This window comes from Molossus molossus, unplaced genomic scaffold (genome assembly GCF_014108415.1).
Source record: "Molossus molossus isolate mMolMol1 unplaced genomic scaffold, mMolMol1.p scaffold_m16_p_6, whole genome shotgun sequence".
Classification (NCBI taxonomy): domain Eukaryota; kingdom Metazoa; phylum Chordata; class Mammalia; order Chiroptera; family Molossidae; genus Molossus; species Molossus molossus.
Window position 1 is genome coordinate 51407995 of NW_023425399.1, and position 72089 is coordinate 51480083.

General features: G+C 40.6%; 1 protein-coding gene across 1 annotated transcript; it reads right to left on the minus strand.

The window, feature by feature from the left end:
• Window positions 1–299: 299 nt before the first annotated feature.
• Window positions 300–14829, minus strand: VSX1 (visual system homeobox 1). The gene is given in 7 exon segments (XM_036245933.1): window positions 300–589; window positions 9517–9668; window positions 9670–9695; window positions 10822–10945; window positions 11834–11912; window positions 14328–14495; window positions 14730–14829. Coding segments are annotated over 7 exon segments (939 nt in total).
• Window positions 14830–72089: the final 57260 nt, after the last annotated feature.

Here is a 72089-nt window from a genome sequence, read left to right on the forward strand (position 1 = left end):
CTAGCAGTGAAAATGCTGTTTTAACAAAAATCTTCCCTGCTCGAGTTCTACAGAAGACAATAAAATTTTTACACCAAATTAACTGGTTCAAGTGCCATTAAGGAGTGGTTTCCATTCTAGAACAAAATGTAGTTTTTCTTAAGTTACCCACTCATCTTTTTAGAGTAAGTGGCACTGAAATTTATCCTGACACTAGAAAGAAAATCCAACTGAGATGATTTGTCCTGGATGACTTTTTTGAAAAAGCTGAAATGAAGAATTTGCATATTCCCAACCTTTGAGGGTGGGACCTGTGGGCCTCATAAGGCTCCCACCTTCCCTGACTGGAGCTCTTCCAGCCTCTCAGAATCTGAGCATCCTTGAGCATTGGCCCCCTTGTGCACCTTCTTGGTCTCCTGCAATGTGGAGCAGCAGAGATCAATGGCAACATCTTCCAAGTCATTCTCAGGGCTGGTTTCATTGGAGACTCTCTGGGATATTGATAGACTTGAACTAGAACTTTCCTTGAGGTGGTCAAGGCCCCAGAGTCCAGCCAGTTTTTCTCCATTCCCTGATTTCCTTATCATTCCTGTAGATTTTTTAGTCATCCCTTACAAAAAAGAAAAATATAAATATCTTTAAATTCAACAATTAAATAGATTTCTTCTGTTATTTTTCTCTAAGTCCCATTAGAAGTGCTCTTGTCAGTAACTCTCTCTGGGTCCTCAGGAGAGTCATGTAGGTAACTCCCACCATTAGAGGCTGAAAACTGGTGTGTGCCAACCAGGTACAGCTGGCAAAGTTGCAATGTTTAGACGACATAGTGATTTTTATTTATTTTATTTTTTTCCCAATATAATACATTATTTCTAATTTATTTTTCATCTGTTTCAGCAAGAGCTTCTTTTGACTATAATTCTTCTGCTTCTAACACATTATTTCCCTTTTTAAATATTTATTTAATTAATTAATTAATTAATTTTTGTTACAGATGTTTCTCTTTTTCCCCCCACTGATTCCCCCCACCCCATCCCTCCCCACCCTGTCCCCAGCTTTGTTGTCCATGTCCATTGTTCATGCATACATGCATATAAGTTCTGTGGTTTATCTCTTCCCCACCACCCCTCTTCTGGGAATTGTCAGTCTGTACCCCACTTCCACGTCTCTGGGACTATCCCATTCCTCAGACTGTTGTGTTCATTATATTCCACAAATAAGTGAGATCACATGATACTTGTCATTGTTTGCCTTGTTTCACTTAGGATAATATTTTCCAGGTCCCTCTATGTCGTCTCAAAGGATAAGAGATCTTTCTTGCTTACCGCTGCATAGTACTCCATTGTGTATATGTACCACTGCTTTTTTATCCATTCATCTACTGATGGACAATTGGGCTGTTTCCAGATCTTAGCTATTGTAAATAGTGCTGCTATGAACATGGGGGTACATATATTCTTTCTGATTGGTGTTTCAGGCTTCTTACAGTATAATCCTAGAAGTGGGATCACTGGGTCAAATGGCAAATCAATTTTTAATTTTTTGAGGTAACACCATATTGTTTTCCATAGTGGCTGCACCAATCTGCATTCCCACCAGCAGTGTACTAGAGTGCCCTTTTTTCCACAGCCTCACCAACACTTGTTGTTTGATGATTTGTTGATGGCGGCCATTCTGACAGGTGTGAGGTGATACCTCATTGTTGTTTTAATTTGCATCTCTCTGATGATTAGTGATGTTGAGCATTTCTTCATATGTCTCTTGGCCATTTGTATGTCCTGTTTGGAGAGGTGTCTATTCAGCTCCTCTGCCCATTTTTTAATTGGGTTCTTTGTCTTCCTTTTGTTGAGTTATATGAGCACTCTATATATATTGAAAATTAACCCCTAATCTGATATATCATTGGCAATGATGTTCTCTGGTACAGTGGGTTGCCTTTCTATTTTGATGATTGTTTCTTTTACTGTACAGAAGCTTTTTAGTTTGATGTAGTCCCATGTGTTCATTTTTTCCTTTGTTTCTGTTGCCTTAGGTGATGTATCAGTGAAAATTCTGCTGCGTATGATATCCGAAATTGTGTTGCCTACATTTTCTTCTACAATTTTTATGGATTCACGGGTCATATTTATGTCTTTTATTCATTTTGAGTTTATTTTTGTGTATGGTGTAAGTTGATGGTCTAGTTTCATTTTTTTTGCATGTAGCTGTCCAATTTTCCCAACACCATTTATTAAAGAGGCTGTCCTTACTCCACTGTATGCTCTTGCCACCTTTGTCAAATATTAATTGAGCATATTGCCTTGGATCCATTTCTGGGTTCTCTGTTCTGTTCCACTGGTCTATATGCCTGTTCTTGTGCCAGTACCAGGCTGTTTTGATTACAGTCACTTTGTACTATGCCCTGAAATCTGGTAATGTGATCCCTTCAACTTTGTTCTTATTTTTCAAGATTGCTGTGGCTATTCAAGGTATTTTTTGGTTCCATATGAACTTTTGAAGTATTTGTTCTAATTCTGTGAAGTATGTTGTTGGTATTTTGATGGGGATTGCATTCAATCTATAGATTGCTTTGGGTAGTATGGACATTTTAATGATGTTAATTTATCCAATCCATGAACAAGGTATGTGCTTCCACTTTCTTATATCTTCCTCTATTTCTTTTTTCAATGACCTGTAGTTTTCTGCGAATAGGTCCTTTATTTCTTTGGTTAAGTTTATTCCTAGGTATCTTAATTTTTTTTGCCATAATGGTAAATGGGATTGTTTTCTTAGTTTCTCTTTCAGTGAGTTCATCATTGGTGTATAAGAATGCCATTGATTTCTTGACGTTAATTTTGTATACTGCTACTTTGCCAAATTCATTTATTAAGTCTAATAAATTTTTGATGGAGTCTTTGGGGTTTTCTACGTATAGTATCATGTCATCTGCGAATAATGACAGTTTCACTTCCTCCTTCCAATATAGATCCCTTTTATTTTTTCTTCCTGTCTGATTGCTGTGGCTAAGACTTCCAGTACTATGTTAAATAGGAGTGGCAAAAGTGGGCATCCTTGTCTTGTTCCTGTTCTTAAGGGAAATGCTTTTAGTTTTTGCCCATTGAGTACTATGTTGGCTGTAGGTCTTTTATATATGGCCTTTATTATGTCGAGGTATGATCCCTCTTCTTCTCACATTTCTGAGCGTTTTTATCAGAAATGGATGCTGGATTTTCTTGAATGCTTTTTTGGCCTCTATTGATACGATCATGTGGTTTTTATTCTTCGTTTCATTTATGTGGTGTATCACGTTTATTGATTTGCGAATAATGTACCAGCCTTGCATCCCTGGGATGAATACCACTTGATCATGGTGAATAATTTTTTTGATATATTGCTGGATTCGATTTGTTAGTATTTTGTTCAGGATTTTGGCGTCTATGTTCATCAGGGATATTGGCCTGTAGTTTTCTTTCTTTGTTGTGTCTTTTTCTGGTTTTGGAATTAGAATTATGCTGGCTTCATGAAACGAGTTTGGAAGTCTTTTTTCGTCTTGAATTTTTTGAAATAGTTTGAGGAGAATGGGTGTTAGTTCTTCTTTGAATGTTTGGTAAAACTCCCCCTTGAATCTATCCGGGCCTGGGCTTTTTTTTGCTGGGAGAGTCTTGATTACATCTTCAATTTCTTCTGTTGTTATTGATCTGTTCAAGTTTTCCATCTCTTCCTGATCCAGTTTTGGGAGAATATTTGTTTCTAGAAATTTGTCCATTTCTCTTAGATTGTCGAATTTGTTGTCATATAATTGTTCACAGTAGTTGTTAACGATCTTTTGTACTTCTGTGGTGTCAGTTGTTACTTCTCCTATTTCATTTCTGATTTTGTGTATTTGGGTTCTCTCTCTTTGTTTCTTGGTGAGTCTAGCTAAGAGTCCATCAATCTTGTTTATCTTTTCCAAAAACTAGCTTTTTGTTTCATTGATCCTTTGAATTGATTTTTTGGACTCTATGTCATTTACTTTTGCTCTGATCTTTACTATTTACTTCCTTCTACTTGGTCTGGGGTTTTCCTTTTGTTTACTCTCTCTTTCTTTAAGTTGTGAGGTTAGATAGTCTATTAGAGATTTTTTTTTTTCTTGAGGTAGGCCTGTAGTGCTAAAAAATTCCCTCTCAGAACTGCTTTTGGTGCATCCCATAGATTTTGTGTTGTTGTGTGTTCTTTTTCATTGGTTTCCAGGAAGTTTTTAATTTCTTCCTTGATCTCCTCGGTAACCCATTCATTGTTAAATAATATGCTATTTAGCCTCTGGCATTGTGATTTGAGAGGATGCTTCACATGATTTCAATTTTCTTAAACTTTTAGAGGTTTAGTCTGTGCCCTAACAAGTCTTTTCATTTTGAGAATGTCCCATGTGCACTTGAGAAGAATGTGTATTCTGTAGTTTTGGGGTGTAATTCTCTGTAGATATCTATTAAATCCTTTTGGTCTAGCACTTCACTTAGAGTCTCTGTTTCCTTGCTAATTTTTTGTCTAGAAGATCTATCCGGTGATGTCAGTGGGGTGTTGAAGTCCCCTGCCATGATTGTACTACTGTCGTTTTCTTCTTTGAAGTCTTCCAGAAGATTTTTAATATATTTGGTGTGCATATATGTTTATCAAGGTTATATCTTCCTTTTGGGTAGATCCTTTCAATATTATGTAGTGGCCTTCTTTGTCTCTAGTTTTGAACTTCATTTTGAAATCTATTTTATTAGATATGAGTATTGCTACCCCAGCTTTTCTTTCCTTTGCTTTGCTTGGGAGATTTTTTCCATTCCTTCACTTTCAATCTATGTGAGTCTTTTGTTGTGAGGTGGGTCTCTTGTAAACAACATGTAGAGGAGTCATGCTTTCTTATCCAATCAGCTACTCTGTCTTTTTATGGGAGCATTCAATCCATTTACATTTAAGGTGATTATTGATATGTACTTATTTATTGCCATTTTTGTTTATTGTGGTTCTATTTTTCTTCCCATTTCTTCTGGTAATTACAGCAATCCTTTTAACATTTCTTGCAGTGCTGGTTTGGTGCTAATGTATTCCCTTAGCCTTTTTTTGTCTGGGAAGCTCTTTATTTGACCTTCTATTTTCAATGATAGCCTTGCTGGGTAGAGTAGTCTTGGATTCAGATCCTTGTTTTTCATGACCTTGATTACCTCATGCCATTCCCTTCTTGCCTGTAATGTTTCTGTTGAGAAGTCAGCTCAGAGTCTTATGGGTTTTTTTTGTAGGTAACCTGTTGCTTCTCTCTTGCTGCTTTTAGGATTCTCTCTTTGTCTTTAATTTTTGGTATTTTGATTACACTGTGTCTTGGTGTGGGCCTGTTTGGGTTCTTCTTCGTTAGGGCTCTCTGTGCTTCTTGAACTTGAATGTCTTCTTTCTTCACCAAATTAGGGAAGTTTTCTGTCACTATTTCTTCAAATATATTCTGTAATCCTTGCTCGTTTTCTTCTTCATCAGGGACTCCTGTAATGCAAATGTTATTACGTTTCCAGTTGTTTTATTACAGTTCTCTTAAGCTGTTTTCCTGTTTCTTAATTATTTTTTTCTTTTGGTTTTCTGATTGGTTTTTTCCTACCCTATCTTCTAATTCACTGATCTGGTCCTCAGCTTCCTCTACTCTGCTATTTAGACTTTCCAATGTGTTCTTTATTTCTGATATGTCATTCTTTATTTCTATTTGCTGGTTTTTAATTTTCAATTGGTTGATTTTCATCATTTCTGTCTTTATTCATGGTGCTCATGTCCTTACAAATGCTGTTGAGCTTCCTCAAGATCATGGCTCTGAATTCTAGTTCTGTTAACTTGCTTAACTGCACCTCATTTAGCTCATTTTCCGTAGAAATCTATTGTTCTTTCATTTGGCTTTTGTTTCTGTGTTTCACCATTTTGGCTATCACAGTGGGCTTTGGAGTCTGCTAAACTTTCCCTGTGGGTGTTGGGGTTCTGCTGTTTGTGGCTCCCTCTCCTGGGTTTGGATGAGCCAGGAGGACACATGTAAACACCGCTGTCAATTCTTACTTTTCTGGTTAGAGTTGCTAGCCCAGGAGTGGAACAGTTATCCTCTAACTTTTTTCCTGGAGGCTATCAGTAGCAATTACCTGAAGAGCCTTGGCTTCTGAGTTGAATAGAATCTCCCTCAGATGCTCAGAGTAAGGGGCTTTCCAGAAGGTGGGGCAGATGCTGGTTGTTAATGACCCTCAATTAGCATTTCAATGGCCACCAGGTGGGGTTGAATGTCTTAGGGAGGGGCCTCTGCCTCTCCCCAGAGCCCTGGGAATGAGTAAAATGACAACTGTCCTGGCTGCAACTCAGCAAAACCTCTGACGACCCTCCAGATCTCGCGTGTCCCCACACAATTTCAGTCCATTCTGCCCTCTTTCTGCTAGAGCCCAAGGTGAGTGGCTGTGGCTATTTCAGCCTCTGTCCCGGCTCTGCGCTGTCGAGCCATTTGGAACTTTAACCCGAGGGCGCAGCTCTCAGCTCAGGCCGCTGCTGTCTGTGGGCTCCCAGCTAAGGTTGCTGCTCCCAGCCAAGGCCACTGCTGTCAGTGGGCTCCTAGCTAAGGCCGCCACCAGGGCCGCTGCTCCCAGCTAAGGCCGTTGCTCACCGTTGGCTCCCAGCCCCCCACTCTCGTCTCTGCAAGCCTACCAGGATTGAGTCAGTGTCCTTGGTTATGTAGTATTCCAAGCTGCTTTTCTGTTGCTTTTTCCTGACAATTTGTCTTTATTGTTGTTGTAATTCCAGTTTGTCCTGGGATACAGTCTGTGTAGCTTCCATTCACTCTGCCGCCATTTTTTTCCCTTATATAGAGATCTTTTTTTCTTACAGCTGCATAGTACTCCATTGTGTATATGTACCACTGCTTTTTTATCCATTCGTCTACTGATGGACATTTGGGCTGTTTTCAGATCTTAGCTATTGTAAATAGTGCTGCTACAAACATGGGGTTACATATATTCTTTCTGATTGGTGTTTCAGGCTTCTTAGGGTATAATCCTAGAAGTAAGATTACTGGGTCAAATGGCAAATCAATTTTTAATTTTTTGAGATAACACCATATTGTTTTCCATAGTGGCTGCACCAGTCTGCATTCCCACCAACAGTGCACTAGAGTCCCCTTTTCTCCATACCCTCGCCAACACTTGTTGTTTGATGATTTGTTGATGGTGGCCATTCTAACAGTTGTGAGGTGATATGTCATTGTTGTTTTAATTTGCATCTCTCTGATGATTAGTGATTTTGAGCATTTCTTCATATGTCTCTTAGCCATTTATATGTCCTCTTTGGAGAGGTGTCTATTTAGTTCCTCTGCCCATTCTTTTCATCGGGTTGTTTGGTTTTCCTTTTGTTGAGTTGTATGAGCACTCTCTATATATTGGAAATTAGCCCCTTATCTGATATATCATTGGCAATTATGCTCTCCCATACAGTGGGTTGCCTTTCCATTTTGATGATTGTGTTTTTTGCTGTGCAGAAGCTTTTGAGTTTGATGTAGTCCCATGTATTTATTTTCTCCTTTGTTTCTGTTGCCTTAGGTGATGTATCAGTGAAAATTCTGCTGCGTATGTCTGAAATTTTGTTGCCTACAGTTTCTTCTAGGATTGTATGGATTCATGAGTCACATTTAAGTCTTTTATCCATTTTGAGTTTATTCTTGTGTATGGTGTAAGTTGATGTTCTAGTTTCATTTTTAAATTTGTTGTCAACATTTTAAAATCAGGAGATTGCATCAAAAGTCAGAGTTTCAACCTCTCTCAAAAAGTCAGAATGTCTGACAGCACTGGTCCCAGTTTCTTGTATGGCCATGAACCTGTAGATGCCAGAAAGCACCACCACTCCCTTTTCCACCTCTGATCCTGTAAGTTCAGAGGCATGGACTTGATTTCTCACTGAAATTTTCTTTTTCGGCTCTTCAATCCTTGAGGGCAAAGTCAAGACTGTATTTACAGTTAGTACCTCCAGTCCCAGAATAGTATCTGGTTGGTAGAGACTCAAAAAATATTTGCTGAACACTGTCTTCCTCTCCCACCTAAAATGCTAACCCCAGGTCCCAACTCTAATCTCCCACCCTTCCCAGAGTGCCATTGTGACTCATTTCTACAAGTTATGTTCCCTGCCCCTTGGTCTCTGGTAACAGCAAATAGACCAATAAAGGTGGCGTTTCCTCAGAACACACAGGCCCAATGCTTGCACCTCACCAGTGCAGACTGTTATAGCACCAAATATCTAAGGGAAATAAAAGCTATGTGGCAGGTTATTAATGGTAGAACCACTACCAGAACCAGACCTCCTGACTTGGGTACGTAGGGCATTCATCATCTCCAGGTTTCACTGCTTGCTATATACACTTCCTGTTTGCTATTACCATGAGCTCTAAATTTAATAGCGTCCCAAAATTCTAATAGCACACAACATTTTGGAAACATATTTCACATTATAGAAGCATATCATTCCACTCTTAAATCTGAGGCCTGATGTGAATTTGCCACACACTATCTACACGGTTCTAATAAAAAATAAGGCGACTGACCAAACCTTGTAATTAATTAAAATTCAATGTGATATTCTGGGCCTGAATCTGAGTAAACTCACATTGTTTTGCTTTGCAAATGGCTGTCCCACATAGGGATGCTGAAAGGAGTGGGAGAGAATAATAGAATAGAGAACTAATCATAGTGGTGTACTAGCCATAGGTAAAAGAAAAGTTAATCATCCTTTACAATGTTAATTGTGGTTGGTTTGTTCTGGTTTAAGAAAAGCCCACTCTGACCTAGCCAGGAGGTGTGTACCTCAGGAGTTTCCATCAGGAATGCTGTCCATTCTCCTAATCTGAGGACACGAGGGACTACCTGACATCATGGAAAGGTTAACAACCTCATTATCAGAACACTGGACTTGAGACTGAGACTCACTGGTGACTAGCCCTTGCAGCCCCACTGCTCATATTTCTTCCTCCTTGCCTGTAAACAATTTACACCCCCACCATTTTTTTCCTTTTTTTTTTTTTAAATCCCTACTCGAGGACATTTTTCCATTTTTTGTTCAGATAGAGTGGGAGGGAGAGAGAGAGGGAGAAACATCGACGTGAAAGGGACACATTGAGTGGTTGCCACCCACACAACCCAACCAGGGCCGGGGACAAACTGCAACTGAGGTACGCGCCCTTAGTGGGAACCAAACCCAGGTCTCTCTGGACCGCAGGCCGACGCTCTAACCGCTGAGCCAAACCGGTCCGGGCCCTTTTTTTCCTTTTTTGCTCAATTGCCCTTTCTCATGTAGTCATTGTTTCTTTACCCTTTACAAGAAGCTGGCAAGTGACAGGCAGCAGAGCAGATTTTACAGGATGACTCACTGTTCTCCCATACTGCTGGCAATATTGGAATAATCACTTATATGCTATTTAAACTTGTTTCTGCTTAATTGGCTCAAGTAGTGACAGTTGGCCCGGGCCCATTTGTTGTCTGATTTCAATGCCACCCCCAACATCTCTGGCCTTTGTGCTAACTGCAGGGCCCTCTTCCTTACCATGGACCATGGGCACACAGAAACTGGCCAGGCTGCTGCTCTCTGAGGAGTTGAGGACAGAGTCCGGCAAAGGGATACAGTGCCGCACCATGGCCCTGTAGAGCCCATACTGGGCCATCACGCTGCTGCTATCCGTGTTTCTCCTTTCATCATTTGGCCCTCTCATTTTGAAACCAGACCTGGTATAAGGCAGGAGACGCTGTGACCAAGGTGTTAGGAGGTGTCGCTGAGTGGGGAGTTTTAAAATGGGCCAACTTGGTGCCCTGGCCAGTTTTGCTCAGTGGTTAGAGCATCGGCCTTCAGACCAAAGAGTTGTGGGTTTGATTCCAGCCAAGGTCACATACTTCTGTTGCAGTTCAATTGCTGGCCCTGGTGGGGATCATGCAGGAGGCAACCAATTGATGTGTCTCTCTTACATTGTTATTTCTCTCTCTTCTCCCCACCCTCCCTGCACTCTATCTAAAAATCAATGGAAAAATATCGAGTGAGGATTAAAACATAAATAAATACATATATACATACATACATACATAAATAAATAAAATGGGCCAACCCAGGGAGCTCATAAGACCCAGACCTTTCAGGAACTGTGCTCACTGTTCACTCAGAACTCACAGGGACTCATCACTGTGTGACTAGTTCCCAATGAAGTTTTCCATAAACTTGACAAAAAATTAAAGTATTCTTTCTCACACTGTATAAAGGAGTCAACTATAATGTTTTCTGATTTTTCTTATGGTTTGGAAAGAGGCCACTCAATGGCCCATTCTAATCTCAGGTTGTTGAGTTGCTGGTGATATTTCTCATGAAAAACTGTTTGCTTAATAAAATGATAGTATAGAATATTGTTTAGTTCTTTAAAAAGTATAAATTTGTGGCATATCTTCTGACCTGGACAAATGTTGAAGAGGTATTGTTAAACAAAGAGGCAAAGTTGTATAAAATGTTACCTTTTTGTAAAAACAAAACAAAATTCTATATGTATATGAGTATACACACACACATCAGGCTACTTATATTGGTTTCTTTGAGAGTTTATAGGGATGGATGGTCATTTTCTTTCATTGATATATTTTTATTGTGATTTTAAAGAATGACTTAATAAAATGAAAAAGGCAAGAAGGTTACAGAGGATATCCTCTTACATAAACATCAAGGAAGGCTCTAGCACTGTGGTGCCTGCAGCTGAGCGACCCTGTTTGCCTGTGCAAGGGAATGTGTTTGGCGTTTTAGGGGAGGCTGTGGATCACAATGGGTATGAGATTAATATGTTATCTGTGTTGTCTTTGGGAAGGAGAAGGGAACCCCAGACAACTGTATTTGGTCTTCAGGGAGCTTAGCTTTCATGGTCTGCATTTCCTGGGCATACACATCAGTGTAGTGTGCCTTGCTGAACAAGTCTTGCAGCTGCTGGGTGGTGAAAACAGTCCTGAAGGAGGCCCAAAAGACATGTGTCCATGTGTCCAAAGGAGAATGCCAGGCTTCCCAGCTCAGGGACCCTGTGCCTACCTCCCCCACTGTCCACAACCCAAAAGGCCACCTCATAACTGAAAACTCTGCCTCTGAATGATTAACTTCTAGAAAATGCAGAAGTTTGGTTCAAATAAGACAGAATTCTTCAGCACTTTTTTTCTCCTCAATGTAATACTAAGAAGACCCATTTTATTTATTTATCTATTTTGAATTTATTTTATTTTATTTTTATTAATTAATTTATTTTTGTTACAGATGTTTCTCCTTTTTACCCCACTGATTCCCACCACCCCTCCCTCCCCACCCTCTCCCCAGCTTTGTTGTCCATGTCCGTTGTTCATGCATATAAGTTCTGTGGTTTATCTCTCCACCACTCTTCTGGGGATAGTCAGTCTGTACCCCACTTCCACATCTCTGGGGCTACCCCATTCTCAGACTGTTATGTTCATTATATTCCACAAATAAGTGAGATTATATGATATTTGTCTTTCTCTGTTTGGTTTGTTTCGCTTAGGATGACACTTTCCAGGTCCCTCCATGTCGTCTCAAAGGATGAGAGATCTTTCTTTCTTACTGCTGCATAGTATTCCATTGTGTATATGTACCACAACTTTTTTATCCATTCGAGAAGACCCATTTTAAAGCCCCACAAAACTGCCTTTTAAATGCTACAATACTGTCCTGCAGCCTCCTTGGACTTGCAGAATTATGTTCCTAAATGGTTACTATACCCTTCCCACTGCCAACCTGATGGTCACTGGGCCTCTCCTGAGGAAGGACCACACACTCTCCAGCTGCTCTGTGTCCTGAGAAGAGGGTCAGGAAGGATGGCCTGGCCCTGTACCTGTGCCGCTTCTTCTTCCTCTTGCCAGGGATGGGGGACACTTTCAGGTCACTTCTGTTTTCAGATAGGTTTTCTTTATCTGTTAGCACAAGGAGAAAGAGTATTTTAAAGGTGAGCATATATTTCACTTTATTTTCTGGATTTTTAAAAAGTAAGTTTTTATTGATTTTTTAAGAGAGAGAAATGGAAACATCTATGAGAGAAACATCAATTGGTGCCTCCTGCCCTCAGTGGGAGATTGAGCCTAAAACCCTGGCATGTGCCCTGACTGGGAATCGAACCAGGACCTCTCAGTACATGGGATGATGCTCGATCCATTGAGCCACACTGGCCGGGCTTATTTTCTGGATTTTAATACAAAGATTCAAGCTCTGAGCCTGTTGAAGAATATGAGTAATATTTAGCAATACAAGCTAGCATTTTTAGCACTCACTATAATCTAGGTGCTGTGCTCAGAGTCATTCATGCATTATTGCAATTATTCTTCATAAAATAGAGAACTCCAAGGTATTAGCATCCTATTCTTACTAATGAAGAAACTGAGGCACAGAGAGATTAAGTAATTTGTCCAAGATCATACAAGGGAGTAATGGTGAAGTTGGGATTCAAACCCCAGACTGTGTAAAGCCAAGACTACTTGGCTACTAATTGAATTTTCTATCCTCACTCAGCTCCCAAATTCACCCAGTTCCTTCTGTTTCCAACTTCTTTATCTTAATCAGCACACCAACATTTCTCAAAAGAGGGCTGAGGTTTGTGACATCAGAACTCTTGTCAAAATTGCACTCCTTGCCTTGCTGTACCAATTCTGAATCTCTGGAAGTGGCCTTCAGAAACTCATTCTTGAAAAATATGCCCAGATGATTGTTAGGTGCACTTGAAAATATTAAGAACCCTACTATGCGTTATCTTTTGATAAAATAGGAAGATTAGACTATCAAACTATTGTCAGATTCATTGTTTAAAAGCATTTTTGCCTCAAAGTATTTAAAAAATTAAATTAAAGGAAAAATAACAAAATAATATTAGTTTTACTCCATCATCAATTAGCTCACCAAAAACCTGTATGCTTGGATTATATAATATAATACCCATGCTGTCCTATCTGGGACCATTAGATACAACGTTATCGACCACATGAAATGTGTCTGGTCCAAATTGAGACCTGCTGTAAATTGTACTATATTCAGTTGATTTAGAAGACTTAGTACCCCAAAAGTAAAATACTGATAATTTCTATATTCATTACTTGTAAATGATATTTTGTATGTACTGGATAAAATATAATATACTATTTAAATTAATTTCACTTGTCTATTTTTCCTTTTTAATGTGTGTCTCAATTGGTTGGGCATGGTCCCATACACCAAAAAGTTTGCCAGTTTGATTCCCCCTCCCAGGTTTCCAGCTCCAGCTGGATCCCCCTTAGGGGGTGTGCAGGATGCAGCAGATTAATGTTTTGCTCTACATGTATGTTTCTCTCTCCCTCACTCTTTCTCTCTCTAAAACTTCAATTAAAAAATATTTTCCTTGCCCTGGCCAGTTTGGCTCAGCAGTTAGAGTGTCAGCCTGTGGTCTGGAGAGACACCGGTTCTGCTCCTGCTAAGGGCACATACCTCGGTTGCAGTTTGTCCCTGGCCGTGGTTGGGTTGTGTGGGTGGTGACCACTTGATGTGTCCTTTTCACGTCAATGTTTCTCTCTCTCTCTCCCTCCCACTCTATCTGAACAAAATATCAAAAAATGTCCTCGGGTGAGGATAAAAAAAAATCTTTTTCTAAAAAAAAGAAATTTTCTTTACCCTCAGAGTCACATATTTCTAATGGATAGTGTTCTCCTTGATCTTCCAGAAATTTTCTCACAAACTAAGATTTAGTTGCATTTTGCTTTTCATTTTATCCATGCTCACAGAGAAAGAGATCCCATCCTATGTAGGTGGTTTCTATATTTTTAGTGAAAAAAACAAAAACAAAAAACTAATAGAGGGTTCATTTTATTTTATAGACTTCATGAAATAAGGTCCTTTTGGAGCTGAGCAAAAACTCACTTGCCTACTTACTGCCTTCCTTTTATTATCGGTGGAGACCCAATGTACTTTTTTTGTTTGGCTGCTTGTATGCTCAGCTCTACAGTTTCTCTCAGTTGGTGTTTTCTTATGTAATTTTCCTTTTTTCCCCCCCTAACACCATCAACGTCTCAGTTTCTAGGTCCTTGTCCTTTAAAGAATTGTATTGCTTCCTTCTTTCCCTATAATCCACCTCGATGTCTTTGAGGAAATTGGCAGGCTCAAACCTAAACGCTAAACCTAAATACAATGAAATTGAGCGAGAGTCTGCTTCTTTTCTCAAGAATAGGGAGGGTGAAGGGCTGAGCCAGGAGAAAAGTGAGGCACCCAAACATCCTGTCAGCACAGGGGGTGGCAGAAAGGCCCAGGGCCCCAGGCCCTTCAATGGCCCGTCAACAAATTCTGCAAAAGTTTGAGCGCCCAAAGGTTACCAGGTTCTGTGTTGCTGGTAAACAAGACAGACTCAGGCCTTTCGACCTTGGCCTTCCCAGAGGCCGAGGTTTGCGCGGGGCGCTGAGGAAAGGCCCTTGGCATACCGATGCTGGGTCCTCGAGACCCCCAGGGTAGGTCCGACACCCGGTGGTAGTGGTATTCACCCTCTGCAGAGACCAGAATCAAAGGAGAAGCAGGCATTTAGAGAGATGCAGCAGGCAGGGGACGCGGGGGTGAGGATGCGCCTGCCAAGGGCCTGGGAAGGATCTAGAGTCCCGACTTCCCCTAGATCTGGGATGGTGAGGTGGGAGCCCAGTGGGACAATGCTTGTTACTCGTATGCTAACCAAACTGGAAGGGACAGGGTTAAAAGCGGGATGGTCTGCCGGATTACCGGATTACCGGATGTGGAGACGCCCTGGAAGCTCTTCTGGCGGCCAAGCCGGGATAGGGGGGCGGTGGAGAGCTGACAGGCTGAGGCCCCAGGAGGCAGAGAGGGCATGTCGACAAGTAGCAGGCAGGGCGCCCTAGCTGCTGCAAGGAGCTGTGCGCCTAAGCCGCAGAGAAGACTGAGACCCAGCTGAAGAACCCTTCGCGCTAGGGAGGGGCTGCGGAGCCCAGAATCAGAACAGGGCGCGGCTGCCAGACCCTTGCTGTCCGGCCCCACCTGGGTCCAGCAGGAAATGGCATCTCGGTCTCCAGGCCCAGTAGTTCGGTGATGGCGAAGCCCCTGGAGCGCTGGACGGTGGAGGAGCAACGGGACACCAGCACTTTGCTCCTAAGCGCCCCTGTGGGAAGGCTCTCTGGGCCGGTCATGGTTTCTCAGTGGGCGAGGCTTGACCCTTCATAGGTCACCATTGCAAATGGGGCTCAGCTAAGAAGACTCTATATATAGCTGGGTCGCAGGTGGGGCTCCGAAGGCCAGGAGGACTCCAATCAGCTCAGGGCAGATGCGTCATCTCCCCAGACCAGTGAGATGGCCTGCCACCAGTACCCCTCCCTTGGTAGCCTGCCTCACAGCTGCAGTCCCTTCAGTCATATCCTTTTCCCATCTCCTCCTCAGCTGTGCCCCTGTCCACCACTATCTCCGTTTTAGGTGGGAGGAAAGTAGGGAGGAAACAAGGACCCCGCTATCTGCCCACCCCTGTAAAAGCTGCAGATTTCTGTGCAGGGCATGGAATTTCCTTTCTGAAAGGGTTAGTAATGTTTTAAAGGGTAAAGGTAAAAGTTTGCAAAAGGCAGAAACTGGAAATTGTGTTGCTTGCATGACTTTGGCTCAACCTTTTGTTGAGTATGGATAAGGTTTATCTGCATTGTCCAACCTTATATCTGGATTGTCCGCAAGGCAATGGATAACCCAACAGATGCCTGACAAGATACCAGACCAGCCCTACTTTAAGGTGGACAATGGGCCAGATAAAGTACATCAGCAAGAAGTGCCAAAAGCTAAAAGTAGGTATATAACTGACACCCCAATCCTAATTTGGAGCTGAACCCTTCTGGCTCAGCCCGCCTGCACCCAGGCATATACAATAAAGCCATTTTGCTGTACACTGGCCTTGCGTTGTGGATGTGATCTCCCACTGGCTCAGGCTTTTTATTTGGTGCCCAAATTCAGAAGGTCTGTGAGGATCCATCATAGAGGGCAACCACAGGCCCCCAGAGTCCTCCAGGCCTCCAGTTGGACCAGGATCAATCACACCCTCAGCCGGATACCGGACCTCCAACCTTTTCTGCTGATCTGTTATCAACACCAGACACTAATTCACTGTGAGTATTTTCTTTATGCCTACTGGTCTGATTCTCCAGGCTGTCTTGTTATCCCCTGTCTGGGACATGAGAGCCAGGCTCTCAGTTACTCCTGTGTGATTGTCCCTCTGAAATCAAGCGCTGGTTGGGACACACTCCTCGATAACCAGTTCCCTCAGCTCACCATATATCTAGGGACGCCTGATATACATAAGTTACACGTCTCTCTACTCTAGGGGAGAAGCAGGGATGCTTTCTTCTTCCATTAGTGTATCCATCAGACCACTAGGCCATGACATCTCACACTGCAACATGGTATAATACCCCTAGAATGTCTCCTAAAAAATCTACAGACCCTTGGGCTCACTCAGGACTTAGGTCCCAAGTGACTCATTTTTTAGTACAACACTACGTGGCCTCAATACAAATTAGACAATGGGTCACAATAGCCTGAGAGTGGAACTTTCGAAATTCTACCAACCTAGACAATTTCTGTCAAAAGCAAGGAAAATGGTCTGAGTTTCCTTACATCTAGGCCCCTTTGCACTCAGATCACACCCCTCTTCATGTGATTCTTTCTCTCCCTGCCAAATCTTTTCACTCTACTTTAATCCTCCCAAACCTCCCTCTGAAGACAGTGGGCTAACTTCTCCAGTTTCCTCCTTTGACCCAGCTGATCTCGCTCCACCATCTACTCCTCCAGCCCCTTCTGTGGGCCTTCCACTCCTCCCTGAACCTCCTACTCTGGCTCACACTCTTCTACCCCCACAAATGACTCACCCACACACAGGATCAATCGGGAACCATCTCAGGTCCCTATCTGTCCCCTACCTTGGCCCCCATTTTAGAATGCCCCCTGAGGGAAGCAGCAGGAGTTGAAGGAATTGTCCTCTGCTTTCTCTCTCAGATTTGTCCCAAATAAATAAAAGACTAGAACCCTTTACTCTGAAATAATCCAGGAAAGAAATAAAAATCCTGCAACCTTTCTATCCTGCCTTACACAGGCTATGAGAATATATACTAACTTAGATCCCACTAGTCCAGAAAGAACTGTCATTTTAAGCCTGAGATTTGTCTCTCAGTCAGCTCCAGACAGTAGGAGAAAGTTACAAAAACTGGAAGATGGTCCTCAAACTCTTCAACGGGAACTTTTAAATCTAGCCCTTAAGGTGTTTAATCATCATGATGAATAGGCTAAACAGCAAAGAATAATAGGACTCCAAATGCTTGCCTTTGCCATCAGAGCCCCCACCAATCAAAGGGGTCAGAAAACCCCCTTCACGGGACAGAAGAAGGGCGCCCACCAGGATCAACATAGTGGACCCCCATTTTCCTGCTTTAAGTGCAATCAGACTGGCCATTGAGTGAGACAATGCCCCAATCCTCGACCACTGCCTAAGCCATGTCCTCAATGTGGAGGACCCCACTGGAAGTCGGACTGTGGACAGACTACACAGAATCAGTCCTCATCCCTTCCTTGGGTTAGCAGAATGGGCAATCCAGGCCTTGATCTGATTGGCCTGGCAGCTGAAGACTGAAGGTGCCCAAGAATGGATGCCCTGACCATCATCTCAAACTTTAAACCGTGGGTAACTCTGATGGCAACAGGTAGGCCAATTTCTTTTTTTTTTTTTTTTTTATCCTCACCTGAGGACATTTTTCCATATTTTGTTCAGATAGAGTGGAAGGGAGAGAGAGAGAGAGAGATAGAGAGAGAGAGAGAGAGAAAGAGAAACATCGATGTGAAAGGGACACACTGAGTGGTTGCCTCCTGCACGACCCAAACAGGGCCGGGACAAACTGCAACCAAGGTATGTGCCCTTAGCAGGAACCAAACCCAGGTGTCTCTGGACTGCAGGCTGATGCTCTAACCACTGAACCAAACAAGCCAGGGCCCAATTTCATTTTTAATTGATACCAGAGCAAACTACTCTGCCCTCCTTGAGGTCAGGGACCTCTTCAACACTGAGGTTTCAGTTGTGGGAATTGATGGCCAAATATTGCAACCCAGGGCAACAAGACACTCATTTGTTCTTTTTGAGGCCTTTATATCTTTCTCCACTCTTTTCTTGCATTACCAGCTTGCCCCACTCCCTTGTTAGGGTGGCACATGCTATCTAAACTCCATACTACTTTAACCTTTACTCCTTCTCTCCCCACCAACCATTCATTCTTTGTGTCCTCCAAGAATCTGCTTCCTCTTCTAACATAAACCCCCAGCTCCCCTCCGTCTTCTCGTCTTCTCGAGGGGGTAGGGTGGGGTCCACTGGCCTTGCTAGCCTCCGGTGAAATACCGCTACTCTCATCATTTTTTTACTGACCCAGTGAGGCAGGGGAGTGGGGGCAAGCCCCGAGGGGCTCTCGCTTCTGGCGCCAAGCCGCACCAGCCAGGTGCAATTTGCTCTGGGGACAGTGCCAGGTGGGGAGTTTAACTGGGGCGGTATACTTGTCAATCAATAATGCAGGTGTCCTAAGGCAAGCTCAGGGAGGATAGAAACCTCCCCTGGAGCGGAAGGGCAAAAGCTCTCTTGATCTTGATTCTCAGTAGAAACACAGACTGTGAAAGTGGGCATCATGTATGATATCTCTCACTATGACCTTATGAGAGATACCTGTAATCTAACTATTCATGATGTGTCTAACCCCTGCAATGGGAGTTTATATGTGCAAGCTCAGAGGGACTTAAATACCAGAAAAATTACACCAGGGAAATTAGTCACTATCCAGGGCATAGTTCTGTGGCGGCACTAACCCTCTCCTCTCTCTATCATGGTTTAATCATTTGAGTCTTACTATGAATCTATCAAACACCTCCCTAGACCCAAATATGACTGGACTGCTTTGCCTATCAGCAAGAATGCTGTTTTCAGGAGAGGAATTGCTATTCAATGCCTAAACCCAGAAAAACAGGGTGGCTTTTGGGCAGTAAAATATGTCACCCCAGCCAATACCTTAATCCATTTCTTCATCCCTAATTCAACCTCATCAAGCCCTAAGACCAGAAGCCATCATAGGGAAAAAAGGGAAGTCAGACCCCTCATAGCAGGAGTCATAGCTGCAATTACTACTGTGGGCCTCATGGAAGGAATTACTTATAATGCCATTATAGCAAAAAATGTAACCACCTCCATGGCGAATATAGGTGGAGATACAAGTGAAAATTTCAGGCTTCTTTCAAAATCCCTTGACTCTGTGGCCTGCATGGTAATAAATAATCTCATTGCACTAGATTATGTACTAGCTAAAGAAGGGGGCATATGCATGATAGTAAATACATCTTATTGCTTCTGTGTTAACTCAACTGGACAGGTTGAGGAGAGGACACACTGAATTCTAGATAATGCCAAGTGGCTAAAGGAATTTAGTCAGGATCACCTAGACCAATCTACCTGGACAAGTATGGAAGCAGCCTTGCCTAAACTAATCTGGTTATGTGCTGACATGTTCATAACCCCATAATTGATGATTGGTAAATTATTGTGCTGACGTGTTTATAGCTCCATAATTGATTGGGAAAGTCACTGTGTGCCCTCTAGCTAAACCTATTTTGTAAAGAATTTAATCAACAGGATAGAGATCAAAATAACCTCAGTGAATTGGAATACTCCCTGAACCAAGAAATTGTTGGGAGCCAGCTATGTGTCTGACAGAGTCCACAGAGCCTGGAGGTCTTGAGTCAGAGACTCGACCTCCCCCACAATCTCAAGGAGTTAGGCTTGCATTGTGTTTGTGCAGCTTGGACTAAGTGTGACCCAATGTACCTTGAAATACCTGAGATAACAGACTGGGTGTTCCTAGGTAGGCCTCCGTATTCCTGTTAACCACAAGGCAAATTAATTTTATACAGCATTGTTGTAGCCCTGGGCATTATATCAAGATATTTTTTTCTTATATCACTAAACTTTTAATGTAAGTTATAAAAGGCATGTAATGAAGCATATTGAGGTTGATTTACTTAGACTCTGTCACATGGGGTATTCAGCGGAATCAGATGCCAGCTGGCTAATAAACAGCTCTTATTTGGACTTCAATTTTCTAGCAGTCTTTCTTTGACTCTGTTGTGCACAACAGCTACTCCCCTTCATAGGGCTCCTAGTATTAGCCTTCTTTTTTTTTTTTAGTTTTGTACTTTTTTATTTTTTATTTATTTTTTATTTTATTATTAATTAATTTTTGTTACAGGTGTTTCTCCTTTCCCCCCAACTGATTCCCCCCTCCCCATCCCTCCCTGCCCTTTCCCCAGTTAGTTGTCCATGCCCACTGTTCATGCATACATGCATATAAGTTCTGTGGTTTATCTCTCCCCTACAACCCCCTTTTCTGGGGATTGTCAGTCTCTACCCCACTTCCGCGTCTCTGGGACTACCCCATTCCTCAGACTGTTACGTTCATTATATTCTGTATATAAGGGAGATCATGTGGTATTTGTCTTTTTCTGCTTGGCTTATTTCACTTAGGATAATACTTTCCAGGTCCCTCCATGTCGTCTCAAAGGATAAGAGATCTTTCTTTCTTACCGCTGCATAATATTCCATTGTGTATATGTACCACTGCTTTTTTATCCATTCGTCTACTGATGGACACTTGGGCTGTTTCCAGATCTTAGCTATTGTAAACAGTGATGCTATAAACATGGGGGTACATATATTCTTTCTGATTGGTGTTTCAGGCTTCTTACGGTATATTCCTAGAAGTGGAATCAATGGGTTAAATGGAAGTTCAATTTTTAATTTTTTGAGGTAGCACCATATTGTTTTCCACAGCGGCTGCACCAGTCTGCATTCCCACCAGCAGTGCACTAGAGTCCCCTTTTCTCCACACGCTCGCCAACACTTGTTGTTTGATGATTTGTTGATGGCGGCCATTCTGACAGGTGTGAGGTGATACCTCATTGTTGTTTTGATATGCCTCTCTCTGATGATTAGTGATGATGAACATTTCTTCATATGTTTCTTAGCCATTTGTATGTCCTGTTTGGAGAGGTGTCTATTTAGTTCCTCTGCTCATTTTTTTATGAATTTTATTTATTTATTTATTTTTTTGTTACAGATATTTTACCTTTTTACCCCATTGGCACCCCCCCACCCCACCCTCCCTCCACCCTGTCCCCGGCTTAGTTGTCCATGTCCATTGGTCATGCATACATGCATATAAGTTCTGTGGTTTATCTCTTCCCACCCCCCCACCCCCCATCCCCTCTTCTGAGGGATGTCAGTCTGTGCCCTACTTCCATGTGTCTGGGTCTACTGTATTCCTCAGACTGTTATGTTCATTATATTCCGTATATAAGTGAGATCATGTGGTATTTGTCTTTTTCTGCTTGGCTTCTTTCACTTAGGATAATACTTTCCAGGTCCCTCCATGTCGTCTCAAAGGATAAGAGATCTTTCTTTCTTACCGCTGCATAGTATTCCATTGTGTATATGTACCACAGCTTTAAGATCCATTCATCTACTGGTGGACACTTGGGCTGTTTCCAGATCTTAGCTATTGTAAATAGTGCTGCTATGAACATGGGGGTACATATATTCTTCCTGATTGGTGTTTCAGGCTTCTTAGGGTATATTCCCAGCAGTGGGATCACTGGGTCAAATGGAAGTTCAATTTTTAATTTTTTGAGGTAGCACCATATTGTTTTCCATAGTGGCTGCACCAGTCTGCATTCCCACCAGCAGTGTATTAGAGTCCCCTTTTCTCCACACCCTCGCCAACACTTGTTGTTTGATGATTTGTTGATGGCGGCCATTCTGACAGGTGTGAGGTGATACCTCATTGTTGTTTTGATATGCCTCTCTCTGATGATTAGTGATGATGAACATTTCTTCATATGTTTCTTAGCCATTTGTATGTCCTGTTTGGAGAGGTGTCTATTTAGTTCCTCTGCTCATTTTTTAATTGGGTTCTTTGTCTTCCGTTTGTGGAGTTGTATGAGCACTGTATATGTATTGGAAATTAACCCCTTATCTGATATATCATGGGCAATTATGCTCTCTCATAGAGTGGGTAGCCTTTCTGTTTTGATGATTGTATCTTTTCCTGTGCAGAAGCTTTTGAGTTTGATGTAGTCCCATGTGTTTATTTTCTCCTTTGTTTCTATTGCCTTAGGTGATATGTCAGTGAAAATTCTGCTGCGTATGATGTCTGAAATTTTGTTGCCTACAGTTTCTTCTAGGATTTTTACAGATTCATGAGTCACATTTAAGTCTTTTATCCATTTTGAGTTTATTCTTGTGTAGGGTGTAAGTTGATGGTCTAGTTTCATTTTTCTGCAAGTAGCTGTCCAATTTTCCCAGCACCATTTATTAAAGAGGCTGTCCTTACTCCACTGTATGCTCTTGCCACCTTTGTCAAATATTAATTGAGCATATTGCCTTGGATCCATTGCTGGGTTCTCTGTTCTGCTCCACTGGTCTATATGCCTGTTCTTGTGCCAGTACCAGGCTGTTTTGATTACAGTAGCTTTGTATTATAACCTGAAATCTGGTAATGTGATCCCTCCAACTTTGTTCTTTCTTTTCAACATTGCTGTGGCTATTCAAGGCCTTTTTTGGTTCTATATGTACTTTTAAAGTAATTGTTCTAATTCTGTGAAGTATGCCGTTGGTATTTTGATGGGGATTGCGTTGAATCTATGGATTGCATTGAGTAATATGGACATTTTAATGATGTAATTCTCCCAATCCATGAACAGGGTACGTGCTGCCACGTTTTTATATCTTCCTCAATTTATTTTATCAATGACCTGTAGTTTTCTGTAAATAGGTCCTTAATTTTTTTGGTTAAGTTTATTCCTAGGTATCTTAATTTTATTGCCACAATGGTAAATGGGATTGTTTTCTTAGTTTCTCTTTCTGTGAGTTCATCATTGGTGTATAAGAATGACATTGATTTCTTGACGTTAATTTTGTATCCTGCTACTTTGCCAAATTCATTTATTAAGTCTAGTAAACTTTTCATGGAGTCTTTGGGGTTTTCTATGTATAGTATCATGTCATCTGCAAATAATGACAATTTCACTTCCTCCTTTTCCATTTGGATCCCTTTTATTTTTTATTTCTGTCTAATTGCTGTGGCTGAGACTTCCAGTACTATGTTAAATAGGAGTGGCGAAAGTGGGCATCCTTGCCTTGTTCCTGTTCTTAAGAGAAATGCTTTTAGTTTTTGCCCATTGAGTATGATGTTTGCTGTAGATATTTCATATATGGCCCTTATTATGTCTAGTTATGATGTCTCTATTCCCACACTGCTGTGCGTTTTTATCAGAAATGGATGCTGGATTTTGTTGAAGGCTTTTTCGGCATCTATTGATATCATCATGTGGTTTTTATTCTTCATTTATTTATTTGGTGTATCACATTTATTGATTTGTGAATATTGTACCAGCCTTGTATTGCATCCCTGGGATGAATCTCACTTGGTCATGGTGGATAATTTTTTTGTGTGTATTGCTGGATTGGATTTGCTAGTATTTTGTTTAGGATTTTGGCATCTATGTTCATCAGGAATATTGGCCTGTGGTTTTCTTTCTTTGTTGTGTCTTTTTCTGGTTTTGGAATTAGAATTATGCTGGCTTCATAAAAGGAGGTTGGAAGTCTTCCTTCTTCTTGAATTTTTTGAAATAGTTTGAGGAGAATGGGTATTAGTTTTTTGAATGCTCGGTAAAACTCCTCGGTGAAGCCATCCGGGTCTGGGCTTTTTTTTGCTGGGAGAGTCTTGATTACATCTTCAATTTCTTCGGTTATTATTCATCTGTTCAAGTTTTCTATCTCTTCCTGGTCCAGTTTTGGGAGACTATGTGTTTCTAGAAATTTGTCCATTTCGCTTAGATTGTCAAATTTGTTGCCATATAATTATTCATAGTAGTTGTTAACGATCTTTTGTTAACAACATATAGATGAGTCATGCTTTCTTATCCAATCAGCTACTTCTGTGTCAGTTGTTATCTCTCCTCTTTCATTTCTGATTTTGTGCATTTGGGTTCTCTCTCTTTGTTTCTAGGTGAGTCTAGCTAAGGGTCCATCAATCTTGTTTATCTTTTTGAAAAACCAGCTCTTTGTTTCATTGATCCTTTGAATTGTTGTGTTTTTTTTTTTTTTTTTGGCCTCTATGTTATTAATTTCTGCTCTGATCTTTACTATTTACTTCCTTCTACTTGCTCTGGGGTTTTCTTTTTGTTTGCTCTCTAGTTCTTTAAGTTGTGAGATTAGATAGTCTATTAGAGATTTTTCTTGTTTTTTTTTTTGAGGTAGGCCTGTAGTGCTATAAACTTCCCTCTCAGAACTGCTTTCGCTGCATCCCATAGATTTTGTGTTGTTGTGTTTTCATTTTCATTGGTTTCCAGGAAGGTTTTGATTTCTTCCTTGATCTCTTCAGTGACCCATTTATTGTTTAATAACATGCTATTTAGCTCCCATGTGTTCAAATGTCTTTGTAGGTTCTTCTTGCAATTGATTTCTAGTTTCATGCCATTGTGATCTGAGAAGATGCATGATATGATTTCAGTCTTCTTGAACTTGTATAGACTTAGTTTGTTCCCTAACATGTGGTCTATCTTTGAGAATGTCCCATGTGCACTTGAGAAGAATGTGAATTCTGTAGTTTTGGGTTGTAATTCTTTGAATATATGTATTAAATCTATTTGGTCTAGTGCTTCCTTTAGAGTCTCTGTTTCTTTGCTAATTTTTTATCTAGAGGATCTATCCAGTGATGTCAGTTGGGTGTTGAAGTCCCCTGCTATGATTGTATTGCTATCGATTTCTCCTTTGAAGTCCTCCAGAAGATTTTTAATATATTTTGGTGCTCCTATATTGGGTGCATATATTATTTATCAAGGTTATAACTTCCTGTTGGATAGATCCTTTCAATATTATGTAGTGGCCTTCTTTGTCTCCAGTTATGGCCTTGATTTTGAAATCTGTTTTATCAGATATGAGTATTGCTACCCCAGTTTTTTTGTTTTGTTTTGTTTTTTTTCTTTTTGTTTGCTTGGAAGATTTTTTTTCATCCCTTCACTTTCAATCTATGTGAGTCTTTTTTGTGAGGTGGGTGTCTTGTAAACAACATGTAGATGAGTCATGCTTTCTTATCCAATCAGCTGCTCTGTGTCTTTTTATGGGAGCATTCAATTCATTTACATATAAGGTGATTATTGATATGTACTTATTTATTGCCATTTTTTTTAGTGCGGGTCTATTTTTCTTCTTATTTCTCCTGCTAATTACAGCAGTCCTTTTAACATTTCTTGCAGTGCTGGTTTGGTGCTAATGTATTCCCTTAGCCTTTTTTTGTCTGGGAACTCTCTATTTGACTTTCTATTTTGAATGATAGCCTTGCTGGTTAGAGTAGTCTTGGATTCAGATCCTTGTTTTTTATGACCTTGATTACTTCATGCCACTCCCTTCTGGCCTGTAGTGTTTTTTGTGAGAAGTCAGCTGAAAACCTTATGGGGTTTCCTGTTGCTTATCTCTTGCTGCCTTTAGGATTCTCTCTTTGTCTTTAATTTTTGGCATTTTGATTACTATGTGTCTTGGTGTGGGCCTGTTTGGGTTCTTCTTACTTGGGGCTCTCTGTGCTTCTTGAACTAGGTGAATGTCTTCTTCTTTCACCAAATTAGGGAAGTTTTCTGTCACTATTTCTTTGAATATATTCCCTATTCCTTGCTCATTTTCTTCATCTTCAGGGACTCCTATGATGCGAATATTATTCCACTTCCAGTTCTCCCACAGTTCTCTTGTCTTCCTGTTTTTTAATCGTTTTTTCCTTTTGTTTTTTTCTGATTGGTTAATTTTTTCTACCCTGTCTTCTAATCCAGTGATCCGGTCCTCAGCTTCCCCTACTCTGCTTTTTAGACATTCCAATGTGTTTTTTATTTCTTATATGTCATTCTTCATTGCTTCTTGGTGGTATTTAATTTCCAACTGGTTGATTTTCAACATTTCTATATCTTTACTCATCGTGCTCATGTCCTTACACATCCTGCTGAGCTTCCTCAACATCATGGCTCTAAATTCTAGTTCTGTTAACTCTCTTAACTACACCTCATTTATCTTATCTTCAGTAGAAGTCTCTTGTTCTTTCATTTGGCTTTTATTTCTGTTTTTCACCATTTTGGTTATCACAGTGGGCTTTGGAGTTTGCCAAATTTTTCCTGTGGGTGTTGGTGTTCTGCTGTTTGTGGCTCCCTCTTCTGGGTTTGGATGAGCCAGGGAGGACGCACTTTAAACACCACCATGAAGTCTTAGCTTTTCTGGTTAGTGTTGCTAGCCCAGGCAATGGTAGTTATCCTCTAGGTTTTTTTTTCCTGGAGGCTATTAGTAGAGGTCACCTGAAGAACCTTGGATTCTGAGTTGCCCAAAAAACTCCCTCAGGTGCTCAGTGTAAAAGGATTTCCTGAGGGTGGGGCAGCTGCTGGTTGTTAATGGGCCTCAATTAGCATTTCAATGGCCACCAGGTGTGGTTGAATCTCTGAGGGAGGGGCTGCTACCTCTCCCCAGGGCCCTGGGAAGGAGTAAAATGACCACAGTTCTGTGTGGCTGCACTCAGCAAAAGCTCTGAGCACTCTCCAAAACCCAAGTGTCTACACACAGTTTCAGTCCAGTCTGCCTTCTGTCTGCTGGAACCCAAGTTGAGTGGCTGCTTCCAATTTAGCCTCTGTGTCATGGAGCCGCCTGAGACTATCCCAAGGGCGCTGCTTCCAGCCAAGGGTGGCCATGGCTGTGGCACCAGCTGAGGGTGTCACACTCAGCAGAAGCCACAGGACTAAGTTGCAGTAGTGGGACACTGCCAAGGTGGCAGCAGCTTCTAGCAGAGTCCCCTGGTCCCAGCGAGTTTGTGTGGCACCAGCCAAGGGCTTAGCACGCAGCAGAGTTCGCAGGACTCAACCGGGGTCGCAGCCGATGCTGCAGCAGTTTCCCGCCGAGTCCCCTGGTCTCAGCTAGTTCGGGCGGCACCAGCCGAGGGCTTAGCATGCAGCAGAGTTCACAGGACTCAGGCGGGGTTGCAGTCAAGGCGGCAGCAGCACCTTCCCGCTGAGTCCCCTGGTCCCAGCCAAGTCTGCTGGTTCCAGCCCTGGCCGCTGCGGACCGTTGGCTCCCGGCCCCCTCTCGCGTCCTCGCAAGCCTACCAGGATTGAGATCAGTGTCCCTGGTTATGTGTTCCTCTAAGGTGTCTTTTGGTTGCCTCTTCCTGATGATTTATCTTTATTTTTGTTGTAAATCCAGTTTGGTCCTGGGAGATGGTCTGCGTAGCTCCATTCACTTCGCCGCCATTTTTTTTTTCTTCCTTAGCCTTCTTATTATTGCTTTTCAGACTCTGCCTCTTGCACCTGATTACTAGGTTTGTACAAAATCGACTGCAAATTCTCGTCAACCAGACAGTTGGACAATTTGTTCTAGCACAGATAAAAAGACCCTATCACCCTATTCCCCAAGTGGTTATCTAACAAATTCTTTCTAGGAGTCCATGACGACCCCACACCTGCAGGAAGCAGACAAAGAGAAATTTTGCCCCTTTTCATTTTTTATCATCATTATAAGGTGGGAATAAAAGAGTAATATTTTAAAGGGTAAAGGTAAAAGTTTGCAAAAGGCAGAAATTGGGAATTTTGTCGCTTGCATGACATTGGCTCAGCCTTTTGTTGAGTACAGATAAGGTTTATCTGGATTGTCCATGAGACAATGGATAACCCAGCAGATGCCTGATGAGATACCAGACCAGCCCTACTTTAAGGTGGACAATGGGCCAGATAAAGTACATCAGCAGGAACTGCCAGAAGCTAAAAGTAGGATATATAATTGACACCCCAACCCTAATTCGGGCTGAACTCTTCTCAGCTCAGACCGCCTGCACCAGGTGTATGCAATAAAGCCATTTTCCTCTACATTGGCCTTGCATTGTGGATGTGATCTCATGCTGGCTCAGACCTTTTACTTTTCTTCTAGATTTTCTGTGTGAAGGTTCCCATTGTAGCTGCCTGGAAGCCTTGCTCCCACCATTCAGTTGCACACTAAAACTAAGGGCTCCATTCACTACCATACTCCCACTAATGCCACTGGGATGACCACCACCAGCCCTCCAACTCCACTGATGGAACCAATGCCTTCCCTGAAAATCTCCAGGGGAAAGGTGAGAAAAGTTAATTTAATCCATGCCCACTCTACCTCCAGGCAAATCCACCCCCCACTAGGGGGTTGCAAAACTAACAGGAACTGGGGGAAGGGTGAGAAATAGAGACTAGCAATAGTGGAGTGACCCAGGTACCACCATATGAACAGGTGTCAAGTTTAGCAAACTAAATTACAGAAGGTCCAATGAAATTTAAATTTCAAATAATAAATAGATTTTTATTTACTTATTTATTTATTTTTCTTTATTGATTTTAGAGAGAAAGGGAGAGGAAAAGAGATATAAACATTGATTGACCCACAACCTGGGCATGCGCCCTGAATGAGAATCAAACCAGCAACCTCTTGGTGCATGGGTCGATGCTCAACCACTGAGCCACACTGGATAGGGCTCAAATATGAGTATGTGGCAGTATTTTATCTTGCAACTCTAAATGAAGGTAGTGGGTGTTAACTTTAACTTCCATATTACTACCCCCAGCCTTTTATTGTTTAACCTCGCCCCAAGCCCCTTATTCCAGGAAACCAAAGCTTATTGCTCCGGCCAGGCAGAGTAGTATCCTAAAACCCCCACCCAAACCTAAATAGCGGCTGGACAAGAAGAACAACTCTCGAAAAGACCCCAACCCTGACCAATCAAGGACAACTATGACTCCTTGGAGGGGCAACCCCCCACCCACCCCAGCCCTAAGTTTAAAAACCCTTAGTCTGTACAAACCAATTGCTGTGCTCTACTCTGAGGCAGCGCGGCAGGCCTTTTCCTCAATAAACCTGCACTTTCTGGTTGCTCGGCTCCATCCATTCTTATATAATAGTGCCAGGACGGGAGCTTGGTAGCTTGGACAATCCCTGGCACAGATCATCCTTACTACCTAGAAAGCAATGGGCTGTGGAAGTTCACCCAGGCTAACTTCCAGATTCTGGGTGGACTGTGGTTTGGGTTGATTGGCTGGCTCCAACCCGTCCTGAACTCCCTCCTACCTGCCAAACCAGGAGGTAAGGAATTTCTCCCTCCCCTCTCCAGTTGGCCTTCCAAATTTTAGGCACCTTCACTCTCCCTTTCTCACACTCTTTCTCTCCTTCCCTATTCTCCCTTATTCTTCCACCTACATTTGCTACCGGGTGGCCTGCCCATCTTGTTCTTGTCTCAGAATTCACTGAGTGGCCTGCCCGTCTTGCTCTCATCTCAAAATTCTCTCTTATTTTTTCACCTATGCACGGTTTCAATTTTGACTCATCTCTATCTACCGAGTGGCCCATTCATCTTGCTCTTGCCTCGAAATCTGGGTACCCAGTTGGGCTTCTCACTACTTAGACATTCAAGTCGAGGTGATGACTCCTTCTTGATCTGTCCTTCCTATAGGCTTGCCCTCCTGAGGCCTTGACTGGAGATGGGGACACCCTCTCCTGTCATTGCCTCTCTCTATGAAATGGGGTCATCTCAATCAAAACTGCCTCACTCAAGCCCCCTTGGCTGTCTACTGGGAAAAAAAAGAGAGAATCTTTTTACTTTCACTTGGACCGACCCAGACACCCTGCGCTCCCAGCAACTAACATGGACAGTCTTACCTCAGGGATTCTGGGACAGCCCCCACTTTTTTGGTGAGGCTGTAGCAGCATATCTTAACAAGCTCAACCTCCTCCACAGCACCATCATTCAATATGTTGATGATCTCCTTTGCAGCCCGTCTTTGGAAGCCTCTCAATCAGATACCACCTAGTTTCTCAACTTCCTTGGCCGATTAGGCTATAGGGTATCTCCTTCCAAAGTACAGCTCTCTCTACCCCAAGTCACATACCTAGGAGTACAACTGACCCCAGGGAGAAAGGCTATTGCCACTGATAGAAAACATGTCATTGCACTATACCAACTCCCTTAACCAAAGAGAAGCTTCTTTCTTTTCTGGGAATTGCGGGCTTCATCCGGTCATGGATTCCTAATTATAGCCTCCTAGCAAAGCCCCTATATGAAGCAACCAGAGGAGAGCTCCCAGAACCACTAGACCCCAGACTCCCTATACAAATACATTTTACTAAACTTAAACAGGTCCCCCTTTGGGCACCAGCTTACATCTCCCAGACTTAAACCCAGATTTTATACTTTATGTTACTGAAAAGCAAGGACTCACCCTCGGGGTCCTTGGGCAACAAAAGGGACCACCCTTTGTGCCAGTAGCCTACCTCTCAAAACACCTGGATCCAACATACAAGGAGTGGGCACCCTGCCTCAGGGCCTTAGCAGCCATGACCCACCTGGCCCTTGAGAGTAAAAAACTTACCTTTGGTTAGAGGGTACTTATTAGAGCCCTACACAACCTTCAAGACCTACTGTCTCACAAAGCCCTAACCCACTTATCACCCTCCCATTTACAACAAATCCACATCATTTTCATTGAAAACCCTGAATTTACTTTTCAGCCATGCTCCAGCCTAAACGCTGCCATACTCCTACCAACTTCCTCCTCACTCCCCACTCATTGCTACATCAAAACGCTCTTCCTTTTTTTTCAATCCCTTTCCCCACCTCACCTCTACCCCCCTCCCTGTTCCCAACCTCACCCTATTTATAGATGTAATTCCCTTAAAACGTCACAAGGATCTACCCAGGCAGGTTATGCCATCATCACTGGGCAATACTCTATTCTTGAGGCTCAATCATTACCACCCAGGACAATCTCCCAGCAGGCTGAGTTAATTGTCCTCACAAGAGCTCTAACTCTGTCTTTGGGCAAAACAGCCAAAATATACACTGACTCAAAATATTGCTACCACATCCTACATTTGGCTGTGGCTATTTGGCAGGATCTGGGCTTTCTCACAACTAAAGGAGACCCCCTCCAAAACCATTTTTACATACAAAAGCTACTTCAGGCAGCTCTATTGCTGAACCAAATAGCCATCATCCATTGTCAAGAACACCAGAAAAACACCTCCCCCATATCCATGGGAAACAACGTAGCAGACCAAGTGGTGAAGAAAATAGCCACTCAGCCCCCAGGATCCCACATTTATTTTCTGACCTCTCACACTCCATCATACTCCAACAATAAAAAGGCTGCCTACTCTTCCTTGCCTCAGAAGGATGGTTGGTACATACTAGAAAACAAACTCCTACTCCCACAGTCTCAGACAGAGGACATCCTACAATCCATACATAATTCTTTCCACACAGGGTACTAACCCTTATTCCTTTACATCTCCACCTTTCTAACAGGAAATAACCCCCCAACAATCCTCAAGAAAATAACATCTTCCTGCCAGATCTACACTCCTTGCACCCCTCAAGGAGGAATTCATCCCAAGTTATTCCTCACCCACCAAATCTGGGGACAACTGCCAGCACAAAATTGGCAAATAGACTTTACCCACATGCCCAAATACAAGGAATTCAGATACATTCTCACTCTAGTCGACACCTTCTCCAGCTGGATTGAGGCATTTCCCACTAAACGTGAGGACACGAGCCAGGATGGCGGGATCCTCACCAAGCACATCATTCCTCGATTCAGCCTCCCCTCAGCATTACAATCAGACAGTGGACCAGCCTTCATCTCTCACATCACCCGGTAACTCTCAACTCATCTAGGACTTAAATGGAAGCTACACATACCTTACCATCCCCAGTCCTCGGGCAAAGTAGAGCGGGCTAATCAAATTCTCAAACACCACCTTACTAAACTCATTCTTGAGCTCCACCTTCCCTGGCCTCAGCTCCTCCCCCTAGCCTTGATGAAAATTTGTGCCATGCCAAGGAAACCCCTCAACCTAAGCCCCTTTGAAATAATGTACGGAAGGCCCTTTGTCCTAGTCTCCAGTCCTCTAACTAACCCTGACCTATCAGAGATTACTTCTCAGCATTGGCTTATATGAGGTCCAATTTACACTCAAAGGTAAATAAACTCCTACCTCAACCTTTTCCTACCACCAAGGTTCACCTCACCCTACTGTCAGATCAGGTCTATAAACAAACCCGGGAGAAAACACCTCTCCAGCCAATCTGGACTGGCCCACAGTCATTCTCTCCACTCCCACAATGGTCAAAATTGAAGGGGACTCTCACTAGACACATCTCTCACATATTAAACTGTACACTCCACAGAGTTCTAAGAATTATTTCTCCACACCCACAGGTCCCCTATCCCTCAAATTTTTCTCATGTCCATCGATTGCAGAAAAGCACAACCAGACTATCTTGTGAGACTCGCTCAAGACAACATACTCACTCACAGCTCAAGCTATAACCAACATTCTCAACTAGCAATGCACAGCCTCTACATTGCAAGATTTTTTTATTTTCTCACTCAGATTTTGGAAGACATTGCCTGGTTCAGACCCCGAAGTCCAGAAGTAGAAGAACTTCTCACCTGGATCCAGGACCTCACCTGGCAAGGAGCCTGTCAGGAATTCGAGTCCTTTGAGAGTGACTTTTCTTCTTTTCTTCTTCTCTTTCTACTTACCTAGAGGATGTCTTTCCTTCTCTTCTCTCTCTTACCCTACTCACACAACTTTTTTCCTCAGGCTCAGGACCTGAGCCACACGTTTAGACTCTTTCTAAATGTCTCCTCTACCTGGCCTCCCTCACAAATAATTGCTTCCACTGACTGCCCCATAACAGGTTGTTTGATGGCTCTTAAGCTCATCGCAAACCAATCCCACCTTCAAAGTTATACAGGGATGAAGCTTTGTGCTCCTACAACAATCTCAAGGACTTTCTTGCCACACCTCACCACCTCTGCCCCTTGCACAACTTCATCTTTCTACTGGGGAGATGCAATTATATTTACCAAGATAGATACCAAATAACTCACCACAAATACACTACCCCCACTGCCCCCTGGGTCCTCAGCATCAAAGATCCCTGGGACTCTAAATGGCATAAAGGCCTAAACGGAATACTTACAAGAGAATTCTCTAAATACTATATGTCCATTGGCCGGAAGTGGGTACAGCAAAGGACGATGGTCCAAAAACTAGAAGATCTCACCCACAAAATCTTAACCCAAGAAACTTCCTTAACTAAATACCTGTCCAACAAACAGACCCCCTTTGCATGGCTAGATTGAATAAGAAAATGAGTCCTAATTCTAAACCTAACCCAAGAAGTCAAGCCCTCTCAGTGCTTTCTCTGTGCCTTCCTAGACCAACCACCGATTGCCACAGTCCCACTCTCGTATCCCTTAAACACTTTTAAAACCTGCCCTGCCTCCTTATTCTCCCTACACCATGTGCCCTTATACACCCCAAATAACACCTAGAATCTATGCTACTATAAGGACATCTCCCACCTGACATGCAATCAAACTCATCAAATTACCTCTGACTTTACAAGTCCTCGGAGAATTTTTCTTTTGGTGTAACCACACACTAACCAACCACATTGACACCACTTCTTCCGGCCCATGTATTCCGGCCATCCTCGCCCCACAGCTTCTATGTTACACTGAGGATGAGGTAGCCAGAAACCTCCAAATCCCCTGCCAGAAGTGTGCCATTTTTCTTCCTTTTCTTGTAGGCCTCTCTTCTCCTCAGTAGCCGCCCTAGGAATTGGGGAAGCTGGACTCAGCTACAGCCTTAAGATGACTGAACAAATTCAGTTGGATCTAGAAATAGGTTTCAAAAAACTCAGCTGCCTTCCTAGCCTCCCTACAATGACAACTCCCTAGCAGAGGTCGCCCTCCCAAAACCGATGGGCCCTGGACCTTCTCATCGCTGAGAAGGATGAGAAGAAAAATGCTGCTACTATATCAACGAATCAGGTATAGTAGAGGAAAATATTAACTTTCTTCGAAAATTACAGAAGAGGCTCCATAACCACAGACACAAGGAACCCTCACCTCTAAGCCAATGGTGGTCTAAACCCCTTTTTAACATAATTGCCCTGCTCATCAGCCCATTGATAATTATCTGCCTCCTCCTCTTGCTTCTTCCCTATTTCCTAAAATTTTTGCAAACATGGGTTACTAAACTTGCCAGGGTAGCCTACCACCAACTACTGCTCCAAACTTACACCCCGCTATTCCAGAGTGACCCTCCCAGAAGAAGCAACCCACAGGGAAAACAGCAGGAAGTAGCCACAGAAGAACACTCTTGCCCAAGAGGCCCTCCCTAGGGGTCAACCCAAAATTTCTATCAACACAAACTTTTTATAACCTTCCAAGTTATAGTAACTAAGAGTCAGGAAATGTTAACTTTAATTTTCATATTACTACCCCCAACTTCTTATTGTTTAACCTCGCCCCAAGCCCCTTATTCCAGGAAACCAAAGCTTATCACTCTGGCCAGGTGGAGTAGTATCCTGAAACCCCCACCCAAACCTAAATAGCCGCTGGACGAGAAGAACAACTCTTGAAAAGACCCCTGCCCCAACCAATCAAGGATTACCATGACTCCTCGGCAGGGCAACCCCCCCACCCCAGCCCTAAGTTTTAAAACCCTTAGTCTGTACGAACCGGCTGCTGTGCTCTACTTGGAGGCAGCCTGGCAGGCATTTCCCTCAATAAACCTGCATTTCCTGGTTGCTGGGCTCCATCCCGTTCTTATAGTGGAGAGTATACTGGAAAATAGGGACTGTCTACTGGGAGGGTGCCCTTTTCATGAAGGCTAACACTATTGTCAGTTTATTATTGTTCAAAGAAAGCCTGGTGTTTATGTGAAACTTCCATAGTTGTTAAAGTTGGCAGCAAACACAGCACATGTATAAGCCACTCCTGGCTCACATGTTGAAAATATGAGCCCACCTTATCTGACTCTGAAAGTCCTGAGCCCATTCCTTTCAAATATAGAACCAAAGAAGAAAAATCTCTTCAGTCCTACCCTCTGAGGTCCCAGCAGTCTGAAATCACCCAGCGAGGGAGGCAGCAAATCTCCAAACCTAGCCTAGACTCTGAAGTTCACTATGCTTACACAGAGCAGGAGCCCAGAAAAGTGGATTTCTCTTGCTGTGCCTTCCAGTGGGTCCTCTGCTAAACATGCAAATTAAATGCAGGGCTTCAGATAAAGATAACTACAAAAGGCTGAGCGTTAATTCTCAAGTATTAAAGGAAGACCCTTATTTTCCCTCTGAAGTTGTTCCTAGGATTAGCAAAGCAATAACTTTCCTTTGGGATAATTGTCCTTTGAATTGGTGGCAGTAGGGGAGGTGGGGGGGACTGGGCAAGGAGTTAGACTTGGTTGTTTCCAGCTTTGGACCAGGGTCTTGGAGTCTCCCACCTCTAGTTTCTGCCCCAAGTAGATGTCCAACTATAGTCATTCGGGTGGCAACTGCCACATAATGCCAAGAGTACTTCGGAAGGATCCTATAAAACACATTTTTACATGAGAGGAATGTAAAGTTGGGGTTTGGTAAAAGAATAAAATGTAACCTTGAGATATGCATTCTGGTGGCCTAGCCAACCAAGGATCAAAATATGCATGTGAATAGATAAAATATGCATGATAAAGGGTTGAACCGCCACCCCGTGTGTAAAGTATGCATGTAAATAGATAAGGTATGCATGATATGGGTTTAGAAAGCCACCCTGAAAGTGCCCAAGCATGAATGTATTTGTTATGTCTTTTGCAACTGCAAAAGACAGGAAGCTGGGCTTTGCTGTAAGGTCAGCAGAGACATGCTCTCAAGCACTAATTACCTAAAAACACCATGTAACCTAGGGAACTATTTTTCAGATAAATTGGCCTGTATCCAGAGATCTGGACCATTTGTTCCCTTGTGATGCTCCCCCTCACTCCAAGTAGTGTCTTCATTGCATTGTAATGACCCCCAGCAGGCTGAGATAGTCAGCAGAGAAACTGAGGTTTATTAATCTGCTCACACTGGATGCTGATAGAAAAATGCAAATAAAAAAGGAGCTGGGGTTGGAGCCCTAAGGGGAGCCTGCAATCTCAGGATAGGAGCATTCCTAACACCAACACCAGCCCCACCAGCAGGGTGGGGCATGTGGGTGTCGGGAAGGGGAGAGCTGAACCCTGGCAGTCTTTCTTTTTGCAGCACATTCACTGCTCCCCAGTAAGAATCACTTTTCCTATCCACGTCCCATCCTGCCCCACTTCTACTCCCAACTAGTGCTGGGGATCCAAAGCTTAACTCTGTGGCATCCTCTCAGAGCCCCAGTGTCTGAGAATTGGGAATGCAGGAGCTGAATCCTGGCTAAGTGCTTCACTCAGAGTCCTCCAAAGGTGGAGGAAATGCTTCTAATCATTTAGAAGACTTGGGGAGAAGAGAGTGAGCCAGCCCCCCAGTCTGTGCATCCTTAGGGTACCCCCACAGGTGCCAGTTTCTGTGCTGGGTGCCAGCATTTGGGATTTTTTTTTAGCACACTGGTGGGTTAGACATATCTGCAGCCAAAACCAGGGTCCTCTACAGTGACCCACTCTGGGTCACGCCCTCCCCCAGTCATTTTGGAACTCTAAATTTATTAAAAAATCAGATCTGCTGTCATCAACCAGAATTGTTGGGGTGTAACTAATCAGTAAGAATTTCTCTATTATATTTGTTTCTTTTTAAACTTGTCTTTATTGTTGAATGTATTACAGATGTTGTCAATTTTTCTCCCATTGACCCCCTCCTTCCTGCTCCCATCCCCCTTCTGCCTTCCCCACATCATTTTCTGTGTCCATTGGTTATGCATATATGCATGTAACTTCTTTGGTTTATCTCTTCCTGCCCTCCTTCCCTGCCTCCTTGTGAGGTTCATCAGACTAACAACCAATTTGTACTTCTTAATTTCTTCATCTTTTTCACCTATCACACCAACTGCCTCCCATCTGGCAACTAACAAAAAGTTCTTTGTATCTATGAGTCTGTTTCTGTTCTGTTTGCTCAGTTTGTTTGTAGATTCAATTGTTGACAGATATGTATTTATTGTAATTTTGTTTATCATATATTTGTTCTTCTTCTTCAAGAAGACCCGTCAACATTTTATATAATACTGTTTTGTGGTGATGAAGTCCTTTAGCTTTTTCTTGTCTGTAAAACTCTTTCTATGTCCATCAATTCTAAGTGATAGCTTTTCAGGATAGAGTAATCTTGGTTGTAGGTTCTTGCTTTTCATCACTTTATTTATTTATTTTTAATTTTATTTTTGTTACAGATGTTTCTCCTTTTTTACCCCATTGATCCCCTCCTCCCCAACCCCCCGACCCCGTGCCTGGCTTTGTTGTCCATGTCCATTGGTTATGCATACATGCATATAAGTTCTGTGGTTTATCTCTTCCCACCCCCCACTACCATCCCCTCTTCTGAGGGTTGTTAGTCTGTACCCTACTTCCATGCTTCTGGGTCTACCCTATTCCTCAAACTGTTATGTTCATTATATTCCATATATAAGTTAGATCATCTACAAACATGGATGTACATATATTCTTTCTAATTGGTGTTTCAGGCTTCTTAGGGTATATTCCTAGAAGTAGGATCACTGGGTCAAATAGAAGTTCAATTTTTAATTTTTTGAGGTAACACCATATTGTTTTCCATAGTGGCTACATCAGTCTGTATTCTCCATACCCTTGCCAATACTTGTTTAATGATTTGTTGATGGTGGCCATTCTGTCAGGTGTGAGGTGATACCTTATTGCTGTTTTAATTTGCATCTCTCTGATGATTAGTGATGTGGAGCATTTCTTCATATGTCTCTTGGCCATTTGTATGTCCTGTTTGGAGAGGTGTCTATTCATCACTTTAAATATCTCTTGCCACTTTTTTCTGACCTGCAAAGTTTCTTTTGAGAAATCAACTGACAGTCTTATGGGAGCTCCCTTGTAGGTAACTAACTGCTTTTCTCTTGCTGCTTTTAAGATTCTCTCTTTGTCTTTAACCTTTTGAATTTTGACTATGATGTGTTCTAGTGTGGACCTCTTTGGGTTCATCTTGTTTGGGACTCACTGTGCTTCCTGGACTTGTATGTCTGTTTCCTTCACCAAGTTAGGGAAGTTTTCTGTCATTATTTTTCAAATAGATTTTTAACTTCTTGCTCTCTCTCTTCTCCTTGTGGCACCCCTATGATGTGAATGCTGGTATGCTTGAAGGTGTCCCAGAGGCTCCTCTTACTATCCTTATTATTTTTTATTTTTTGATATTCTTTTCTGATTGGGTGTTTTTTGCTTCCGTATATTTCAAATCGATGGGTTGCTTCTTAGCTTCACTTACTCTACTATTGATTCCCTGTAAATTATTCTTTATTTCAGTTAGTGAATCCTTCATTTCTGACTAGTTATTTTTTTATGTTCTTGAAGTTCTCACTAAGTTCCTTGACATTCTCCCTAAGTTCCTTAAAATTCTCACTAAGTTCATTGAGCATCCTTATAACCGGTGTTTTGAACTTTGCATGTGATTGATTGCTTATCTCCATTTTGTTTATTTTTTTTCCTGGAGTTTTGTTCTGTTCTTTCATTTGGGACATGTTTCTTTTTCTTCTTATTTTGCCTGCCTCCCTGTGTTTGTTTCTATGTATTAGGTAGAGTTTCTATGTCTCCTAGGCTTCCCAGGGTGGCCTATTGTAGTAGGTGTCCTGTAGGGTCCAGTGGCACAGCCTCCCTGGTCACCCCAGCTGGGCCCTTGAGGTGTACCCCTCATGTGGACTGTTCACTCTTCTATTGTAATTGAGTCATTATTGCTGTTGGCAAATAAATGGGAAGAATATATCAAGCTGATCAGCTGCAAGAACTGACTGTGCCCACTAACCACTGACCTCTGACTACCTTGGAAGATCAGCTGTCAGGGGCCCACCGCACAGAGCAAGACTTACTTCAGCAGGGCTCTAGTACCCACTGAATCCACTTCTTCAGTGTTGCTTATGGATGTGGTTGGGTGGTGGTGCTTTGATGTGATCTGAAGCTGTTCACTGTGTGTGCTGGCTTTGGGGCAAGGTCAGCCTCTGCCCGGGTTCTACCTGGGATCACCAGGCATAAGCAACAAAGAAATCTGTTGATGACTTCTTGTGCTAGTCTTGAAAGTGCCCATTTAAAGCCAAGCAGTGAACCAAGGCTGGCTGCTTCTAGTGCCAGGCCTGGGGCCAGTTAGCTAGGGTTATGGGGCTTGCTGAGGCCGGGTGCTGTTCCAGAGAATTTAGAAAAATCTACAGCAGGAGGAAAGATAGGCCAATCCTGTAGTAAATCTACTGGAAACTGCTTGGGTGGGCCCGGGCCTCAGAGATTCGGCAGGCTGGAACAAACAGTGTGAGCCAAGTTGCTGGAGTCCAAAATGTGGTGCCTGTCTGCTGGCCCTGAGGGGGAAGGGCTCACCAAGGAAACAACAGCCTCCACTAGCACATCTGTCCAGGAGAAAGTTCCCTTTCTAGCTTTCACCCCAATGGTAAACAACTCAGTTGTCCCCCATATCTCTCTGGTACCTTTCAAGCTGCCTCTCCCATGCTGGAGTCTGGAGGGAGGTTGTCCAAGTAAGTTTGTTCAAGGGCCCTTAAAGAAGAACAGTCTGGGACTTTAGTAGCCTTATCCTCCCTCAGCCTCAATTCCCACTGGTTTTTATAATCAGAAGTTATGGGAACTTCTCTTTCTGGTACTGGAACCCTGAGCTCAGGGCTTGGTGTGAGAAGGGCAACCCTCACTCCTCAGGGATGACCTTCACAGACAGGTATTCCTCCTGAATTTTATCCACCACACATGGGTTTGGGACCAGCCAATCCAAACCTTCACCCCTCCTACCAATCTCGATGTAGCTTCTTCTTTAATTTTGTAATTGTAGGACTTTCATTTAGTTTAATTTCAGGTGGTTCTGAATAATGGTTATTCTGAAGTTTAGTTGTAATTTTGATGTAGTTGTGGAAGGAGGCAAGTAACACATTTATCTATGCTGCCATCTTGACCGAAAGTTTCTGCTCATTATTTTCCAGGAAAGGTTTTTAGTCCCTCTTTGTGACTAACCACAAATATGAGCTCCTCTTGCCCAGCCACCCCCACCCCCTGCATCTCAGACTCTCTTGGTCTGGGTGCATCCAACTGGACTGGGTGTGAGTGGCTCAACAGAGACCCATGTTGGGCCTTTTGGAGTCATCCCTGGCAGGCTACCAGTATAAAGTACAGACACAGTAAAATTGGGATGCACATGCATGCTTAAAATTTATTGCAGTGTGATTGTCCACACAAATGGGTCCTTAGGGTCCATACCTCTTCCTCTTCTGATTTTCCTCCCACCTCTCTGTCTGCCCCTTTTTGATTGCTTTTGTGTCCTCTTTAAGGGCTGTAGTGGACTCTTGTTTTGCCTTGTCTGCATCTCATGCTCTAACCACTGTGCCTGCATGCCCACAGGGCCTCCAGTACCACACCCCTACACCCTGCCTGTCTTCCCCTGGGGACTTTCTCTGGTCTCTGGAGTCCACTTTGTCCCCTAGCCTGAGGCGCCAAAGATAAACAAGCCCTGAGAAGTCCTGAACCAAAGACTGATAAGAGTTAGAATACAAATACAATGCCCAGGTTTGGGATGTAATAACTCAGGTATGCCTTTTATTCCTCCTCCCAGAGGTCCTCAGCAATGTTGTACTCCAGTTACTTGCTAATTATTACATCCTATATTGCTTTCTTCTTAAGTGCTGTGGGTGCCCCACCCAGACCCCCCTTTCTAGGTTCTGGTACCTTCCTTGGCTGCTGTGAATGTAGGCTCTTTGCAGCTCACCATTGCCCCTGAAAGCATTGCCCTCTGCTGACAAAAGCAAATTGATCCAGGCCATACCTCATACACATATAGAACCACACACATACACAATGCTTGATCTGTTGACAGGAGTCATGATACAAAAATGCCCCTTGCCTCCAGAGGGACAAATCAGTAGAGCCATTTCTGCTACAAATTCTCCACCCATGGATCAAGCCAATGCTCATCTGGAACTAAGTGCATATCCTAGAAGAGTTCTTCCCTTTCTCTCTGGCCTTTCTCACTCCTGTGACTTCACCCTTCACATCAAATAAAGCTCATGCAGTTAGATCCTGTTTCTAGTTCTGCCTCTAAGAACCTCCCTGCTTACTTCCCTACTACCCTCCTGTTGTTGCTCAAAGCCGTATCCAAGATAAACTACTTATTCTGGAGTGCTTGACTCAGAGTCTACTTCTGAGGAAACCCAAATCACATTATATTTCTTAGGCTCCCCTTAGGCACCATTCTCTCTTTCTCACATGGTATCCCATGGTGTAGTCATCCTTTGATTGCAAGAACTCCCAAACTTGTCATCAGCCTGGGATGTGCTCCTGAAGCCCAGGCCCTTATCTTCTATGGCCCTCTGAACATCTGTCCCCAAGTTTTTCACCTGTGCTGAATGCAGCCTCTCCCCCTAAAGTCTGCATCTCCCACATTTTCTATACCTCCACCCCCAGGAGTCCAAACAGAATACTGAGTATTATCCTTGATTCCTCACTCTCTCCACCAGCTCTGTCTCTAATTACTAAAATAATACAACAATAGCTAAAGTCTCCTGGGTTCTTATTAAAGACCACTACTATTATAAATGTTGCTGGTGGAAATTGGGTTCTTAGAAGGGATCACAAGAAGAGCATTCCAAGGACCCATGCATGGGAGATTGTGGTGTGGCAAGATTTATTTCTGATGCAAAATCAAAGGAGTGCCCACCCTGGCCAGTTTTGCTTAGCAGTTAGATCATTGGCCCACAAACCAGAGAGTCCCGGGTTCAGTTCCCACTAAGGGCATGTAGCACAGTTGCAGTTTGTCCCTAGTCCTGGTTGTGGTCATGTGGGTGGCAAACACTTGATGTGTCTCTTTCACGTTGATGTTTCTCTCACTCTCTTCCTTCCTCTCTCCCTTCTGCTCTATCTGAAAATAAATGCAAAAAAAAAAAAAATGTCCTCAGGTAAAAATTTTAAAAAATCAAAGGAGTATCCATCCTGGGTTTACAATGTTTCATCTTTATCTTTCCTGCCATAGAAAAAGTTATATCTTGACTTCATCAAGGAGAAAACAAAGGCCAGTGTCCAGAGTTTCTGCTTCATATTAAAACTTAGTCCTTTGGAGCCTGAGTGGCCTGCCAAGAACCCCAGTTAGCATGGTCTGTTGTTCTCAGGAGAGGATGGGAAGATGTGTGTGTGGAGAGAGAGAGAGGGAGGAAAGAGAGAGAGAGAGAGAGAGAGAGAGAGAGAGATCTTTGTTCCCCTTGGGTTTTAACTAAGAGCCTTTTCAAAATAACCAATCTACTTTGCAAGCTTTTGGGGCTCCTTATGGGTCTATCCCACCTCCAAGTCAGACTGACAAGGCCTCTATGGTCAAGCACCTCTTCCTCTGCCATTTTGACTTCTATTGCATGTGCTTTCCTTTCCCCGCTTCCCCCACAATCCTGGTACCAGAGGGAAATGGAGGGCTGTCAATCCCCTTTGAGAGACAATGCTGAGATCGCCTGGGGTGTGTGAAGCTGCAGTTTCTTGGTGAAACAAACAGGTTTATGCTCCTCAGTTGACCATGTCTGACTCCTCTTGCTTTCTTAACAATGTCTGACTCCTCTTGCTTTCTTCCTATTAAAATCTATCTATGTATGCTAACATAAACAAAATGGTCACCTTTCATTCTGACCAAACTCTATGGGTGAACACTATTATTATCCACATCTTGCAGGTAGAGAAACAACGATTTAGGGAAGACCAATTACATAAATTTCCCAAGGTCAGCGTTCTGTGTTGTAACATGTCAGCGAGATAACCAGAAATGCATGGCTGAATTGTAAAGAAGCATGTTATTCACCCACGGGTGGGGGGACTGGGCTTTCTCCAAATTACAGTCCCAAGCTTCCTTTGTTCTTTGCTTATATAGGCATGAACTACAGAGAAAAACTACATTAAAAAACCTGCATTCTTCTTGACACCGCTTAATTGATGCCAGACTGATACAGACTGCTCCAGAGGCAAAGGGGGGAATCCGTTGCAGGGATCAAGGCAATCATTAATCTCTTTTTTTAATGGTCCCTCCAAGTTTCCCAAGGCCATCATTAACCCCTTATCTTTATGGTTCTTCTGAGTGTCAGTCCCAGGTTTTTTATAAAATTGCTCAGGTGTTTATGTGCATGAATAACTGATCAGAATGGAGTTTAATTTTTAAAATAGCTCAACTCAACTGTCCAATGGCAGAGCTGGAATTTAAACCCAAACACTGTGCAGCTAAAGCCTAACTCTGGACCACCAGCTACCCAAAATCTCTCTTCTGTCAATGTAAGAAACATCCAAACCTATAGAAAATTTCTGTGAGTTTATTTGAGCCAAACTGTTGACTATTGGCAGGAAGCTAAATCTCAACAGATTGAGGTAATGCTCCAGAGAACAACACCTTTGCACCTTATTTTATACATTACAATGAAAAAAGAACCTATAAGTGGTTTACAAGAAATCCATTGGTGATAGATTAAGGAGATAAGAAAAAGCAAAGTAGGGAAAACTCTGGGATTAGATAAAAAATAAAATGATAAACCCATACATCTTTTACATTAGTAGGTACAGAAAAGTTAACAGTTAACAATTAAGATGATAACAATAACAATGACAGAATGTACTGTTTCCACCCTGGTGTACAGATTGTATGCTGGTGCACTGGTTGTGTCTGAAAGGGTCTGGAAAAAGAGCAGTTACCCTGACATTCCAAAAAAAACTGTACCTTAGATGCAAAAGACAATAGACAAGTTTAGTTAAGGTAGACTGATGTTTGTCAGGGAAGATATTAGCCTAGGACATGACCACCTGCCATAAACTGCTTTTAGCTGAAATGTAACTTAGTTTTGTTTAATTCAGACCATCCTTTGTTAATTTAGGTCTCTGAGTTTGTAACACCACCACACAGGCCTTCCCTAAGCTTGTCAGGTTAGCATGTGGCTCCCTTTAAATTCACACATCCCACTTTTGGTCATAAATCAATCTAAAGAATGCATTGATGACCAGATTTTGGGTTGGATAATGAGATCCCACCATGCTTGAAAGGTTCATTCCTAGGAAGCCTCAGTGTTAGCATTTGTCTTGCTGAAAAATAGACATCTGGGGATAGAGCAAGACTTTAACGTTAGATGGAAGACAAGGCTGAATTAATTTTTTCAAAAGTGAAAGGCAAGTAAATGGGAGGCAGTAAGGTTTAATGAGCCTTTATTAAAAAAAAACAAACACTCTGGATTATTTCTAACCAATAAGCTATTATGATCCAGGTTTTTGTTGTATATTTTAGTTTGTTATATTTTGCATCTAGTGCAGTCGGCCCTTGTTTATCCTGGTTAATCAATTCTAGACTCTTATCGCAAAAATGAATTACTGTGAAGTTTCTTTCTATCTTTCTTTCTTTCTTTCTTTTTCTTTCTTTCTTTCTTTCTTTCTTTCTTTCTTTCTTTCTTTCTTTCTTTCTTTCTTTCTTTCTTTCCTTATTTATTTTTATTTTATTTTTTTCCAGCTTATTTATATTAGTTTATTTTTGTTACAGATGTTTCTCCTTTTTCCCCCAGTGATTCCCCCTCCCCTTCTCTCCCCACACTGTCCCCAGCTTTGTTGTCCATGTCCATTGTTCATGCATATATGCATATAACTTCTGTGGTTTACCACTTCCCCACCACGCCCTCTTCTGGGGATTGTCAGTCTGTACCCATTTTCACATCTTTGAAACTACCCTATTCCTCAGACTGTTATGTTCATTATATTCCACAAATAAGCAAGATCATATGATACTTGTCTTTCTCTGTTTGGCTTGTTTCACTTAGGATAATACTTTCCAGGTCCCTCCATGTTGTCTCAAAAAATAAGAGATGTTTCTTTCTTACAGCTATATAGTACTCCATTGTGTATATGTACCACAACCTTTTTATCCATTTGTCTACTGATGGACATTTGGGTTGTTTCCAGACCTTAGCTATTGTAAATAGTGCTGCTACAAACATGGGGGTACATATATTCTTTCTAATAGGGGTTTCAGGATTCTTAGCATATATTCCTAGCAGTGAGATGACTGGGTCAAATGGCAGTTCAATTTTTAATTTTCTGAGGTAACACCATATTGTTTTTCATAGTGGCTGCACCAGTCTGCATTCCCACCAGCAGTGTACTAGAGTCCTCTTTCTCCACACCCTCGCCAACATTTGTTGTTTGATGATATGCTGATGGTGGCCATTTTAACAGGTGTGAGGTGATACCTCATTGTTGTTTTATTTGCATCTCTCTGATGATTAGTAATGTTGAGCAATTCTTCATGTGTCTCTTAGCCATTTGTATGTCCTGTTTGGAGAGGTATCCATTCAGCTCCTTGGCCCGTTTTTTAATTTTTTTTTTGTCTTCTTTTTGTTGAGTTGTATGAGCACTCTGTATATATTGGAAATAAACTCCTTATCTGATATATCATTGGCAATGATGCTCTCCCATTCCTTTCCATTTTGATGATTGTATCTTTTGCTGTGCAGAAGCTTTTGAGTTTGATGTAGTCCCATGTATTTATTTTCTCTGTTTCTGTTGCCTTAGGTGATGTATCAATGAAAATTCTGCTGTGTATGATGTCTGAAGTTTGGTTGCCTACAGTTTGTTCTAGGATTTTTATGAATTCATGCATCACTTTTAAGTCTTTTATCCATTTTGAGTTTATTCTTGTGTATGGTGTAAGTTAATGGTCTAGTTTCATTTTTTTTTTTTTTTTTTTTTTGCATGTAGCTGTCCAATTTTCCCAGCACCATTTATTAAAGAGGCGGTCTTTACTCCACTGTATGCTTTTGCTACCTTTGTAAAATATTAATTGAGCATGTTGTTTTGGGTTCATTTTTGGGTTCTCTGTTCTGTTCCACTTGTCCATATGCCTGTTCTCATGCCAGTACCAGGCTGTTTTGACTACAGTGGTTTTGTGGTATAACCTGAAATCAGGTAATGTGATTCCTCCAACTTTGTTCTTTTTTTTTTTCAAGATTGCTGTGGCTATTCGAGGTCTTTTTTGGATCCATATCAACTTTTCAAGCACTTGTTCTAGTTCTGTGAAGTATGTCATTGGTATTTTGATGGGGACTGCATTAAATCTATAGATTGCTTTGGGTAATATGGACATTTAAATGATGTTGATTCTTCCAATCCATAAACAAGGTTTCTCTTTTTCTTTTTTCAATGACCTGTAGTTATCTGCGAATAGGTCTTTACTCCTTTGGTTTAGTTTATTCCTAGGTATCTTAATTTTTTTGCTGCAATGGTAAATGGGATTTTTTTTAGTTTCTCTTTCTGTGAGTTCATCATTGGTGTATAAGATTGCCATCAATTTTTTGACATTAATTTTGTATCCTGCTACTTTGCCAAATTCATTTATTAAGTCTAGTAGATTTCAATGGAATCTTTGGGGTTTTCTACCTAAAGTATCATGTCATCTGCGAATAATGGCAGTTTCACTTCCTCCTTTCCAATTTGGATCCCTTTTATTTTATTTTTTTCCTGTCTGATTACTGTGGCTAAGACTTCCAGTACAATGTTAAATAAGAGTGGTGAAAGTAGACATCCTTGTTCCTGTTCTTAAGGAAAAGGCTTTTAATGTTTGCCCATTGAGTATGATGTTGGCTATAGGGCTTTCATATATGTCCTTTATTATCGCGAGGTTGATCTCTCTATTCCCACATTGCTGAGCATTTTTATTAGAAATGGGAGTTAGATTTTGTCAAATGCTTTTTCAGTGTCTATTGATATGATAATATAATTTTTTTTATGTGCTGTGTCACCTTTATTTATTTGCTAATATTTAACCAGTCTTACATTTTGGGATGAATCTCACTTGGTCATGGTGAATAATTTTTTTGATGTATCACTGGATTTCATTTGCTAGTATTTTGCTCAGAATTTTGGCATTCATCAGGGATATTGGTCTGTAGTTTTCTTTTTTTGTAGTGTCTTTTTCTGGTTTTAAAAATGGAATTATGCTGGCCTTATAAAACAAGTTTGAAAGGCTTCCTTCTCCTTGAATTTTTTGAAATAGTTGAAAAATAATGGGTATCAGTTCTTCTTTGAATGTTCCAGAAAATTCCTTCATGAAGTTATCCGGGCCTGGGCTTTTGTTTGCTGGAAGAGTCTTGATTACATCTTCAATTTCTTCTGTAATTATTGGTTTGTTCAAGTTTTTTATCTCTTCCCGGTTCAGTTTTGGGAGACTATGTGTTTCTAGAAATTTATCCATTTCACGTAGATTGTCAAATTTGTTGCAGTATAATTACTCATAATACCTGTTAACAATTCTTTGTATTTCTGTGGTGTAAATTATCATTTCTCCTCTCTCATTTCTGATTTTGTATATTTGGGATCTCTCTCTTTGTTTTTTGGTGAGTCTAGATAATGGTCCATCAGTCTTGTTTATATTTTCAAAGAACCAGCTCTTTGTTTCATTGATCCTTTGAATTGTTTTTTTGGTCTCCATGTCATTTATTTCTGCTCTGATTTTTACTATTTCCTTCCTTCTACTTGCCCTGGGATTTTTTATTTTTGTTGTTGTTGTTGTTTGCTTTCTAGTTCTTTAAGTTGTGAGGTTAGATATTATTTTTGAAATTTTTCTTGCTTCATGAGGTAGGCCTGTAGTGCTATGACCTTCCCTCTCAGAAGTGCTTTTGCTGCATCCTGTAGATTTTGTGTTGTTGTGTGTTCATTTTCATTGGTTTCCAGGAAGTTTTTAATTTCTACCTTGATCTTTATGGTAACCCATTCATTGTTCAATAACTTGCTATTTAGCCTCCATGTTTTGCAATGTCTTTGCATGTTCTTGTTGCAATTGATTTCTAGTTTTATGCCATTGTGATCTGAGAAGATGCTTGATATGATTTCAATCTTCTTGAATTTGTAGAGACTTAGTTTGTGCCCTAACATGTGGTCTAATTTTGAGAATGTCCTATGTGCACTTAAGAAGAATGTGAATTCTCTAGCTTTGGGATGTAATTCTCTGTAGATCTCTATTAAATCCATTTGATCTAGCACTTCATTTAGAATCTGTGTTTTCTTGTTAATTCTCTGTCTAGAAGATTTATCCAGTGATGTCAGCAGGGTATTGAAGTCCCCTGCTATGATTGTATTGCTGTTGATTTCTCCTTTGAAGTCCTCCAAAAGATTTTTACTATAAGTTGTTGCTCCTATATTGGGTGCATATATGTTTACCAAGGTTATATCTTCCTGTTGGATGGATTCTTTCAATATTATGTAGTGGCCTTTTTTGTCTCAAATTATGGCCTTCATTTTGAAATCCACTTTATCAGATGTGAGCATCGCTGCCGTAGGTTTTTTTTTTTTTGCTTGAAAGATTTTTTTTCCCATTCCTTCACTTTCAACCTTTTGTTGTGAGGTGGGTCTCTTGTAAACAACATATATATGAGTCATGCTTTCTTATATAGTCACTTACTCTGTGTCTTTTTATTGGAGCATTCAAACCATTCATATTTAAGGTGATACTTGATATGTACTTATTTATTGCCATTTTCGTTTAGTATGGTTCTATTTTTCTTTCTATTTCTTCTACTAATTACAGCAGTTCTTTCAGCATATCTTGCAGTGCTGGTTTGGTGTTAATATATTCCCTTAGCATTTTTTTTTTTTTTATCTGGAAAGCCCTTTATTTGACCTTCTATTTTGAATGATAGCCTTGCTGGGTAGAGTAGTGTTGGATTCAGATCCTTGTTTTTCATGACCTTGATTACTTCATGTCACTCCCTTCTGGCCTGTAGTGTTTCTGTTGAGAAATCAGCTGAGAGCCTTATGGGATTTCCTTTGTATGTAACCTGTTGCTTATCTCTTGCTGCCTTTAGGATTCTCTCTTTGTCATTAATTTTTGGCATTTTAATTACTATGTGTCTTGGTGTGGGCCTTGTGGGTTCTTCTTACTTGGGGCTCTCTGTGCTTTTTGAACTTGAATGCCTTCTTTCCTTACCAAATTAGGAAAGTTTTCTGTGACTATTTCTTCAAATATATTCTCTAACCTTTGCCCATTTTCTTCCTCTTCAAAAACTTCTATGATGTAAATGTTATTACGTTTCCAGTTGTCCCACAGTTCTCTTAAGCTGTCTTCCTGTTTATTAATTGTTTTTTTTTCCTTTCGGTTTCTGATTGGTTGATTTTTTTCTACCCTGTCTTCTAATTCACTAACTCGGTCTTCAGCTTCCTCTACTCTTCTGGTTAGTCCCTCCAATGTGTTCCTAATTTCTGCTATATCATTCTTCATTTCCACTTTGTTGATTTTCAATGTTTCTATATCTTTACTCATGATGCTGAAGTTCTTACTCATTCTGTTGAGCTTCCTCAAGATCATGGCCCTGAACTCTACCTCTCATAATTTGCTTAGCTGCAACTCATTTATCTCATCTTTGATAGAGTTCTCTTGTTCTTTTTTTTTTTTTTTTTATCCTCACCAGAGGACATTTTTCCATTTTTTGTTCAGGTAGAGTGGGAGGGAGAGGGAGGAACAGAGAGAGAAAGAGAAACATCGATGTGAAAGGAACATATCAAGTGGCTGCCACCCGCACAATCGACCAGGGCCGGGGTCAAACTGCAACCAAGGTATGCGCCCTTAGCGGGAACCTAACCCGGGTCTCTCAGGACCGCAGTTCCGACGCTCCAACCGCTGAACCAAACCGGCCAGGTCGAGTTCTCTTGTTCTTTAATTTGTAATTTGTGTCTTTGTTCACCATTTTGGCTATCTCAGTGGGTGTTGAAGCCTGCCAAATTTTTCTGTGGGTGTTGATGTTCTGCTCTTTGTGGCTCCCTCTCCTGGGTTTGTATGAGCCTGGGTGGGCCCAAGTTAAACACTACTGTCATGTCTTTCTTTCCTGGGTAGATTTGCAAGCCCAGAAAAAGTTCAGTTGTCCTCTAGCTTTTTTCTGGTGGCTAATAGTCTCAGTTACTCAGTTCCTTGGAATATAGCCCTGGTGTTCTGCATAAGAGGATTTCCAGCATGTGGGATAGATGCTGATTATTAATGAGCCTCAATTTGCATTTCTTTGTTTCACCTGAAAAAGGCTGAGTCTCTAATGTGGGATTGCTAATTTTCCCCACAGCTCTGGGAAGGAGCACACTGTCCACCATCTTTTGTGGCCACAACTCAGCAAAAACTCTGAGTTCCCTCCAAATCCTGGGTGTCCCCACAGAGTTCCAACCCAGTCTGCCCTTCTTCTGCCAGAACCTTGAGGAGAGTGACTGTGGCTATTTTAGCACTCTGTCCTGGCTCTCTTCACTGTGGAGTGGGCTTGGTCTTTATTTCCCAAGGGTGCTGCTCATAGCTACGCCTGATGCTGTTGTGGGTTCCCAGCCCACCACCCTCTCATGCCTTCGCAGATTCTACCATTGTCTCTGGTTATATGGTCCTGTCCTGCTGCTTTTCTGCTGCTTTTGTCCAAAGATTTGTCTTTATTTCAGTTGTAATTTCTGTTTTGTCATGAGAGATTGTCAATGTAGCTTCTATTTACTCTGCCTCCATTTTCACATTCTCTGTGCCTATTGTGTGTGCAGCTTAGTTGCACAGGCCTTCTTGGGGCTCAGCACCCCACAGGTCCTGCAGGTAACTGGATGGCACAGTCCCTACTGGGTCACACAGGCCTCTCTGGTACTTTAGCACCCCACAGTCCTTGTGGGTATATAGATCGCTCAGTTCCTGCTGTGTTGCTCAGGCCTCTCTGGTGCTTCTACACATTACAGGTCTCATGAATGACTGGATGTTATAGTCCCTGCTGGGTCACACAGGCCTCTCTGGTGCTGCAGCACCCCAGAAGTCCCATGGGTAACTAGATCACATAGTGCCTGCTGGGTTTCACAGGTCTCTATGGTGCTGCAGCATCCCACAGGTTCCAAGTGTAACTAGATTGCACAGTCTCTGCTGGGTCACACAGGCCTCTTTGGTATTTCAGCACCCCGTAGGTTCTGGGGATAACCAGATTGCACAGTCTCTGCTGGGTTGAACAGGCCTCTTTGGTGCCCCCACACTCTGCAGGTCCTGTGGGCGGGCAGCTGGATCGCACCAGTCTCTCTTTGGTTCTGGCTTCCCACTGCTCTTGTGAGCTGCTGGACCACACAGGCCTCTGTGGAGCCCCAGGTCCCACTGCTGGGGGATGGGGGTGCTGGTTCCCCATGGGGCTCAACTCCTGCTCAGCTTTTGTTGTAGTTTTTGGTGATGGGTCTCAGCTGCTCGTCTGTGTTTCTGTTTCCTGGGGATGGATTTCTGCTTTCCATTTTCTGTTGCTGGGGGTATATCTTGACTCTGATTGGGCTGCTACTGTGGGGGATGGTGCTGGGTCTCGAGCTATCTGTGGCTACCATGACCTGCACCTTTGGAATTCCACTACTGTGGACTGATCTGTGTTGACACAAAGTGTCCACTGGTCCAGTGATGCCAGGTGTGCTGGTGGCCTCAGCTTTCTGGGCCCTAGCCACTTCCATTGCCTTTTCCCAGGAAAGACCCAGGATATTCTAAAATGGTGGGACCTCCCCACAGTGCAGGGAGAAGTGCCCTGAAGGGCCGCTTACCATGGTAGCCGGCTGCTCCCATCCACAGCACAGGAACCTTCTGCTCAGTGTCTCTGCAACTGCTTGGGTTTGTTCATCTACCTTCGTGTCCTCTCACACACTCACTCACTCTCTCACACATTCACCCACCTTCCGTTCCTGCCCACAGCCATCTTTCTACTGTGTCAGGATTTTTTATTTATAAATCAAATATTTTTGCAATTAGAGCATATAAAACTTGTTTATGACCTTCTAAATATATTTTAAACATTATTAGAGCCCTCTAAACATGAAATAACACCCTTTAGTCACCATTGCACTCATATTACCCAATATATCAGAAAAAATAAGACATGTAGATGTTACAAATACCATATTATTATTATGTACATTTAATTACACACACACTTCTTACACACAATCACTAACTTATGGAAATAGTGCAAATTTTTCTATGATAAAGTGATGAAGATGAAGAGATGTACTGCACAGCAAAGAAGAGCAAGGTTACTGCTCCTCTAAAAGCATGACCTCAGTAGGAGAGTCTTCAGGTGGTGCAGTATCTTCAGCAGGTGCATTTTAATCTTCTGCTGAAGGAGTACTAGGAATAGGCAGTAGGTATATGGGTGCAAAGCTGAAAAACATTGTGATAGGCTATTGCTGGTGCTGTCTTTTTATATGCGTGAGGAGGATTTTGTGAGGTTTTATTGCTCCATCAAGTGCATTCTGGAACCACAATGCATGCATCACTTGTGAGTCTCATTTGCCAATCATGTCTTGTACTACCTTAATAGTTCTCACAATTTGCAAGAGATGCTTAAGTATAAGGACAACTTCCTCCTCTGATCCTCTTCTGGATGATACTCACCCTCCTCAAGAATCTTCTGGAATGTGTTGTTCACATAGTCCTCTGCTGCAGGCTAATCAGCAAAGGCAGCTTCTCCATGAAGAACAACACTCTTTAGATGATACCTCTTCTGGAACTTCTTGAACCAACCCTTGCTCACTGTGAAATTCATGAAAGTTGCAGAAGAGGGTCCTGGTTGAGGTTTGTCCACCATAAAGCACTGATAGAGCTGATTCACTTTCTCCCAGATGACCCGTGAATTCAATGGAATGTTTTTCTTGCAGCTGTTGCTGATCCAAATGACTAGGATAGACTCCGTTTTCACTATAAACTTATTACAACTTGTCACAACAAGCTTTTCTTTCTTGTTGAAAGAAAATGTAGCCATTGAACAAATGTTCTTTTCATCTTTATGGATGGAGCAAATGGTAGACTCATTCAAGTCATAATGGTGAGCAACCTCCATGATTTTCTTGCCATCTTTGATCATATCCAAGAGTTTCACCTTCTCCTGGATGGTAAGCATTTTCCTTCAGCACTTAGTTTCATCATCAGAAGGCTTAGAAGAAGGAGCACATTTAGGAGCCCTCATGGGGTTTAGATAAAAATTCTCAGAAATCACAAACACTTACAAAAGCAAAGATACCTCTGATGTGTAGCAATGTAGAAGCATGTACGAGAGAAACAGATTTGCATAAGGCTGAGCCAATTAGTGGCCAGGATAGAAAGTGGATAGGATAGCCAATCAGTGAATAGCTTCTCTGATTGGCTTGGTTTTACCACACCCAATTTTTTGGAAAAATTTATTGCCCACACAAAAGGAGTGGTTGTGCAGTTGCACCTGGCATTGAAGGATTCCTGGGGTGCTCTAATACATAGGCCTACAGTCCATATGTACAGTAATTTTGAATTTAATTGTAATACAGGGATATATAATTGGCTCAGAAAACTGAGCACATGCTGTATTATTTTCACTGTCTCAATCAACTTTTGAATGAATATATTTGAAAAAATGCAATAGAATGAAACCACGAAAGTCAAAGCACAAAGTGGCGAGGGACAAGTGTATAACATTTATTTACAGTTTGAAGGCATAATATACACCTTAAGTAATTATTAACACTTGGGCTATGTACATAGGGTTTGAGAAAAACCTATAGAACCATTATTATTATTGTTATTATTATTACTAATATTAGCAGCAACATTAATTTGTAGGTATACAGGTCTTGTTGACATTTTGGGAAAGTTGTCTGCCTCTGTGGTTGGTGACTTTTATCTTTAAAAAAATCTTTTATCTCTACTGTAAGCCAGTGTAAGAGACAGGGACAGAAGTCCATTTTCAATTAGGCACCTAATAAGGTAAGATCCCTTCCAACACTGGTAGAAAGAATCTTTAATTAACGTCTCCCAGTGGACAAAAATTTCCTACTTGTAAGTTGTGGTCTTTGAAGACTGTGTCTCCTAGGAGCACACTGTGAAATATATGTCACTAATTTATCAGTTTTTATAACCTTGTTAATGAGCAGAGCCATTGATAATGCGAAATGTCTCCTTTTAGTTTTTCTTATATTTGAAAAACAAAAAGATTTTAAAATCAGCAATATTGACAAAAGAGTCATAGGAATAATAATTATTCTCAGTTCATTTAGTCCCATACCATTTTTTATTTATACTAATTATTTGCTAGTATTTTCATGAATTCAGTTATTCAATAGAGTTCTATAAATCTTTCTCCAGTTCAAAGATATGACCTGCTTAGAAAACTGTAATTTAGAGTAAGTCAGAGTTTTTATTATGGATTTTTCTGAAGATCTAACATATCTGCAAATACACCAGAGCAAAACAATGACTGTCTATAAAAGACATAACTTAAAGTGGCATGATTATAGATTTGATTATATTGCAATTAATTTTACATATTTTTTATTTTTTATTATTATTGTTTTATTTTTGTTACACATGTTTCTCCTTTTTTTTTTCCTCATTGACACCCTCCTTTCCATCCCCTCTACCCTATCCCCAGCATTGTTGTCCAGGTCCATTGGTTATGTGTACATGCATATAAGTTCTGTGGTTTATCTCTTTCCTCCCCCCACCACCGCCTCTTCTGAGGGTCATCAGTCTGTACCCTACTTCCACATCTCTGGGTCTACACAATTCCTCAGACTATGTTCATTATATTCCACAAATAAGTGATATTGTGTGATATTTGTCTTTCTCTGCTGGCTTCTGTCACTTAAGATTACACTTTCCAGTTCCCTCCATGTTGTCTCAAAGGATAAAAAATCTTTCTTTCTTACAGCTGCATAGTACTCCATTGTGTATATGTGCCACAGCTTTTTTATTCACTCATCTACTAATGGACTCTTGCGCTGTTTTCAGATCTTAGCTATTGTAAATAGTGCTGCTATGAACATGGGGTACATATATTCTTTCTGATTGGTGTTTCAGGCTTCTTACAGTATATTCCAAGAAGTGGGATCACTGGGTCAAATGGCAGTTCAATTTTTAATTTTTTGAGGTAACACCACATTGTTTTTCACAGTGGCTGCACCAGTCTGCATTCCCACCAACAATGTACTAGAGTCCCCTTTTCTCCACACCCTTGCCAACACTTGTTTGATGATTTGTTGATGGCGGCCATTCTGACAGGTGTGAGGTGATACCTCATTGTTGTTTTAATTTGCATCTCTTTGATGATTAGTGATGTTGAGCATTTCTTTGTACATCTCTTGGCCATTTGTATGTCCTGTTTGGAGAGGTGTCTATTTAGGTCCTCTGCCCATTTTCAAATTGGGCTCTTTGTCTTCCATTTGTTGAGTTGTATGAGTGCGCTATATATTTTAGAAATTAATTCCTTATCTTTGGCAATGATGCTCTCCCATTCAGTGGGTTGCCTTTCCATTTTGCTGGTTATTTCTTTTCAGTTTGACGTAGTCGCATGTGTTCGTTTTTTTCTGTTTCTTTTGTCTTAGGTAATGTATCACTGAAAATTCTGCTGCATATGATGTCTTAAATTTTGTTGCCTACATATTCTAGGATTTTTATGGATTTATGGGTCACATTTAAGTTTTTATCCATTTTGAGTTTATTCTTGTGTATAGTGTAAGTTGATGGTCTAGTTTTATTTTTTGCATGTATCTATCCAGTTTTCCAACACCACTTATTAAAGAGGATATCTATATTCTATTGTATGTTCTTGCTTCTTTTGTCAAATATTAATTGAGCATAATGTCTTGGGTCTATTTCCAAGTTCTCTGTTCTATTCCACTGGTCTATATGCCTGTTCTTATGCCAGTACCAGGCTGTTTTGATTACAGTCGCTTTGTAATATAACCTAATATCTGGTATTGTAATCCCACCTACTTTGTCCTTCTATTTCAAGATTGCTGTAGCTTTTGGGGAACTTTTTTGGTTCCATATAAATTTTTGAAGTATTTGTTCTAGTTCTGTGAAGTATGTCGTTGGTATTTTGATGGGGATTGCATTGAATTTATAAATTCCTTTGGGTAATATGGACATTTTAATGATATTAATTCTTCCAACCCATAAACAAGGTATGTAGTTCCACTTTTTTATATCCTCCTCTATTTATTATTTTCAATGTCCTGTAGTTGTCTACAAATGGGTCCTTTACTTCTTTGGTTAAGTTTATTCCTAGGTATCTTAAATTTTTTTGCCACGATGATAAATGGGATTTTTTTTTTAGTTTCTCTTTCTGTGAGTTTATTATTGTTGTATAAGAATGCCATCAATTTTTTGATGTTAATTTTGTATGCTGCTACTTTTTCCAAATTCATTTCTTAAGTCTAGTAAATTTTTGATGGAGTCTTTACGGTTTTTGTTTTTGTTTTATCCTCATTTGAGAACATTTTACCATTTTTTGTTCAGATGGAGCTAAGAGAGAGAGAGTGAGAGAAAGAGAGAAACATCAACGTAAAAGGGACACATCGAGTGATTGCCGCCCACATGACCCAACCAGGGCCGGGGACAAACTGCACCCAAGGTATATGCCTTTAGCGGGAACTAACCCCGGTTCTCTCTGGACTGCAGGCTGACGCTTGAACCACTGATCCAAATTAGCCAGGGCATTTTAAATCTTTTCTTTAATTATTATTATTATTATTATTATTATTATTATTATTTTTTGTACATGCCCTTAGCGGAAACTGAACCCGGGCTCTCTGGTCTGCAAGCCCATGCTCCTATCACTGAACCAAACTGGCCAGGGCATCTTTAGGATTTTCTATATACAATATTATGTCACCTGAAAATAATGACTGTTTCACTTCCTCATTTCCAATTTGGATCCCTTTATTTTTACTTCATGTCTGATTGCTGTAGCTAAGACTTCCAGTACTATATTAAATAAGTCTGGCAAAATTGGACATCCCTGTCTTGTTTCTGTTTTTAAGGGAAATGCTTTTACTTTTTGCCCATTGAGTATAATGTTGGCTGTAGGTCTTTCATATGTGGCCTTTATTATGTTGAGATATGATCCCTCTATTTGCACGTCGCTGAGCATTTTTATCAGAAATGGATGCTGGATTTTGTTGAATACTTTTTCAGCGTCTATTGATATAATCATGTGGATTTTATTCTTCATTTTATTTATGTGGTGTATCACATTTATTGATTTGTGAATATTTTCCCAGCCTTGCATCCCTGGGATGAATCCCACTTGGTCATGGTGAATAATATTTTTGATGTATCTCTGGATTTGATTTGCTAGTATTTTGTTCAGGATTTTGCCATCTATGTTCATCATGGTTGTTGCCCTGTAGTTTTCTATCTTTGTAGTGTCTTTTTCTGGTTTCAAAACTAAATTATGCTTGCCTCATAAAATGTGTTTGGAAGTCTTTCTTCTTCTTGAATTTTTTGAAATAGTTTGAGGAGAAGGTGTGTTAGTTCTTCTCTGAATGTTTGGTAAAACTCCCCTGTGAAGCCATCTAGACCTGGGCTTTTGTTTGCTGAGAGAATATTGATTACCTCTTCAATTTTCTCAGTTATTTTTGGTCTGTTTAAGTTTTCTATTTCTTCCCAGTCCAGTTTGTGAGACTGTATTTGTCAAAATTTGTCCATTTTACTTAGATTGTCAAATTTGTTGCTATATAATTGTTCATAGTATTTGTTAATGATCTTTTGTATTTCTGTGTTGTCAGTTGTTAATTCTCCTCTTTCATATTTGAGTTTGTGTATTTGAGTTCTCTCACTTTGTTTCTTGGTGAGTCTAGCTAATGGTCTATCAATCTTGTTTATCTTTTTGAAATACAAGTTCTTTGCTTCCTTGATCCTTTGAATTGTTTATATTTTTTGGTCTCTATGTCATTTATTTCTGCTGTGATCTTTACTATTTCTTTCCTTCTACTTGTTCTGGGGTTTTCTTTTTGTTTGCTTTCTGGTCCTTCAATTTGTGAGTTAGATGATCTATTAAAAACTTTGTTTCTTGAGGTAAGCTTGTAGTGCTATGAACTTCCCTCTCAGAACTGCTTTTGCTGCATACCGTAGATTTTGTGTTGTTGTGTGTTCATTTTTATTGGTTTCCAGAAAGTTTTTAATTTCTTCTTTGATCTTGGTAACCCATTCATTGTTTAATAACCTGCTATGTAGCCTCCATGTTTTCAAATGTCTTTGCATGTTCTTGTTGCAAATGATTTCTAGTTTCATGCCATTGTGATCTGAGAAGATGCTTGATATAATTTCAGTCTTCTTGAACTGGTAGAGATTTAGTTTGTGCCCTAACATGTGGTCTATCTTTGAGAATGTCCCATGTGCACTTGAGAAGAATGTGAGTTCTGTAGGTTTGGGGTATTATTCTCTGTAGATATCTATTAAATCTATTTGGTCTAGTGCTTCATTTAAAGTCTGTGTTTCCTTGCTAATTTTTTGTCTAGAGGATCTATGCAGTGATGTCAGCAGTGTGGTGAACTCTCCTCCTATGATTGTATTGCTATCAATTTCTTTTTTGAAGTCTTGCAAAAGATTTTTAATGTATTTTGGTGCATATATTGGGTGCATATATATTTATCAAGGTTATATCTTTCTGTTGGATAGGTCCTTTCAATATTATGTAGTGGCCTTCTTTGTCTCTAGTTATGGCCTTCATTTGGAAATCTATTTTATCAGATATGAGTATTGCTACCCCAGCTTTTTTTCCCTTTCTGTTTGCTTGGAAGATTTTTTTTCATCCCTTCACTTTCAACATATGTGAGTCTTTTGTTGTGCAGTGGGTTTTTTGTAAACAACATATATGTGAGTCATGCTTTCTTTTTCCTTTTTTTTATCCTCACCCGAGGGCATTTTTTGTTCAGATAGAGTGAGAGGGAGGGGGGGAGAGAGAGAGAGAGAGAGAGAGAGAGAGAGAGAGAGAGAGAAACATCAACATGAAAGGGACACATTGAGTGGTTGCCACCCGCATGACCCAACCAGGGCCAGGGACAATCTGCAACTGAGGTACGTGCCCTTAGCAGGAACTGAACTTGGGTCTTTTGGGACCACCGGCTGACGCTCTAACTGCTGAGCCAAAGTGGCCAGGGCAAGTCATGCTTTCTTATTGAGTCAGCTACTCTGCCTTTTTATCGAAGCATTGAACCCTTTTACATTCAAGATTATTATTGACATGTACTTATTTATTGCCATTTTGGTTTAGTGTGTTTATATTTTTCTCTGTAATTTTTCTACTAATTACAGCAGTCCTTTTAACATTTCTTGTAGTGCTGGTTTTGTGTTAATATATTTTCTTAGCCTTTTTTTTGGGGGGGGGGTCTGGGAAGCTTTTTGTTTAACCTTTTATTTTGAATAGTTATTCAAAATAAATGCCTTGTTGAATAGAGTAGTCTTGGATTCAGATTTTTGTTCTTTATGACTTGATTACTTCATGCCTTTTCCTTCTGGCCTGTAGTATTTCTGTTGAGAAGTCAGCTGAGAGCCTTATGGGGTTTTCTTTGAAGATAACTTGTTGCTTATCTCTTGCTGCCTTTAAAATTATTTCTTTGTCTCTAATTATTGGAATTTTAATTACTATGTGTCTTGGTGTGGGCCTGTTTAGGTTCTTCTTACTTGGCTCTTTTTGCTTCTTGAACTTAAATGCCTTCTTTCTTCATCAAATTAGAAAAGTTTTCTGTGACTATTTCTTCAAATATATTCTCTAACATTTGCTCATTTTTTTCCTTATGAGACTCCTGTGATGCAAATATTTTTACGTTTCCAATTGTCCCACAGTTCTCTTAACCTGTCTTCCTGTTTTTTAATTGTTTTTTTCTTTTGGTTTTCTGGTTGGTTGATTTTTCTCCCTTGTCTTCTAATTCACTGATCCGGTCCTCAGCTTCCTCTACTCTGCTGTTTAGGCCTTCCAATGTGTTTTTTATTTCTGCTATGTCATTCTTTATTTCTTCTTGGTGGTTTTTAATTTCCAATTGGTTGATTTTCAACATTTCTATGTCTTGACTCATGGTGTTGATGTCCTTACTCATGCTGTTGAGCTTCCTCAAGATCATGACTCTAAATTCTAGCTCTGTTAAGTTGCTTAACTGTACACATTTATCTCATCTTCAGTAGAGGTTTCTTGTTCTTTCATTTGGCATTTGTTTATTTGTTTCACCATTTTGGCTATCTCAGTTAGCTTTGGAGGATGCCAAAGGTTCCCATTGGGTGTTGGTGTTCTGCTTTTTGTTTCTCCCTCTACAGGGTTTGGGTGAATGTGGGAGGACCCACGTTAAACACCACTTTTAAGTCTTACTTTCTCAGGTGGCATTGGAAACACAGGAATCATTCAATTATTCTCTAGCTTTTTGCCTGGAGGTATAAATCATGGTTACTTGAAGAGCCTTGGGGTCTCAGTTGAATGAAAACTTTCTCATGTATTTAGGCTAAGATTTCCTGAGGGTGGGGCAGATGCTGGTTGTTAATGAACCTCATTTTTCATTTCAATGGTCCATCAGGTCAAGGGAGGGGCCACCACCTCTCCCCAGAGCCCTGGGAAGGAATGAGATGGCCACCCTCCTGTGTGGCTGCAACTCAGCAAATACTCTGATCACCCTCCAAATTGAGTGTCCTCACACAGTTCCAGTCTGGTATGCTTTCCCTCTGCCAGAACTCAAGGTGAGTGGCTGTGGCTATTTTAGCACTCTGTCTCAGCTCTGTGCTATGGAGCCACTTGGGAGTTTAACTTCAAGGCTGCTTCTCACAGCTAAGACTACTGCTTTCTGTTTGCTCCCAGCCCCCCCTTTTCCACTTGTGCAATCCTACCAGGATCAGTTCAGTGTCCCGGTTATATGGTCCTCGTAAGCTGCTTTTCTGATGCCTTTTCCAGATGATTTGTCCTTATTTTAGTTGTAATTCCAGTTTGGTCCTGGGTTATGGTCTGTGTAGCTTCCATTCACTTTGCCACCATTTTGGAATGTAGCACTATCACAATTGATTTTAAAAAGCTATATTTTTCTCTAACATATAACATTCCAAGATAATTTTTTGGTAAATAATAATTACATAGAGAGTAATATTAAGTCCACACATACACATATTTTTGAATTTAATACATAATTTTAATATATAAAGAACAAATAATAATACAAGATTTTAAAATGTTACACATGGCCCTGGTCGGTTTGGCTCAGGAGGTACAGTGTTCTCCTGAAGTCCAGAGAGACCCAAGTTCAGTTCCTGCTAAGGGCATGTACGTCGGTTGTAGTTTGTCCCCAGCCCTGGTTGGGTTGTGCGGGTGGCAGCCATTGGGTGTGTTCTTTCACATCAATGTTTATCTCTCTCTCTCTTTCTCCCTCTGTATCTGAACAAAAAATGGAAAAAAATGTCCTCACCTGAGGACAAAAATTAAAAAAATAAATAAAAACAAAATGTTGCACATGACTTATCAGAAGTGTGCACTGAGCATTAGAAATAATTTATTCACTTCTGATGTGTGGACCACAAACATCTAGAGTACCATTACTGTATGCCCCCACAGGGAGTCATTTGTTTTGGCTTGCCTGGTGTCATTGATAGGACACCTGCTACCTCTGGAAGCTTTCTGTTTAAACTTGGTTTTGAATCTTTGAAAATTTCTCCCTATGGCAGACTGAAATCTTTAGAACCCCTCTTTAAATTGTGTGTGTGTGTGTGTATATATGTATATATATATATATATATATATATATATATATCACAGTTATTTTTTTTTATTTGGCAAGGCTTTCCATATAATTTCAATAATATTAAATAGGTTTAATTAGTTTAAAAACATTTTTTTTATAAGGAGAGAGAATAAATCCTTGAGGTACTTCAGGGCCCATTGAAATTACTCAAAGTTATCTCTCGGTTGAAAAAACATCTCTTAAAATTTAAACTTTAGAAAGGTTGTCAAACAAACTTAAACAAAAGATCATATTATAAACTCTGTAAATCTAGGTAAAACAAACACATAATTTATGGTAGTAATTCTAAAAGACATCAATTAAACTTAAACCTGTTTTAATATCAAATATTTTGTTCAGACCACAAGATTTGTTTAACTTATAAAAGTATTTAATCTCTTTAGGCCAGTAAGATATCACCCCTTACATCACATATAATACACAGACAACCACATTGAGACCACACACATAAAGACTAAGCACATAAAAACATACACATAATCTGAATTATTACATTTTGTAGAGAAGAGAAAAGATTTTCCTTATTTGCTTCTGATGAGTTTTTAGAAGACTAAAGGAGAGAGCAGTTTCTAAATTTCAAGCAGAATGACACATTGAGATTCTCAATAAAACATCAAGGGCTATGAATGAGTGGTGGGAATAAAGAGAGTGTTGGTTCCATTTTAAGCAACAGAAAAAGGCAAGACTGTGTTTGTTTTCTTTATAGACTTAAACTTTCACAAACTGTTATACCTTTCACAAGCTTTAACAAACCTTTCTCTGATCTGTCACAAATATTCTTAGCTGTTCAGAAATAACTACCCTTGGGAGAGATTTCTGATCAAGATCGCAGCATAGGTAAATGTGATATCACATCCTCTCACAACCACATCAAAGTTACAACTAAACTACAGAACAACCATCATCTTAAATAGCCTAAAATCAAGCTGAATGGAGGTCATATAATTACAAAATTAAAAAAAAAAAAAGCCACATCAAGACTGTTAGGAGGGTAGAAATGTGGATGGTCTGGTCTCATACCCATGTGTAGTGGATAAAAATTATGAGGACACCTCAGCCTGGAAGGTTCTCCCTGAAGAGCGAGGAGTCCCTGTCCCACAACAGGCTCCCAGCTCAGAGTTCCAGTGCCAGGAAGAGAAGTCTGGCTGTAACTTCTGGCTGTAAAAACCGGTGGGAACTGAAACTGAGAGAGGCTGAGGCTGCTGAAGCCTGAGGCAGCTCCTCTTAAAGGGCTCATACACAGACTTACTGGGACTTGCACCCTCCAGGCTCCAGCATAGGGGAAGCAGCTTGAAAGACACAAGAGACATAGAAAAGAACTGAGTTGTTTGGCAATGGAGTGAGGGCTGGAGAGGCAGCTTTCTCCTGGACAGATGTACTGTCAGAAGCCTTTGTTCTTTGGTGAGCCCTTCTCTGGGGTGGCAGACAGCCACTATATCTGGGACTCCAGCAACCTGGCTCACACTGTTTTACCTGCCCTGGTGATTTTTTTGAGACCTGCCCCACCCAACTTTCAGGCTCACCCAAGCTGTTGCCAGGTGCTTCACCATAAGATTGGCCTGTCTTGGAACCAGCTTCAGGTTTTTCTAAATTCTTTCAAACAAGCCACATCTGGTCTCAGCTAGCCCCATACCTCTCATTGAGTAATACATAGAAACAAACACAAGGAGACAGCCAAAATGAAGAGACAAAGAAACAGGTCCCAAATAAAAAAACAGAACAAAACTCCAGGAAAAGAACTAAGTGAAATAGAGATAAGCAACCTAACAGATGCTGAATTTAAAACACTGCTTATAATGATGATCAATAAACTTAGTGAGAACCTCAGTGAACTTAGTGAGAGCCTCAAGAGTATAAGAAAAAGACCAGTCAAAAATAGAGGCACTAACTGAAATAAAAAATAATTTACACAGATTCAATACTAGAGTAGGTAAATCCAAGAAGCAAACCATCAATTTGGAATATAAGGAAGCAAAAAACACCCAATCAGAACAGCAAAAAGAAAAAAAAAATCAAAAAAATGAGGATAGTGTAAGGACAACTTCAAGCACGCCAACTTTAAGCATGCCAACATTCAAATCTTGGGGGTGCCAGAAGGAGAAGAAAGAGAACAAGAAATTGAAAACTTATTTGAAACAATAATGGTAGAAAACTTTCCTAACTCGGAGAAGGAAACAGACATACAAGTCCAGGAAGCCCAGAAAGTTCCAAACGAGGTGAACCTCAAGAGCCCCACACCAAGACACATCATGAGCAAAATGCAAAATGTTCAAGACAAAGAGAGAATCTTAAAAGCAGCAAGAGAAAAGCAGTTAGTTACCTACAAGGGAGCTCCCATAAGACTGTCAGCTGATTTCTCAAAAGAAACTTTGCAGGCCAGAAGGGAGTGGCAAGAAATATTCAGAGTGATGAAAAGCAAGAACCTACAACCAAGATTACTCTATCTTGCAAAGCTGACATTTAGAATCAATGGCCATATAAACAGTTTCCCAGACAAGAAAAAGCTGAAGGAGTTCATCACCACCAAACCATTATTATATAAAATGTTGAAGGGTCTTCTTGAAGAAAAAAAAAATATGAACAAACAAAATGGTAATGAATACATATCTATTGACAACTGAATCTACAAACAAAATGAACAAACAGAACAGAAATATTCTCATAGATACAGAGAACATTTTGTTGGTTGCCAGATGGGAGAGTGGTTGGGGGAATGAGTGAAAAAGGTGAAGGGATAAAAAAATACAAATTGGTTGTTAAACTGACAAATCTCAAAGGGAAGGGGGGTTGGGTGGTGGGAATAAATAAACCAAAAACTTATATGTATATATGCACAACCAATGGACACAAACAACAGTGTGGGGAAAGGCAGGAGGGGGGTGAGAGTGGGGAGGAGGGGGTCAATGGGAGAAAAATGATGAACATCTGTAATACATTCAACAATAAAAATAAAATTAAAAAAGAAATAACTACCCTTAAAACTCACTTTCTTCCTTTTTCATCAAAAATGAATCTAGATATCTTATGACTTTTATTACCAAACCATGCAATTTCTTGCCAACTTAATTAGAATTTCTAAACTTTAGAAACTTTAATTTTCTAATGATAACCAAACAAGTAAGCAATCAATATTTTCTAGATTGATTTTTATAAACACATTTTATAACCTTTGGAAATAAATTTTCTCTATTGACAAAAAACACCTTTAAGAAACATATTCTTAACAAAGCACTAGACATTTATTAACAACTCCAAATATACTCTACAGTGTTTGTGCAACAAAAGACACAAGCAGGTGAACCCAAGCCTTGTCTAATAATCAATGTTTCAGTATTTCATATTATTTTAAAATATCTAGATATTTAATAACTTTTATCAAATTTATTGATTTAGAAAGAAATATCTGAAATAAGTTCAACTGATTTTTCTCAGATGGCTAGAGTGTTGTTTGTTTTTCTTTTAAGTCCAGATATTTGCTTTTCAAAATTCTATGGACTTTGGTACTATAAAGCCAGTTATCTATAAGCCTATTGAGATTAATAGGGGAGGTTGGGGAAAGTAAATGGGTTTGATGGGCTTTTGATATTCTGGAGCCACACCTCTGGCCCTGTAAAGACTGCATTTGTGAAACAAGAACTCTTTTCTTTCTTTCTTTCTTTCTTTCTTTCTTTCTTTCTTTCTTTCTTTCTTTCTTTCTTTCTTTCTTTCTTCATTTTCTCGCTCTCTTGCTCTCTCTCTCTCTCTCTCTCTCTCTCTCTCTCTCTTTCATTTTAATACCTCAACAATGAACAATGAACTTACAAATCTATTCACCCATTTTTGAGAATGTTTCTTGCTATTTGGTTATATTTTTCTAGCTTGTAAACAGCACATACCTTTGGGTTGCCTCTAAGAGCCATAAAGATTTGGATATATAAAACCTCTGTCCATTTTTTCTTGAGAATGATAAGATGGGTCTAGCTGCATGCAGCATCAGCTAAATAATTCATTTTGTTTCCTTGTTGGCAGCTCTAGAATGGTCTGGAGTTTTGAATTAAAATAATTAGGCTTGTTTGGCAGATTTTATTCAGGTAAATAAGAACTTTCAACTATGTCCACCATGAAGCTATTGCATATCCAACTTCTGCTTATTCTTTAAATATCCATCTGTAAACCAAATTAAGTCGCCATTATTTAGAAGTTTCCTAGGAAATATTACTAGAAATAAATTGGTCAGAAAGCAAAATAGAATCATGGATGTCTTTTTTTTTTAATTAACTTATTTTTGTTATAGATATTTCTTCTCTTTCACTCAATGACACCCTCCTCCCAATCCCCCTCCCCCAGCATTGTTGTCTATGTTCATTGGTTATGCTTATATGCATATAAGTTCTTTAGTTTATCTCTCCCTACCCCACCCCACCCCACTAAGGTTTGTCAGTCTAAACCCTATTTCTATGTCTCTGGGTCTATTTTGTTCATCAGATTATTCATTTCATTATATTCCACATATAAGTAAGACCATGTGATATTTGTCTTCCTCTGACTGCCTTATTAAGATTAGCATAATACTTTCCAGGTCCCTCTAGCTCCTTAAAAGATAAAAGATCTCTCTTTCTTATAGCTGCAGAGTATTCTGTTGTATATATGTACCACAGCTTTTTATCCACTCATTTATTGATAGACACTTAGGCTGTTTCCAGATCTTAGCAATTTTAAATAGTGCTGTTATGAACAGAGGGGTACATACATTCTTTTTTGGTGTTTCAGTGCTTCTTGGAATATATTCCTAGAAGTGGGATCACTGGGTGATATGTCAGTTTATTTCTTAAATTTTTTAGGAAACACCATATTGTTTTTCATAGTGGCTGCACCAGTCTGCATTCCTACCAGCAGTGTACTAGAGTTCCATTTTCTTTACACTTTCACCAGCATATGTTTGATGATTTGTTGATGGCAGCCATTCTGGCAAGTGTGAGGTGATACCTCATAGTCATTTTAATTTGCATCTCTCTAATGATTAGAGACATTGAGCATTTACTCATATATCTCTTAGCCATTTGTATGTCCTGTTTGGAGAGTTGTCTATTTAGATCCTCTGCCCATTTTTTAATTAGATTTTTTTGTCTTTCTTTTGTTGAGTTGTATGAGTACTCTATATATTTTGGAAATTAACCACTTATCTGATGTATCATTGGCAATTATGCTCTCCCATATAGTGGGTTCCCTTTCCATTTTGATGGTTATCTCTATTTTTTAAATTTTCTTATTGTTGAAAGATGTTTCTCTTTTTATCCCATTGACCCCCCCCCCTTCCTGCTCCCACTCCCCTCCTGCCTTCTCCAGTCAAATGTCCATGTAGATTGGTTGTACATATATGCATATAAATGTTTTGGTTTATCTCTTCCCACCCCTCCTACCTTCCATCCCTCTGAGGTTTGTCAGTCTGTTCCCTACTTCCATGATTCTGGATCACTTTTGGTCAACAGCTTATTTTGCAATCAACTGATTTTAAAAAGATTCTAGGTAAGACAGTCCACCCTGAACTTGAGAGAGAGCACTAATATAAATTCTGACTACCAGTACCCTTTGGCCTAAAAAGTAATCAGGTTGCCCTGGCCTGTTTGGCTCAGCGATTAGAGCATTGACCCATGGACCAAAATGTTGTGGGTTCAATTCTCAGTCAAAGGCACATATGTGGGTTGTAGATTTCTTTATTTTTTTTAACTTATCTTTATTATTGACTGCATTACAAATGTTTCTTCTTTTTCTCCTATGGGAACCCTCTTGATCCCACTTCTGCACCCTCCTGCCTTTTTCCACACTGTTGTCTGCATCCATCAGTTATGCATATACGCATATAAATTCTTTGGTTTATGTTTTTCCACCCCCCGACCCCCCCTTTCATTTGAGGTTTGTCCGTCTAACAGCCAGTTTGTACTTCTTAATTTCTTCACCTTTTTTTACCCATTTCCCCAAACCCTCTCATATGGCAACCAAAAAAATGTTGTTTGTATGAAAGTGTTTTTGTTCTGCTTGTTTATTTTGTTTGTAGATTCAATTGTCAATAGATATGTATTTATTGCCATTTTGTTTGTTCATATTTTTTATCTTTTTTTTCAAAAAGACTCTTCAACACTTTCACATAATAATGGTTTGGTGGTGATGAACTCTAATTTCTTCTTGTTTGGGAAACTATATGGCCATTGATTCTAAATGATAGCTTTGCAGGATAGAGTAATCTTGGTTGTAGGTTCATGCTCTTTATCACTTTAAATATTTCTTGCCACTCCCTTCTCACCTGCAAAGTTTCTTTTGAGAAATCAGCTGACAGTCTTTTGGGAACTCCCTTGTTCACTGGGTGTGCTGGCCCTGGGGCCAGGTCAGCCACTGCCTGTGTTCTACTTGGGTTCCCCAGGCATAAGCTACAAAGTTATCAGCAGATGGCTACTTCTTGTGCTGGGCTTGAAATTTCCCAGGAAGAGCCAAGTTGTGAACCAAGTCTGACTGCTTCTAGTGACAGGCCTGGAGCCACTTAATGAGAAGTAGGGGGCTAGACGAGACCAGATGCTGCTTGTTTGAAAGAATTTAGGAAAACCTGAAGCAGGAACCAAAACAGGCCAATCCTATGGTAAAGCTACTGAAAACACTAGGTGGGCCTAAAAGTTGGGTGGGGCAGGACTTTAGGAAATCACCAGGGTGGGGCACACAGTGTGAGCCAAGTTGCTGGAGTCCCAAATATGGCAGCTGTAAGTCACCCCAGGAAAGGGCTCACCAAAGGAACAAAGGCCTCTGACAGCACATCTGTTCAGGAGAAAGCTACTCTACAGCCCTTGCCCCAATGCCAAACAACTCAGTTCTTTCCCATATGTCTCTGGTGTCTTTCAAGCTGACTCCCCCACACTGGAGCCTGGAGTCTAAGTAAATCTATGCATAAGCCCTTTAAGAGGAGCTGCCTGGGAAACCAGCAGCCTTAGCCTCCCTCAGCCTCAGTTCCCACTGGTTTTTACAGTTAAAAGTGATGGGGACTTTTCTCTTTACACTGGAACCCTGAGCTGGGCACTTGGTGTGGGATGGGGGACCCCTCACTCCTCAGGGAGAACCTTCCCAGCCAAGGTGACCCTGCTGATTTTTATCTGCCACACATGGGTGTGAAACCAGCCTGTAGCACCTCTGCCCCTCCTACCAGTCCGATATGGCTGCTTCTTTGATTTTCTAGTTGTAGGACTTTCATTCATCTTGATTTCAGGTGGTTTTGAATGATAGTTGTTCTGTAGTTTAGTTGTAGCTTTGATGTGGTTGTGGGAGGATGCGATACTGCATATACCTATGCTGCCATCTTCTGATGGTTATTTATTTTGCTGTGCAAAAGCTTTCTAGTTTGATGCAATTCCATTTATTCATTTTTTTTCTTTGTTTCTCTTGCTTTAGGCATTGTATTATTGTGGCAAGACAGAGTCAAAGAAAGACCAATAGAGACTTGAAGTCCAAATGAGAGCCATTTATTAGCTGGCCAGCATCTAATTCTGAACACCTCTGCTACAGAGTCTTCAGAGATCAGCTTTTATATGCTTTATTACACGCCTTTCATACCTTACAGCAAAAACATAATGATATAAGAAAATAGGATCTTCTTGATATAATGCCCAGGGCTACAACAATGCTGTATAGAATTAGTTTGCCTTGCAGGTAACAGGAACACCTAGGAACACCCAGGAATACCCAGGAACACCCAGGCATACCCAGGAACACCCAGACACACCCAAGTATTTCAAGGTATACTGGGTCACACTTAGCCCCAAGCTGCACAAACACAATGCAAGCCTAATTTCTTGAGATTGTGGGGGAGGTCAAGTCTCTGACTCAAGATCTCCAGGCTCTGTGAACTCTGTCAGACACATAGCCGGCTCCCAACAATTTATTTGTTCAGGGGGTATTCCAATTTACTGAGGTTATTTTTATCTCTATCCTGTTGATTAAATTCCTTACAAAATAGGTTCAGCTAGAGGGCACACAGTGACTTTCCCAATCATCAATTATGGAGCTATAAACAATAAATAATAATATACCAATCATCAATTATAAGGTTATGAACGTGTCAGCACAGTATCAGTGAAAATTTTATTGCCTACATTTTTTTCTAGAATTTTTATGGATTTGTGAGTAACATTTAAGTCTTTTATTTATTTTGAGTTTAGTCTTGTGTATGGTGTAACTTGGTGGTCTAGTTTTATTTTTTTGCATGTAGCTGTCCAATTTTTTCTAATGCCATTTATTAAAGAGGCTGTCTTTTCTCCATTGTATGCTCTTGCCTCCTTTGCCCAAGATTAATTGTGCATACTGTCTTGGGTCAATTTCTGGGTTCCCTGTTCTGTTCCATTGATCTATATGCTTGTTCTTGAACCAGTGCCATGCTGTTTTGATTACAATGCTTTGTAGTATAACCTGATATTGATATTGTGATCTTTCCTACTTTGATCTTCTATTTGAAGATTGCTGTGGCTATTCAGGGTCTTTTTTGGTTCTATGTATAAACTTTGTATTTTTATTTAAGTTTTTTTAATTTTTTTATCCTCACTCGAGGACGTTTTTTCATTTTTTAAGATAGAGTGGGAGGGAGGGAAGGAGGGAGAGAGAGAGCGAGAGTGAGATATATATATATATATATATATATAGAGAGAGAGAGAGAGAGAGAGAGAAACATTGACATGAAAGGGCCACATAGGGTGGCTGCTTCCCACATGACCCAACCAGGGCCAAGGACAAACTGCAACTGAGGTACATGCCCTTAGTGGGAAGCAAACCCAGGTCTCTCTGGACCACAGGCTAATGCTCTAACCACTGAGCAAAACCAGCCAGGACCTATCTATAAACTTTGAGAGTGTTTGTTTTAGTTCTGTAAAATATATCATTGGTATTTTAATGGGGATTGCATTAAATCTATAGATTCCTTTGGGTAATATGGACATTTTAATGATATTAATTTTTTAATCCATCAACTAGGTTTATGCTTCCACTTTTTAATATCTTCGATTTCTTTTTTTTTTTTATGTACTATAGTTTTCTGCAAACAGGTCCTTTACTTTTTTATTTAAGTTTATTTCTAGGTATCTTAATTTTTTTGTTGCAATGGTAAATAAAATTGTTTTTGTTTTTGTTTTAGTTTCTTTTTCTGTGTGTTCATTATTGGTATATAAAAATGCCAGTGGTTTCTGGATGCTGATTTTTTTGACTGATATTTTTATATTTTGCCAAATTTATTTATTAAATCTAGTAGTTTTTTGGGTTTTCATGTACAATATCATGTCATCTGCAAATAATGAGAGATTCACGTCTTTCTTTCCAATTTGGATCTTTTTATTTTTTATATTTTGCCTGATTACTGTGTCTAAGACTTCCAGTACTATGTTAAATAAGAGTGGTTAAAATGGACATCCCTGTCTTCTTCCCCTTCTTAAAAAAAATGCTTTTAGTTTTTGCTGTTGAGTATGATGTTGGGTTTGGTTTTTTACATATGGCCTTTATTATGTTGAGATATGATCTCTCTTTCCACATTGCTGAGCATTTTTATCAGAAATGGGTTCTGACTTTTGTCATATGCTTTTTCAGCATCTATTGATATAATCATATGGTTTTTACTTTTTATTTTATGTATGTGGTGTATCTCATTTATAGATTTGTGAATAATGTACCAGGCTTGTATCCCTGGGATGAATCCCACTTGGTTGTGGTGTATAATTTTTTTAATATATTGTTGGATTAAATTTGCTAAGATTTTGTTGAGGATTTTGGCATCTATGCTCATCATGAATATTAGCCTGTAATTTTCTTTCTTTATAGTGTCTATCTGGTTTTAAGATTAGAATTATGCTGGCCTCATAATAAAAGCATGGAAGTCTTTCTTCCTCTTAAATTTTTTGGAATACTTTGAAGAGAAGAGGTGACAGTTTTTTGAATATTTGGAAAACCTATATGCGAAGCCATCTGGACAAGGGCTTTTGTTTCCTGGCATTTTATTGATTTTTTCTTCTATTTATTTAATTGTTATTGGTCTGTTTAGGTTTTCTGACTCTTCCCAGTTGAGTTTTTTAATAGTTTATGATTCTATGAATATGGCCATTTTGCCTAGGTTGTTGAATTTGTTGGCATATGATTGTTCCTAGTATTTTCTTACAATTTTTTGTATTTCTTTGGTGTTTGTCGTTACTTCACCTCTTTTATTTCTAATTTTATTAATTTGGGTTTTCTCTCTTTGTTTCTTGGTGACTCTGGCTAAAGGTTGATCAATCTTGTTTATCTTTCAGAACACCAGCTCTTGGTTTCATTGATCTTTTGTATAGTTTTTTTAGTCCTTATGTCATTTATTTCTGCTCTGATTTTTATTATTTCCTTCTTTATACTGAGTTTTTCTTTTTGCTCTCTTTCTAAATCTATAAATTGTTGGGTTAGATAGTTTATTAAACATGTTTCTTCTTTTTGAGGTATGCTTGTATTGCTATAAACTTCCCTCTCA